The sequence below is a fragment of the Anas platyrhynchos genome, chromosome 1 (assembly GCF_047663525.1).
Source record: "Anas platyrhynchos isolate ZD024472 breed Pekin duck chromosome 1, IASCAAS_PekinDuck_T2T, whole genome shotgun sequence".
Lineage (NCBI taxonomy): Eukaryota > Metazoa > Chordata > Aves > Anseriformes > Anatidae > Anas > Anas platyrhynchos.
In genome coordinates this window covers 98,144,544-98,216,632 of record NC_092587.1, presented here as the reverse complement: position 1 = coordinate 98,216,632, position 72,089 = coordinate 98,144,544, and the positions used below count along the sequence as shown (strand labels likewise).

At 37.3% G+C, this 72,089-nt stretch overlaps 2 long non-coding RNA genes across 4 annotated transcripts in view; one reads left to right on the top strand and one right to left on the bottom strand.

Moving 5' to 3' along the window:
• The window catches only part of LOC106016455 (uncharacterized), a 71,535-nt gene extending 63,703 nt beyond the window's left edge, over nt 1-7,832 (top strand). For 2 of the 3 annotated variants that reach the window (XR_003494752.3, XR_011804102.1), the window contains one exon: nt 4,651-7,832. This is a non-coding gene — a long non-coding RNA (uncharacterized lncRNA). The remainder of the gene's footprint in view (nt 1-4,650) is intronic. The other variant, XR_011804101.1, reaches the window with a different exon arrangement.
• A 42,329-nt stretch (nt 7,833-50,161) lies between these two features.
• LOC110352335 (uncharacterized) lies at nt 50,162-58,602 on the bottom strand. The gene is made up of 5 exons (XR_011804098.1): nt 58,241-58,602; nt 57,836-57,982; nt 52,982-57,709; nt 52,224-52,301; nt 50,162-50,420 (listed from the first exon to the last, which is right to left on the bottom strand). It is a non-coding gene; the product is annotated as an uncharacterized lncRNA (long non-coding RNA).
• Between the last annotated feature and the right edge of the window lie 13,487 nt (nt 58,603-72,089).

Genomic DNA, 72,089 nt, shown 5'->3' with positions numbered 1-72,089 from the left:
TACAAGAGGATCAACACAGCTGGTTGCTAGCATCTTGATTAGGGATGGATGAACTGGTTTGGATAAAACAACAACTGGTCTGGCTGTGTACAGAGCTCCAGCTGAGCCTGAATTTGGAAGGGGCAAAACAATACAAAGCTGATATTGTTATTTTCACATATACACATTAACATTTTTCTGTACATCCTGGTTGCATGAAAACAGCTGGAAGACAATGCAAGAATGGCACATTTCCTGCCTTGCTGGAAAGACAGGCAGTCTCTTGATCTTTTATTATCACCAGACATGTTTCAGAAGAAAAGAGACATGTTCCTCTGAACCAGTCACAGAGTATACCCATTTCCTCACCTCTATTTCAGACTATTCAACCTGCAGCAGTTGAGAGAAAACTGTTAGTAACATTCATATCTCTGAACAGCTTTTCTGAAGTGTTTTTGAAATTTTAGCAGAGGAGGTTAGTTTGGAGCATTGAAAATTGCCACATGTGCAAGTGTCAGTGTTCTTTGTTTTGTGTTTGGATGCCTGCATAAGCGTGGTAGTGTGGCCACTTTGTACGTCATAGACAAAGGAGTTGGTACTCTTGCTCAGTCATATAGATGATATGTTGGCAGTGCTTAGCATTAAGACTTTGTGGGAACATTGTGGAAATATTTGCATTCTGATATAAAGTGAGGTTCCCCCTGGCAGTTGTGTCAGAACATGCACTCTATTTTTTTTTTGAAAATGCATTTCAGCGTTTTACATCCCAAAATGTAGCTTTGTCCAAGCAGTCTCTTAATGTGCAGTTATAAATAAATTAGTGTTCAGTCTTCTTGTTGAATATACTCACATAGGCCTTTTTCAGTCTTCTTTAATTTCATGAAGATAGAACATAGAAAATCAAGTTCTGTGGCCACTAATTCAAATCATGGCTAATCTTTGGAGAGCTATATTTTCCAGTGAAAGATGCTATTTAATATACATAATAGTTTTTTTTTTTTCTATATATAATTGCACAGAAGGGATTGTTTCCAGTAAATTAAAATTTCTTTGACACCAATTATTTTTGCAATATGAAGATGTAGTATTTTACCTTCATTTCATTTTCTCTAAATTAATCTGATGATGATTAGATTTAAATAATAAAAATAATGAGCTATGTTTCCTTCTGTAAATTACTTCTTTGTCATGTGTGCTTCCCTTTGTATTGAACTTGGTGACTTATTTGCTTTTAGGAGTTCTGAAATATTCTGACACTAATTACATTTTGAAATATAACCTTCCAACTATGTTGCTTCTGTTTTTTACTCTTTTCAGATTGGTTTAGAAGCATTGGCTTGTTATTTTATTGCTGAATATTGAAGCTGAGAGCCATATTACATATATCAGTGTGCTTTCTTTTCCATCTTTAGCTATGTTAATTAAATTCTGTATTCTCTATATCACTCATGATTTGTAATGTCTGTTGCCAAATCCCAGGCTCTGCAATGTGAAATCTATTCAATATAAATATTTTATTTGTCCAACTGTTTTTGAAACTAGTTCAGCCATAGTCTCTAGTATTTTCTTTCGTTGTTGTGTACTAAATGGCGATTGCAGTATATAACAAAAACAAAGGAAAATGTTCTGACATGTTCCATGCAAAAATAATAGATTAAGAATATATTTCTCCTGCTGCTAGGAAAAAAATGCAAAGGTCTGTCATCAAAGTTGCTGGTCTAAATGTGACAAAAAGGTAGCCTATTATCAACTCAATCACAGCAATGAGTCCAGTGCTCTACCTGGTTGAACACTGGACATGAGACAGACCCCAGTACCAGGAATGTAAGAGGAAGTTACAAAGAACTTTGTGTTCATCAGTGATATATTTGATCTTTAGGGGAAAAGATTAATGTGTTGCAGGTGGTACTTGCCTTATGTCTTAAAGCTATAAACACATAAAGATGATCACAGTGGGTCAGACCAAAGATCTACCTGACTCTGTATTCTGACTCCTACAGAATCTGCACATGAATATTTAGGAAGGAGTAAAACTAAAAAAAAGCATATAGGATGCTTCCCTTCTACGTTTTTACCATATCTGACTGTTTTCATCTCAGGGAATTTTATATACTGAGCCTAACTTCCCTTTGCTTAGGTTATGCAAGACCTAACAAGGTCTTTGAATGTATGTATATCTTCTATTATTCTGTCTCCACTTGAACCCAGGTAAGATTCTGCATCCCACAGCATCATGGGTATCCCAGATAGATAATCAGTTCCTTTTTTGTGTGTGGAGCCTGCCTCCTGCTATCTTAATTTAATGTCCCCTAGTTCTGCTACTATAGAAGAGAAATTGAGCAGGTCATCCCTAACTACATTTTTACGTACCAGTTATGAATTTGTATTTTTCTCATTTCTTCCCTCAGTTGCTTCTTTTGCATGTCAGATATTTGTTGATTCTTGTACAAAAGCTGCCCTACACGTTTGGTTTCCTTCTCATTTTCTCTGTGCATATTTTATGCTACTCTATCCCTTCTGAGATTAAGAAATAAACAATATTTAAGATATGGGTGTACCATGGATTTATATAATGCCATAATGAAGTTTTCAATTTTATTCTCTATTAATTTTGCAGTAGTTTCTAACATATGCTTAGTACTTTTCAACTACTACTGAGTACTGAGCGACCATATTCATAGAACTGTAGATCATAATCCGAAGATCAGGCTCTGAAGCTGTAATGCAGCTCAGCAGCCGTGACTTTAAAAGTGGAATTGTGATTGTTTCTTCCATCTAACTGTACTTTTACCTATATTGAACAACATCTGACATTTTATTACTCAGACTCTTAGTTTCATAAGATCCTTCTGCAATTTTTCACGACTCTTGTCCTTCCTACTTTAATAACTCAGTGTTGTCAGCAAACTTTGCCAGCTCATTCCTTTTGTGAGGTTATATTTATGACTATATAGGCCAGCAGGGGTCCCGGTGATACTCTGATGATTATTTTCTTTCACTGTTGGAGACCTGGTCATATTATACCTACCTTCTTTTCCCCATAGTTTAGCAAATTAACTAGCCAGAGTGTGTGTGTGTATGTTTTTGGTTTTTTTTGTTTGTTTGTTTTTTGTTTGTTTGCTTTTTTTTGTTTGTTTTCCTCTTGCATATGGTAGTCTAGTTCTTACAAAGCTTTTAGTGAAAGAATTTTTTGAAACCTTTGTGGAAGGCCAAGTAGATTATACCAAGATGATGATCTGTATCTAGTTTCTTGTTGAAATCCAACACTGAGAACTCCAATAGATTTTCAAGGCTGCACTTCCCTTTTGAACAGACACATTTTCTTTTTCCAATAGATAATGCTTATCCTAGTTTTCATTCAATCTGTCTTTTATTAAGGCTTTTACTAACTGGCCTGAAATAAGAATCAGGCTTTGCATCTAACCCCTTTCCTACCTTTAGTATGAATCCTTTCCTACCTTTATTTTATCACTTTTATTTTATTTTAATGACACCCCATCTTTTATTTTTGGATACCAGCTCAGTTTAGGCAGGAACTTATATATCACTGTTTGTCTCCTTCATCCTCAAGCTCCTTTGGAACTCCTGGGTGGGCACCATCTGGTCCTGTTGAGCTCCTACTCTTCAATTTGTCCATTTGTGTCAATATTTTTTTGACAATGATTTCAGTTCTGGAAGGATCCTCTGACAAGTCTTCTAGGCAGAGAGATTGTATGAGAGAGTATGGGAGTCTCTCCAGTTCTTTCCATAGTGAACAGCGGTGTTAAAAATAAATAAATAATAAAAGAAAATCTGTCTGCTGTACTTACATTTTCTCTGAGGGCACTTTTTATAGCCTTATCATTAATTGATCGTGCAGGCTTTTTGTTGGCTTCTTGTGTATGTTAGAGGAAGGATTTTTTAGTTTTTATTACATTTTTGTATTATTTGTCATTTGGACTTCAGTGGTGGTATTTTCATGAATAGGGCTCTTCCTCTTTGAAGGATGTCTTAGGATACCTCTAAACGAACTGCTTAAATATTTTGGAGTCTTCCTTCTCTTTTAGAGATGTTTGTTAAGAGGGTTTATATGATCTTCAGAAAAATGTGTTTGCATTGTCATCATCTTTGGATATTTGTGAAGTCCAGTTTGTTTGTAATCTAGTTGCAATGAATATTCTGTTGACAAATTCTGAACACAATTCTAAGTCTTTCATCAGATATATACAGTATCTTTTAACTGCTATTTTGTGTTGCTCTTTTTTTTCATGTGTAGTAAAGTTAGTGAAAAGTATCTAGAATTCTAATCAGCTGATTTCTTTTTTAATTTGAGTCTGTTTAAAAAAAAAAAAAGCTTTAAATGAAAAGGGATATGGAAATTATTCAGCAAGTGAGACCCACAGAGATTTCTATGATTGCTATAAACATGAGGGATTCCAGATGGGGTTCCCCACAGGAGCTAATGTATGGAAACCTGAACATTTTGCAGATTCTTTTAAAAACTCAGTAGATCAAAAATGCCATTTTTCCTCTGTTGCTTACCCATCATATTGTATATTAATAAATGAATAAAAAGATAAAAGATAGAAAGAGGATAAATATTGTCAAAGTTATATTCCTGTCTCATCATTACCGAAAAATTATCAAGCACATCTGACAGCCCCACATAATACCTTTTTTTTCCCCCATCAGATATGCAGTGTGTATTGAGGACATACTGTGGGCAGTCTTTCTCACGGTCTTACATTTTGAGGAATATTGTGAACTGGAATATTGCATTACATTATCATTTGAAGAACTTGGTCAAGATTTCTCAAGTGTGCAAATGAAGTTCTGTTTTGTGATTTTTGATTCCAGAAGAGGGAATGGGAAAGGGAGATACGAAGAAGTCATGTGAAATCCAGGGATGAGATGAGGCTGTGGAAGCAAAATTTCTAGGAAGGTTCCTGGAGAAGAGGGTAGGGGGAAGAGAAGATGAACTGGGAAGAATGGGAGAGAAGATTGCCCTATCCCTTCTGGGAAAAGAGAGATGAAGAGCTGGCCCAAGGATTTTGAGAACAGCATTGTTAATGAGTAAAAGGAAGACAGTAGATGTGGCAACAGCACCCACCCCATGTATCTACTGCTGATGTGCTTCAGAAAAGTGTATGAGGAGATTGTTCAGAGTCCTTTAACTTTGAATCAAATTAGTACGTCTTACCTGATTTGAATGGTTAAGTCTGAAAACCAGATGTTTCCTTCAATCCAGCCATGAATGCTTCCACAATCACAGCCTGAGACTTGCTTAGTTTGTTCATTTACTTGGCTTGTTCTCTTACACAGAATAGAGGAAAGATACTTTACAAGCATTTGAATAGGGAATTTACTCAATGAGAAATGAATTCATAAACTTTTACTGAGTAAACAATGGCATCAATTACTCATTTTGGATATGTTGATTATTGAACACCCACGTATGTCAAAATCCTGGCTTTGGGATGTAGATGAGAACTCACACGTCTACGAAGAAGCAAATTCACCTTGAAAAACAGACATCTCATATTTTGGCACTCAGTAAGTTGTAAGTCCCATGTTGGAGACTGTCAATGGACACCATGCATACCACACAGCATGGAAAAAAAAATAAAGATGATCTACAGAGTACTCAGCTATGGAATAAGTAAATAAGTGATGTGATGTTTGATTTTTGTACCTGTTATGTTTTCTGTGTATCGTGGCTACCACCAGCATTATGAGTTTTGTCACTGGAGCTATAGAACTTTTTTTTTTTTTTTTTAAGACTTTATAGAAGCCTTAACTGTCTCATAATTAATTCCTACCAGAGCATCTCTTTGTTGCTCTGACAAGAAAAGCTAAGCAGCATTAATATCTAACCTGGAAATTAGCACTGAAATAGGTCTAAAAAGCATGTGTGTTTGTTGGTTAAGGTCACAAAGGTCACAAATTTTCTGCTTTCTAATGTATCTTTGGCAAAGATTCCTGGATCTCTCCATTGGCAATGCTACTATGAAGGAGCCTGGAGTTAACAGGGAAAAAAAGGAAGGGAAGGAACTGGGATACCAAAGCAAAACAGTTTACAGCCTTCTTTCATGCACACACTAGCACAAATAATAGAAGAGGATTAAATTTAATCTGCTTAGAAAGGGAGTCAAAATTTAAATAAGGTAAAACTCAGAGAGAAGGAAAAGAGACAGAAGCAGGATCGCTCTTAAGGCAGTTAGTCAGCAAAGTGCCCATTAGTTAACTGCTAACATGGCACAAGACACAACATTGTATTGATTTTACTTTATTTTATTGGTAAAGGGAAGCCTTATATATGTGTGTAAACTGCATTTCTGCAGGTTAATCTTAGCGACATATTTCTACAACATAATTAATGCGAGCATCTGTGAACGATTTAAAATCAGAAGAAATACAGATATTTCATAGAGAGTAATTCTACTCCAGTCCTCTGCTATTCAAGAGATAAGAGCTGAAATGCAGCTTGGAGAGAGACCCAGGGGAATAACGTGCATTGGAACTTTATGTACAGAAGCAAGAATGAGTCCCCTTTCAATGGAAAGTCCTCTTACAAGGTTATGTTGAAGAATAAGGTCATTTCACATTTATTCCAGTTAGAAGAACACTCCAAAACTCCTGAAGAATATGAAGTATAAGAATTAATTAAAATACAAGGGAAAGGTGCTTCTGTCTAGAAGACAAATAGTGCAACTGGTGATGCTTATGCAGGGGCAGCAGTAGACAGGCTGTCAATTTCTACTTGGAAAAATAGTTTTCTCTGCTTTTCTAACTTTCTTTATAAGTAACTGTGGTAACTGCAAAAGTAGAACAGCACACAGCAGCATACACAGATGCCTGCCTATAATGCTGTGTTTGTATACATTCAGAACACCCACGTATCCTGTGCTAATAATGTGTTGATTTGTAGTTTAAGCTGGCATTAGGCACCCATTGGATTTCATGCGTAGATAATGAGGAATTCAGAGAATTGGCAGCTCACAGAGATAACACTACAGTTCATCTGAAAGGGACTCTTTTGGCACTGCTGCTTGGCAAACAGTACTTCTTTGGTAGAGAAAGGGTGCTCATCTGAAGCATGGCCTCAGGTCTCTTGCTCTTATGTCTGGCAGAATTCATGTGCTTTTGGGATGACCTGCAACTATGAAAATCAAGTTCTGAGGCTTCACTAATGACATTGGCTCAGTGCTCCAATGTGATCTTCTGCCCAGGCTTCTGACAGGCTTCAGAGGATGTTGCTTATCAACTTTCCCAGCAAAAAGAAGACAGATTTTATGTTCATATGGACGTAAATTTTTGCAGATGCCAGAGGAAGAGGGGTGGGAGGAGAGCAAGTTGTTATGTTACCTTCACATAGCATGTTGATTAGGATAGGCTACTCATGGCTAAGAAGCCACGGTAGTCTTTTCTGGATTATCCCAGAAAAGTTGCTATTCCTTTTTTCATCTAAGATTATACGTGAGATCACTGAATAATAATCTAAGCCTCCTCAAACTGAGATGTGAATGAAAATCACAGTGGTGATTAGAAAACACTATATTCCTATATTCCTAATCTGTTGCAAAGAGAGAGGTAAAAGCTTGGAGAGTCTAGATTTCAACTGAAGAAAAGACATCGTTTCTTCACACCTAGAAAATAGTATATAGACTAGAAGCTCTTAAGAATATTTTGGGGCTTAGCAGTACTTGTTCTCAGCACTGATTTCAACTAGCTTCTCATATATTTGGCTGGAAAATGAAGCCAATAAATGAGTTTTGATAACATTTAAAACAGTAATTCAAGTTTGCTACTATCATTTCTGGAAATAGGACAAACATATTTATGGCCAAAAAAAAAAAAAAAAAAAGCACTGTCAAGTTAAATACATGCCTAATGTTGAAGAGGAATCATCCATTATTTTGTGGGGGCTCCCTTCTCCTAAAAAGCCCCTTCTCTCCTCTTCTCTCCTCTTAAACAGGAAAGCCCCAATCTATATGGGTTGAAATATTTATAAGTAATCCCCAGTTTATACAGTCTGAAACTGCTGTAATGGTGTTCTACTACTGAGGTCATACATCAGCCTATGAGCTTCTCAGAGATTTAATGTATTGATCCTTCTTTGTTCCATTTTCCCTTATCCAATATCTTTAGCACAATCACTAATTATTTATTTTAGTAAAAACACAAATGCTCCAGTGATCATTGCCAACAGTTCAGCACTAATGAGCAGCTCTCTTGTAACTAACCATTGTGTGCATTCAATACGAGAAAGCAAATCGGTAAGGAAAAAGCTACAAGCAATGTTCTGTTACAGATAGTAGTGAAGAGTAAAAAAAAAAAAAAAAGATCTTTGTAATTATTAAAAAGTTTGACTATCATCTTGAATAGTGAATCTTATTGAGTTATGAGTTATCAAAAACAACCAATGAACATGAAAAATAGTCACCTATCCCACACATCTTCCATTTGATATGCTTAACATTTCTACATTTATCATAAAGTATACATTTAGCTGTTAAAATTTATGCACCTAGTTCTGTCAGTCATATTGAGACCACTCATTTCTTTCTTTCAAGGACTTTGTTAGGCATTTTAATGGTAGTGTTATGTTCACACTTCATGAAGCAGCATGATCCTCTGACCTCACCTTCACTTGAGTCAGGGTGTTCAATGCTTAGCATCCCTGTGTTGAATATATAGCCTGCAATACAGTTACTCCCATATTTTTGGCTGTCTTAAAATATATGTTCATGGACCACTATTATTGAAGAATAAAACTAAGCTCTTGGTTAAATAATCTCCTGTCTCTCCTTGCTGCTCAGTAATAAGCAAGCTCTGTGCCCTGCAGATTTGAATACTTTAATGCCACTGTGCAAGTCGTGGATGGATGCTATTAATATCATTGTAAAAGTGTGGCCATGGAATTTATTTTTATGACGTAGGAACCTCATGACCCTCTATATCATGTTAAATCTTCAAACTGTTCAAAATTAGGGATAACAGGTAGCTTCAAGGAAAGAGAGAGATGAGCTCTTTCTCTAAAAGAGTCACTGTACTTATTATTAGTTCAAATATTCCCCACCTTTGTGGTTTACAAGTATGTGGCTACTGAGATGCCCCTTCAGCCCAATTGATGGCGATCACATGAGTTATTCTTCAAATCTTAGGGAAAACAGATTGATGTGTCTTTACTTGAGAACTCCATACTTTATCAAGTACTGAGATTCCTTCCAGATGAACTTTTATTTATTATTGTACATTTAAAAATCCTTGTCTTACTCTATTTTCAGATCTTTATTTTACATTAATTCCTTGTCTAAATAATTATTAATTTTAGGCAATTTTTCCTGTTTCCTTTTTCTGTTTGCTTCACATTTAGTCAATACAGAACTTGTATAACATCACAGCTTTATTCAGAGGAATATCTTATTTTAGTCAAGTGACAAACACTAATGTCTGAAAGCAGTGAAACCTTTATATAAAGGTCCTCCTGTGAAAATCTTTACTTTCTTTGGTTGTTTGTTTAGCCTAAATATTAGTGGATGCATCTTGTACTGATTTCTGATGCTAAAGTTGCTCTGTAGATGTTTTTCTTCTTTCATGCTGGCTCAGAAATGCCAGAAGTCACTTGCAGGCAGTAGAAAGATTCCCATGGATTCAGAAAAGCTATATATCAACCCCTTTGCACACTGTAGCTATAACTATCAGGGTGTATCACTTGTTTTCATTTTATTTATTAGTTACAGCATAATACATACGTTCCATAGGGTTGACTCCATCGTGCTTACAAATTTACAGTAAGCTTGTTTGGAGCAGTGTGTGAATATATTGTTGAAGGATAATAGTGGAGAACAGGAAATGGAAATTAGGAAGTTTTAAAGGATTCAATGTTTTCATGAAACAGCTTTGCAGATTTGTGCTGGTAATGCATTTTGCTTCTTTCTTGCAAATTACGTTTCTAGAGATGATGTAGACAGTTTGTTTTTTGTTTTTTTTTTTTAATTAACTACTTTTTCTTATTTTGTTCTTCTTTATTCCTTCTTTCTTTTATTTTATTTTTTTTTCATTCCACACGACCAAAAAGAAATCCCGAAATCAAAATAATAAGCCCCACAATCTCTGTGAGAGCACTGAGTGTACCAACCTTAAGATAAAGAGAGATTTGTTTATTCTGCTGAATTACTGTATGGCAGAAGTGACTCCCAGCATGAGCCAGCCCCTTCCTGTATATCATCACAGCTGCAGTGTGTGCTTTAGCCACATAATCTCTCTGGGTCTTGGGCATCATTGTGGTTCAGCTGGCACTCAGCCATGCTCATACAGTGAGTGAAAACAGAGAAATCAGACTGTTGAATCAAAACAATGAGTTATAATGGTCTAGGGTAGGTGCTGATGCTGTGATTTCTGTCTGCTGTCACTAATGTCAAGGTAGGGAAATATACTTACACAATACTGAGTAGATGTTGTAATTCAGGAAAGTGAAACTTAAGAATGACTTGAGAAAAGAGAATTGATTCTTATTTCATTCACACCTGTACACTTTAGGAAGGTCATTGGGGCAGTGCTAACATAAAGGAGATTACAATAAGATTTGGATTCATTTTGCAAGTCATACAATACCAGATAATATCAACCATGTTTTCTAGCATAAAAAATAGTTTTTGTGATGCAAGTAGTTTTTCTTCCACATTGTCTTTGCACAACTTACTGAATGTTCCTAGTAAAAACAGTTAAGAGACTCTATCATGTTCTGTTAAATTAATATTTTCTTAATTTAATTATAGTGTGATGTCATCTTATTGAAGCTGTTGCTGTGGAATGTCTGGAATTGAAGAGGAATTCTTGGTTACATTAGGCAAAGAGGAATAACGTAGGTTTTCCTCCCAGCTCAGATCCAGCATCTGTTAGTAACTCAGACATAGACAATGGTATCTGAAATGGACATTGAAGTAGAAAAGCAGAGTTGGATGTTTCTAGGCCAAGTGAGGATAAAGAAATCTTTCTCTGGTCTTTTCTCATGCTTCTAGTCCACTGAGGATTTTTAACCAAAACAGCTCCTCTGTTCTGTTCAGCTTCACATTAAAATAACCCTGAAGCAAAAGTATTGCAAGGAAATTATGTCCCTTTGTTAAAGACAGTTCCTGCTGAGGAACAGTCTGGCTCACTTCCTCTGGTAGCTTCTACAGACACATATTAATGGAAGCACTCCCTCATGTATGAATGGTGTGGAAGTGCAGCAGGGGAAGACAACAGTCTTCCTACCCTCTTCAACCCTTCACTCAGTGTGCTCACCCACCACCAACTGACAGAAGACCTCTCAGGGCATTTTTTTACTTGGAGGGTAAGAGGGCTCTTTTTCACTGATGAAGCCCAAATCCATTTTTTTTGTGGAGTTTTTGTTCTGTCTCATCTGTTACTGTAAGATTTTCTGTCTTTTCTAGATTATAGACATTATTGAGAAGCTTTTTTCTCCGTGCTGGGTTAGGGACGGTGAAAGCATGTGTTGGGTGCAAAAACTTCCCCTGTGACTCTTGAAGAACCTCTTCATACAGGCTAATCATATAGTTTCTCTTGTATGCTGTGGGGTGAAGGCTGCCACTGGAAGCATCTGTATCTGAGGGGGAGTCCATGCTGATCTACTGGTCAGCGGCTGACTGTTGTTGTGTGCTGCAATAGCACCTCTGTGGCTCTTCCCATGATGAGGGCAGAGATCCCTCTTGGGAGGATAGCATCACGTCAAGCTGCAGAAAGTGGCATGAGTCTATGATCCCTGTTACTGTGGGAGGTTATCCTGGCAGGAAGTGTAAAGAAGGGAGGGGAGAAGAGGAGGACAGAGAAATGCTGTCCCTTGAGCCTTTTTGCAGATCTGCTAATGGTAGTGATACTTGCTGCAGTCAGTAATGTCAAGGCAAAGAAAGTTGGGAAACCTCTTTCCAAATATTTGTAATAGATATGGAAGAATTTCAGTTCCTTTTCAGCCTGAACAAATTCAATTCCATGTTTTCCATCTCCCTGAGGTGAGTGAGGTCTGCTGATCTGCTCTGAAATGAAACCACACTACATTCTTAATGGTGAACCTGTTTTGATTTTCAGATAAAATTACAAGATTTGTTGAACCACAGAGAAAAAGAGAATGGCAGGAGCATGACTATACAACCTATTGGTTAGGCATTCCAATGACAGAAGACAGATATAGGTTTTAGTCCTTGCTTCACAGAATATTGCTGTATTTCCTGATAATGTAAAATAGATTAAGAACCAAATCTTGGAGATGAACCATTTGTTTCTAGTCAAGATAATTGACCCTGGAAGTCTGAAGCTAAGAATGTACAGGGTTAATTGTTGATGTGGCAAGAACTGCTGAGATTTTTCACGTTAATATTTTAGGCTTGTCTTTAAGTCAGCAGCATTTAAAGAGATATAGCACTATTGCAAAGGCATGAGACCGCCATGACAAATGTTTCTGGAGGAACTTTCCAAGGCTTGGCACAGTGCTCTGTTAGTTTTACAATATTTCTTTCTGTAATACTTCTTTCTTCCCAAAAAGATTCCTTTCACATTGTTTATCTGGCCAAGAGTATTTCCTCACATGGAAATATTTACCTGCATTTTGGCAGTGTGGGAGCCTAACGTGGAGGCTCTTTTAAGATGCATGCCTTTCTTAAGATGCATGTCTTTCTCCATTGAGTATGTAGGAAGCTGAGGAAGATTACAGTTTCACATCATCTAATTTCAGGTTTCTACAATATGTAGATCTGTGCTAGTTTTCTAGACCCCATTTATCATCCAGGGAAAGAAATTTCACTATAAGAAATTATTTGATTCATTCTGAGTGACAGAAACTGGATCAGAGGAGCTACTGCCTTGGAAGTAAATGCTTCTCTACAGTGACTGTGAATATCTCATCTTTGTGTAGAGCTGTACTGAGGTATAATTCATTGCCAAGTAGCTGTGTTTGTACACAAGCATATGAGGCTTAGCTGCATGCCTGCTGTTGCACTGACTGGTTTCAAGAATCTTCAGTGATGTAGAATGTGGTGAAACAATGTAAATGGCTTGGAAACTAGTTAATGAGATGCTACTGTATGTAACAATACTACGCAGTAAAACACTACAGTGCATTTTGTTACCAATTGGCCATACTGACTCTGAAGTGTAATGTAATGACACTGATAGGATTGTTGCACAGAAACAAGCTGAATGTTGTCTCTAATCTTTGACTCTAAAACAGTCACTGTTTGTCCTGTTTGTCTGTTTATTTGGATTGTTACAAATATATATTGTGTCTCCTTTTAACATTTGGTGGTTCACATGCATCTTCCTTTACAAGACAGTGGGAGGAGATTGGTGTTTCCAGTATAGTATGAAAGGAGTGTGACTTGAGCATAAAACTAGAAGCTTTATTACTGATGTCTCACTGGGAGCTTTTCTTCTGTTTTCCCATTTGATTGGCAAGTGTGGGGCTGGACAGCAACGTTCTCAGTCAGGGGAAAGGGGAGAGGATATAGTTACCAGCTTAATGAGAGTCACAGCCTTGCACAGGAGCACATGCTGACTTTTGTTAGGAAAAGTGACAGCTCCCCACGTACAGAAACTCATCAGAAACTAGGAGCCAGGAGAGGCTGTTTCTTGTAGAATAAAATGCTGTTAATCAGCAGTTCCCTGTGTAGCCAGCTTCACTGTGCCCAGAGTAGCTCAGAAGGTCTCTAACTCTTATCTAGCTGTCTCTGTGCAAAACAGTGATTCTCCCTTAGTTTCTTCGGGCATTTTTCTCATCCTTAAAATATAGTAGTCCTGGAATGGCTCAAATTATTTTATTTTGTTTTATGTGTTTATTTTAAGTTAGTGGTATTGAATGGTTCAGTATGTGTTGAGCAAAGTGGAGATCTACAAGAGTTGAAACTGTAGGCCAAGATCTGATTTTTAATGTTATTCTGTGCTCTTGCTGCAGCCTGTTATTTGGTTGAAGACAATTGGTTCCCTTCCATGTCTAACCCTTAGGCTGAGGACATATGGAGTATGTACATTCATAACCTTTTGAGGTTCTCTGGACAGCTTGACAGACTTGCACTGCATGTCCTAACTAGCTTTAGGAAGCCAACATGTGGCATGGTACTCTGCAAAGATACTGGGCTTCCCAACACCCAGCAGCTGTCACAGGCACACTGACTAATAAACCTTTCCTTTTCATAGGATTAATTTTTGTGTTACCTGTTCTGTGCATCTAGGGTAGCATGGTTTCCAATTGCATACCTTACTATGGTTATTGCAAACATACCTATGTCTGCACTATGCTCCACTGTGTGGTTCATGTGACATTTTCACGTTAGTTTCATTTTAAGTCACAATGAAACTAGGTAGAATTATTGCCAGGGGCATTCAAATATTGTTTTCAAAGCTCTAGAAAACACAGGGGACTGTATAACCAGTCTTTGGTTTGTGCATGCATTTTTAGGTTGAAATATCATTACTAAAGTGCTGATTGTGAGAATGATTTTAGACAATACCAAACAGGAAAGAAAGATGAAGCCTAAATTCCATGTTACAGTGGTATAGTGTGAATAGAGTAGACAAAGCATCTGAATTCAAATAAGGAAGATAGAAATGGAATCTCATGGAGTGGTAAATTTAAATGTGCATCAAAAGAAGAGATGAAAAAAATACGGACTAAAGCCTCCCTAGAAACAGGTGCTGTAAATCATAGAGTCCTTTTGATAGCATCAGTTCAATAACTACAATAACATAAAAGATTATTTTTTAATAACTTGGTCTCCAACTAGGTCAGTACCTCGTAAAATCAAGAGAATGACTGACAGACGCAAATATCTTTCAAAAGAGACAGAGTCCCTTTTTAATAATGCAAGTTTAACTAAATTATAAATAATTTCATGGTCTTTGCCCAGAGAAATCCCATGTCACAGGCCTCACTGATAGTAGTCCATAGGTCAACAGCTGTGATGCCAAAACAGCTGCTCAGATACAAGCCTTCTCTTTCTGTGTGTGCAATTTCCCCTTCATTTTTCCCTCTGTCAGTTTAATTGCTTGGAGACCAGATTCCAGTTCAGATAGACCCTATGGACAAATATAAAGAAGTGATGCTATTGGTTTAGGAATTGAAGTCCCGGGAACTTCTCACAAGAATTATTCTTGTTTCTTAGGATCACTTTAAAAGTTTATCAAATTGCCTTTAGGCCTTAGGTATGCTTTTAAGAGAAGTACATACAGGTGAAAGGAGCATTAACCTGATATATTGTTCAAGTCAGGTCAGCCACAACCTCTGTACTTGACAAAGAGCAGGGGTTCCTCCATCTAAATAGCATCCTGTTGCCAAAGGGCATTGGGACTCTTTATGCCTTTCATAGATTCTCTTCAGTCACTAGGGACCGAATGAGAGGGTTTTCCTCTCAACTCTTATGTCTTTCTCTACCGTTCTTCTGTACTGTTATTTACTAGCTATACTAAGACTGCCAGTACAGCAGCCTACTATGGCCTTTTCTGCTTTACAAAACCAGCTTCAGAAGAGCTAGCATTCACTCTTCTTCCTCAGTTCATGCTTAAAATGCTGTCAGAGAGGTTCAGTAAGTGGAAGAAAGATATGCCAGACTTTTCTTTGAGCCTGTTGCCCCATTTAAGGAAAATGAGGATGTGAAAGAGCACCTCCTTATGTACTGTTGCTGGCAACATAGGAACTTCTGTCAGTTCTGATATCCTGCAGTATATTAAACAAAAAAGTAAGATTCTTTCTGGGCACAAGGCTACTAGATGAAGGCGTGATAGTACAGATAGCTGACTGTAAGATAATTAATGAGTAGTTTTACATACCCCAAGTATTCAAAAATCTTGAGAATACCTCAAAAAAAGTTTTTTTTTAATGATTTTATTGTTGTTGGTGGTGTTTTTTTTTTTGTTGTTGTTACTTTTATTCTTTCTGTTGTTTGCTAGATGGTCATTTTTATTTTTATTCTCAAAAATATATAGGCTGGAATTTTTTTTAAAAGAAAATCAAGTGAACAGATATATTCACATATTCTGATGATTCTGGCATCAAGATCTACTTGGAGGAATAAAACTCAACAAATCAACCAATCTACAAACCAACCAACCAAATAGAGCAGTACTCTGAGACAACCAAGTTGCTAAGATTGCCAGTCTTAACTGAGCTCTTTCATCTTATCTTTCATCTTATATTTCTGGAACCTCTTCCTAATTTCATGAAAATGTTGCTTAACAATAAAAAAGGAACATCACTTCTTTAGCTAGCAAGTGCTTGCAATAGCATGTCACTGATAAAATCTTTCTTACCGACATTCCCTTTTTCCCCCTCTCTATAACTGATCTCATGACTTACATATTTACATAGCTCCCCTTCATATGTTTTAATGAAATTAAGCATTTTCAGCTGTAGTTGCCATGCTGAACAGAAACATTTTGCTGCAATGACAGGCTTTGACCCTATTTTTGCTGGAGCCCCTAAGATTAAGGTATCTCTTTTCTATCCTCAGTTGAGATCTGCAATAGGGTGGAACTTCCTCAGCTGGATTAGTTTATTCAACTGTATTTAAACCCTGTTTGTGTTTGTTTGAGAATGTAAATATTATATGGTATACAACTGTTTACACATGCTTAAAGGAATTTAAAAACCAGAAACATTAAAGATCTCAAAAGGATGGTTTGTTCTGAGGGCTTCTGCAGGGTTTCTGCCTTTGTAAAATATAGTCTTGTGGAAATAAATAAAAAAAAATAATAGTAAAAAAAAAAAAAAGGAAAAAGCCACCCTGGAAATTTAGTGCTGTTGCCTGGCTTATATAGGAAAAAAAGATATAGTGAGGAACTATATTCCCCTAGCCAGCACATGTTTCTGAAATGTTTCTAGTGGGTAATAGTTTGTTAGTAGGATGATGTATGTTACCTTGTGGAGGCAACAGTGTACTGTCATTTCTGTGGTTTGTCCAAAGAATTTTTGCCAACCATCCTATTTTTCTGAACAAAACACAGCTACCCATTCCAATCTGACAGAGCAGGATATGCTGATATAAATCACATTGTGGTTTCTAAGCTCCGATGAATCTCATAAAATGAGAGGATAGCCTGCTGTAATTAAATTGTGGAGCAATCCCTATAGAAAAACATACTTCCCTTAAGGTATAATATGTTTTTAATAAAAAGGATAGATCTCAATGCAACGTATTCCATTCCAGCTCCCTGACGGTACTTAGGTATGCAAGATGTTAAATCAAACCCTTGCAATAATAAAATTTGAATTATGAGATGCTGTATTTTTTTGATGAGGAACTAATTGTACCATGTCATTGACATACTGAAGAAATGTTGCTTAAAGATCATGCTCCAACATCATCAGTAAGCACTTTTTGAAGTCATGTACTTTCAACTATGAGAAGAGGACTTGTCAATTTTGTTAGGTAGTAATCTTAAAAATGAAACCCAAAAGAAGTCTGTTGGAGTAGCAACTGGAAGTATGTTGGTATTTTCAGTTCCGACTGTTTTACTTAATCATTTTAAATTTCATTATACAGTATACGGAATTACTAAAGATGGCTGATATAATATAGTTCTCATAAAGCAACTCAGCTAATTAAGAGATGTGAAAATTCTACATTCAAACTGCCTAGCCAATATCTATCAGGATCAGAGGACTTCATTTATGAAAAAGAAGCCCTCCAGTGAAGTTTCAGTAGAGGCTGTATAAGTGGACTGTTTAATTTAATTGTCTCCTTTGGGGGTTCTTCAGTTTTAATAATGAACACTGGTCTACCACCTGGAAATGTGTGTGCATGTTTCTGCACCCACACACTTGAGAAAGCTTCACTTGAAATAATACATTAGACTTGGTTTTGCTCCCTGGAAACAACACATAGAATTATATACTCAGGCATGGCTTTCCTTTCTTTCATAAAGGCTAAGATAATAGTCACATTTTCAAATGGGAATTTTGTATTTTGGTAGGAACAATTTATTTTTTTTTCTTTCCCAACAAGACAGTAAAGGGTTGATTCATTCTTAATAATTTTCTGAAATGTAAACTATTCAAGGATACTTTTCTTGTGTGTGAGAGTATGTTTGAAGAGACAGCACTGACTCATTTGTTCGGCTGGTCAGACTGCCAATTTATTACAAATTGTAAACACAAGATCAAGATGAAACTGTCTATTTGGGGGATGATTTTCAGCTTGGCTAGCCACTTTCTTCTCTTCTCTCTCTTTTTTTTTTTTTTTTTTTTTCATTGATGCTCTCCTGAGCAGTTCCAGCTAGAATAGGGAGATGGACACTTAGGAATAAAGAACACTATATTTCTCTCTTTACTATAACTATGTGATGCCCTCCCATTAACATGATGTCAGCAATTCTCCTTTCTACTACAGTTATCTTTGCAAAGTTTGGGTGGGAAGGAACATCTCTGTTATGTGTTTTAGTGATGAATGCTGAGAACTGGGCTTAGATCTGTGTGCATATCTACATGTGTCTGCTAGGGCTTTCACGTAGAAGTGTAATGGCTAAAGCACTTGAATGGGAAATTCAGCCTGATGAGGCTGAATTTTCACCTTTTAGTTCTTCTGGGAGAGCTGTAAAGGCAACACTAACAGCTGGGCTGAGACAGGAAAGGGGACTCTGTCCCTCTCGGAAGAGGTGACAGTGCAGTGCGGAGTGAAAGATTCAAGGTGCTAAGAAAAAATATTAAGAAGAAGGTAACCTAATGTTATAACCAAATGAGGACTAGTCTTCCTCAGAGGTGTGTTTAGGTGTGTGGACCATGCTCCAGGAACTAACTGCACAGGAATTTTTCAGTTTGAGCATCATGGAGTGAAATTTGTAAGCTGATCTGGTTGCAGTGCTGAGAAGCTGGGATGGCTATGCATGACTCTTTTGAAAAAGGTAAAATTAGGGTGACTAGAATCAATGCTAAGTCAGGAGTGTGCCACTTAGAAGAAGGACTGCTTGTCACTTAGTTTTCTGACAGCCTTCATCAAGGCAATGATTGAAGAGGAGGGCGCTATTACTTCATCTTTGCTGTTGGTTTGTTCATGTGGTTTTAAACAGGAATCCCTGCAGTCTTAAAGACAGAGCTGCAGTGCCATTCAGTGAAGATCAGAAAAGCCTCAAACAGCAAAAGGTCAAACCATATTAGATACTGAACAAATCAAGAAGAATTCAGCAAAACTCCTTCTGAGCAATGGCTTGTGAATATTCATCCCTGCTTTGCCCTTTCCCTCTGGCTTTCCAGCTGACTGGAAAGGCTGCTCAGGCACTCCAGGGCTATGTGTGCCACTGTGCAACGGCAGTGTTCATGTACCAATATCCTAGGGACACAGTCCCATTGAGTTTCATAATCTAAAGCAGCAGGCTTTGGGGGTTGAATAAATAGATATGAGACTAGCAAGAAAAACAAAAATGTTGTTGAAGACTTGATAACTACCATTGTTTTGGGGGACTTACTGAAGTCAATACCTTACATCATGCCCAGAACACAGACTATGTATGTGACTAAGCTGTTATCTCTTACATGAGAGAAGCTGGATTTCAGTGAAGGAATATTGAGTTCAATCTCATCCTGCTTTTCACAACATAGTAATAGGCTAAACATAGAATCCTGCCTGTTTGATTATTTCCTTTTGATCTGCTCAGTTTACAATGGGTTGCATTTTCTTTAATTGGGTGGGGACCTAAAGTCGCAGACACATCAGTGTGAGTTCACAAATCCCAGGCATTTAATTTCCACTGATACAGCGTCTATGAAGCTGCAGCATTTTTCATCCTTTTCCTGTACTCGTGTGCAGTAATCTTCTGTGTTGCTAAAGAGCTTTGGAGACTCATTGAATCCATGTCTGCATTTTAATGATAAGTGAAATGATCCTTGACTGCAGTTTGTTAAATACTTTGACAACCTTTTGAACTAAAGGTGCTATAGAAATGTAAGATCATCATGTGGTCTTAGATTCCCAAACATCTCCAAAATATATTTGAATATTGATAAGCCCATGGCATAAAAATGCTGCAGTTGCAACTTCAGAAATTTCTTCTGTTCCAGTTTGTTTAACCAAAGCTTGTTTAACATTAAATATTTAACATTTTTCTTTCTTCAGAGCAGCATACTCATTAATAACTTAAAATATAAACTACCATACATTAAACATGCAAATCAGACATTTTATTCAAACTGGGTCCTCATTCTCCTACATATAGTATGATAAATAACACCTTCTGCAGTGAGTCACGGCACTGTTTCTGTCAAAATTGCTCCCTGAGAAATAAGCAAGGCAGAAGCAGCAGAGTTTGGCTCTACCTTTGGCCTGTACAGCATACCTTTGGGATTTTGGCCTTTGCTTTCTTGTTAAAATACTCTGACAATAAATTATATTTTATGGTGTCTTCACATGGGGACAGTGTGATAACTTTTGTTAATGTGCTGTTTTGGCAGCTTGATCTGTGTCACGTGGACCTAATTATTGCCATAGAATATCTTCTCCATTTTAGGAGCAGTGGAAGCTGAAGACCAGCCAGCCTGGTTTGAACTATAGATTTGTAACAGAAAGTGAGGCTGGAATATGTAGATGTCTTCGAAAATACTATCTGTTTCATTATGCTATAACACTGCTTTCCAGGTATACATGTATAACGCAAGCTTAGGTCATACAGGGTCCTGTACCTGGGGCACAACAACCTCAAGCAGCACTACAGGCGGGGAGATGAGTGGTTAGAAAGCTGCCTGGCAAAGAAGGACCTGGGAATATTGGTTGATAGTCAGCTGAATATGAGCCAGCAGTGTGCTCAGGTGGCCAAGAAGGCCAACAGCATCCTGGCCTGCATAAGAAGCAGTGTGGCCAGCAGGTCTAGGGAAGCAATTGCCCCCCCGTACTCGGCTCTGGTGAGGCCGCACCTCGAGTACTGTGTTCAGTTTTGGGCCCTTCGCTACAAGAAGGACATCAAGGTGCCCGAGCGAGTCCAGAGAAGGGCAACAAAGCTGGTGAGGGGTCTGGAGAACAAGTCTTATGAGGAGCGGCTGAGGGAGCTGGGCTTGTTCAGCCTGGAGAAAAGGAGGCTCAGGGGTGACTTTATTGCTCTCTACAGGTACATTAAAGGAGGCTGTAGTGAGGTGGGGTTTGGTCTGTTCTCCCATGTGCCTGGAGACAGGACGAGGGGGAATGGGCTAAAGTTGTGCCAGGGGAGTTTTAGGTTGGATATTAGGAAGAACTTCTTTACTAAGAGGGTTGTTAGGCATTGGAATGGCCTGCCTGGGGAAGTGGTTGAATCACCAGCCCTGGAGGTCTTCGAAAGACGTTTAGATGTAGAGCTTATTGATATGGTCTAGTGGAGGACTGTTAGTGTTAGGTCGGAGGCTGGACTAGGTGATCCTGGAGGTCTCTTCCATCCTAGAAGATTCTGTGATATCAACCTCTTGTGGAACTTGGAAGGTTCACAGTGAAATATAAGCAAAAAGCTACAGAGAAAATTATATCTGGGTGAAGAATTTTTGATGGGTTTTTGAGAAGGGTTCCCAAAGGAATTCTTTATTAATCTGAAGCATTGATAAAGACTACCAAAACTATTGAACTCCTGGGAGGACTGGAGGCTGATGAAAATAGAAATATGTGCTGGGTGATGTTGACTTTGAAATTAACTACTGTTTTATTTAAACAAGACAGATCCTGGAAGTAGAAAATAATTGCATACAAGTTTAAATACTCAAATAAAAAATAATTAGTCTTTGTAGGGGAAAAAAGTTTGAAAAGATAATTCATACAGCCTACACACTCGATGTCTTTTTGGCAAGGAAGGAAACTGAGATTTTATATTGTCCTGAAGTGGACAAGCTCTTGTGGTCGGGTTGAGAGCTTTTTTTTTTTTTTTTTTTTTTTTGTGCTTCAATTTTTTAAATTAATTTAAATTAATTTTTTAATTTTTATTGTGCTTTAAACCCCATCGTAATGCTGAGCTTTTAGATCACATCAGGATTTAACAGGCATGCTGCTACTCTGCCTTCTGCACAGTAGTTCTGCTTGTGTTCATTGCCAGCATGCCAATGGTGAGCATACTGCAATTTCTTGCACTTTTTGTCTCCAAATAAATAAATAAATAAAATTCATAGATACACTTTTTGACTCGAGATGAAAAAAATAATTTTAAGGATTTTTAAACAAGAATTACCTTTGAAAACTAAGGTGGTTTGAAAGCTTTGAAAGTATTTTGTTCTGAAAATGAAATGCTTTTGTTATTTGTTTTAGTTGATGCTCTGTGATTTGATAAAATCCTTATTTGCAGAGAAGTTTTTCAGCAGCCATAGTCAGTGCTGCATCATACCTCCTATTTCAATTTATGTTTAAACTTGTAGGGCCCAGGTTATGAGACTGTGTGATATTTATTAAAATAGAAAGGGTCTGAACCCTTCAACTTTCAGAGTGTTTGGCTAAATATCTATACACTGCAAGTTGTGTTTTATTTAAATTATCTGTATTGCATCTGAGTATAGAAGCTCTTCTGTGCATTACAGCCATCTGAAAACCGGTGTTTTCTTTAATTCTTTATTTGCCTTCCATCCTCACTGATTACCACCTCAGTCAGAATTTATCAACACCGCTTTGTGCACTGGACTGTATGACCTAAATTTTATGACCTTGCATCCAAAATATAATTCTCTGGTACAAACTCATATTTCTCTGTTGATCTTTTAAAGACACTTTCCTCATTAGCATCGCAGAAAAACATGGAAGATAAGTGAAACAATATGCAATTTTGACTTATATTCAAATTCCTTGCTGCAGTGCACTCAGCTAGCTTTCTATTAAAATTATATTTTCTTCCCATACCCTTGTTTTTTTCTTTATCAAACAAATAATCTATCAGTGCTAAGGAGTAGTTTATTTTGTCTGCCTTTGACAAAAGTTAGCTACCTGTTAGCTTACCTGTTAGTTACCACCCTTCAATTTGGCCATTTTCCTGTGCCTAGTCAGGGAACCACAGTGTTATCAAAACCCTTCCAGGACATTCAATAAGTAAATAAATAAATAAACAGAGAAACTAACAAGCAAACAAAAACAACAAAAAACCGCAACAGCTCTGTTTCCAATGATATAATGATATCTTTATTTAAAATTGTTATAGGAACAAGAAATTATATGCAATATTGAAATATTAACAAGAAATGACATTTAATAAGAAAATAAATCCCTTGGTATAAAGCCAACTTTTAAACCAAAAATTGTTATTCTGGACAAGAAATATCCACTACTTTGAACATCTGTGGTAATAGGAGATCATCAAAGAGAAATAGGAAATGTGGAAAACTGAATCACAAAGCTCTAATGCCATCAAGAAATTTGTGTAGAAATCAAATAAGTTCTTGTGAGTAGCATTTTTTTATTATTATTATTTATTTATTTTCTACAATAATTTAGATCTCTTCCTGGCATCTATATATCCATTCTTAGGTAAAGAAAAATATTTGTACATAGCAATCATGACTATTTTTTTGATCATGTCATGCAGTTTTCTAAACCGCAACCAATGATGAAATAATAGGTTTTCTACTCAGTGTATGAGTATGTGTAGGTGGTAATAAAACAAACAAGGATGAAGGTAATCTAATCTATTTTATGGCATATGCTCAGGTAGAGACATTTTTGCTTTTATTTGGTGAATTTACTGATTCTATTTAATGTCAAAGTAAGTGACACAGTGCTCTCAAAAACACTGACCAAGGAACAAGGCATTACTTCCTAGTTTTGTGTTCATCTTTAAGATATTGTCTGACCCTGGAATATAACATAAACTGGATCCAAGTTGTGTTCCCGCTCTATATGCTGTGGTTAACAGGAACCAATCACAGGTGAAGTTTTTGTTCTTATTTGTATAAGGAGACCACTCTACTTGTGATGTGGTATATGATATACTACATATTGAGTGAGTGGCTGGTGAAATGATTAATATTAGAGCTACTTGATGGAATGGAGGGAATGCTCTGATGAGGAGGTGTTTAAGAACATGTCATTAAGGGACATGATTTAGTGATTGACTCAGCAGGTTAGGTTGATGGTTGAACTTGATGGTCTTGAAGGTAATTTCCAATCTATGTGATCCTATGAAAATGAGTTATGTTCACACTTTTCTATGTTTTCAGTTATGAAGAATTGGTAGATCTTGAAGTTCTTTACAGGGCAGTGAAGTGCTTTTCTAAACATTAAAAAAGAATAGTTTTGTGGAGCTACAAAATTAGGAAATCCTAAAGCACAGACTATTTTTTTTTTATCCTTCTGTTTGCCACTATTAAAATATATATAGCTTTACCGGCTTCAGAGAAACCCTTTGGTCTTCGTATTATGTGATAGCTTGATTAAGTACTTAACATCCTGCTAAATGCATCGACTCTTGCTGAGTTAGGAAGGATATACTTGTGCATGTGCTGAACAGGATACCTGTGTCTTTTTTTTCCTTCTGCTAACAAAGAAGCTCAGTGTTCCAAAAATGTTCTGTCTCTCATAGGTGGCCAAAACTCATTCTGTTTTCTCTGTCAAAAGTGGTCTGGGACACCCCAGTTTCCATCACTTTTCTTTTCTAGATATGACCCTTAAGTATCTCACCATCAGGAAAACCCCAGCAATCTATATATAGCCCCACAGTGACCAAATGCAAAAAGCAGTTCAACCGAAACACACTGAGATCACAATTCAAAAATGTATGACATCTTTTCAGTCTTAAGAATGAAAATACCTAATTTTGAAATAATTGCATACTGAAACATTCAAAGCACAGATAATAGTAAGACAAAGTGTGGTACTTGCTATAGCAATGTGAGTTATAAAGCCAGCAATACAGTAATGATGCTTCTGAAGAGAAAAATGTGGAATTGCTCTGGAAGGCAGATTGGAGACAGCTGGTGAACCCCAAAGTAGAAAGATAGTGCAAATCCATATAGACAGCACTTTTAATGTTGGTGTAAGGGAAACTGAAATCATCATGTGCCCACATTCTACTGCTGTGTTTGGTTATATTTGCACTGCTACCTTCTTCCATTTCAGGAAATTATTCTTTCTCTAGTCAAAATGGTGCAGAATTGCTTGCATCCACGCTAGTTAAGGATGTCTCAGCACTACTTGGCACTTCATCCAGACCTCCCCTGGACCCTAGCTTTATACTTGTAGTAAAGTTACTTTTTTGGGTGTGGCTTTTTGCCTTATTTAAATATGTGAAGTGGTGTGAAGGCAGATAAGGAAGTACATTTTTGCTAGCATGAGAGCCAAGGGTCTGTATTATATCATTTGGAACACAAAATGAAAATATATAGAGAGATTTTAAGATGCAGAAGATGCTGTGGTAATATTGTGGGACTATACAAGGTGAAGGGAACCAAACTAACTGTCTTATCCACAGTGCATAAGGGCTATAGTCCCTGAAGTGAAGTACTTGGGACCACTCAGTTTTGGTTTGGTAGATACCGGTTGGTGACTTCAAAAAAAGAACCTAGAATTGAATTAGTTTGTATATAGCTTTGACAAGCAGGGTACTAGGACTTTAGGGATGAACCACAGAGTGAAGCTGATAACAGAGAAGATAGATCCTTTGTTGTGTTTACTTTATGTTCAGTGGTTGAAAGAAAGCATTTGGATGTCTTTACATGAAATTCAGTCTACATATTACATTCCCAGGAGGAAACATTTGTAAATGTTTTTATGAGCCTGTGGAGAAATCAAAGGCCAAAGGATATCAGAAGCTTCTGATGTATCTTTTATAACCTCTAGGGCCACAGTGTATTGAGTGACAATAACAAAATATTTCAAAACCAGATAACATCAGATTAAGACTTTGTGTTGCAAAAGAGATAGTTGAACAAGTCAGATCATTCTGGTAGCTGAATGATCAGAACTTTGCTCATGTGTTGACTAGTGTTGTGTGTCAGTAAGACTTGAAGTAGTATTGTCAGAGCCCATCTGTTACTACAGATAATGTAGTTAACATGCTGATTGCAATTAAAGTAGCAGAGCTGTCCTCCCATGTTAGATGTTTTACATACACTCTAAGTTCAGTCACTGAAAAGGGTTGAAATGTGTACCAGGTGAACAATGTTTGCATAATTTTTTTCCAAGATCTACACTGTAAGTACTGTGCTGGAAAAAAAAAAAAAAAAAAAAAAAAAAAAAAAAAAAAAAAAAGCAGGTCCTGTTGGCTGTTTCCCAATGTAAATTAATAGCAGATGTTTGAACAAAGTTATGACATGTTATCTAGATAGTTAGAGCAACAATCAGCTGTTAGTGCCACATTATTGTCAAAACAGGTCTGAAGGAATGGATAAGACCCCATGGCTTCTTTGACGGTGATTTGACAGGGGTTGAAAATGTCATCAAGATCCTAGAGTCTTTGCAAACTGTTGTTACAGTTCTCTGTAAAAAATAAATAAATAAATAAATAAATAAATAAATAAATAAATATGCCCACAGTTTCAGTGATCTGACCGTGTTATGAAATGATGAATGTCATTGAAAGTTGCCAAGCCTTGTTTGGCAGCTCTTTGGCAATAACAGTTAAAACTTTTTCAGTGGTTAAACATCCAGATTTAGCTACAAACAAGATGTAAGGTTTTATTGTTTTATTTATGGAGGTAGGGGTGGGGTGAAAAGGAATGTCAGGGTGGTGAAGGGGAGAGTCTGCAAGGAGCTGTGCAGTGGGTTCCAGATATAAGATATGTTCCCATAGTGAACTAGGATTTATGATAGATTCTGTAATTCTAGATCTATGGTATTGCATAGACAGAGATGCACAAGTAGGGGGTAACTGTGCTTCTGATAAACCTTTAGAAGGTAAATCCTTGTAATTTACCCCCTACCTGTGAAGTACTCAAGTGCAAAGATTCCAAAATTTGTGCTTGGGAAGGTATTAGTGGGTGTTCTGGTACAAGTCAAGAGGGTATTAAATACGCTCATGTATGAGATTACCAGCTGAAAATTGAAGACAGTAAGATGTGATTCCCCCATGTGGTTGAAACTGTGCAAAACCAGGTATTCATTACTGTCAGCACTAGCAAAGGAATACGTGACATGTTCCAGCAATTTCAAGTAGTTAGTGACAGAATCTGCTCAGCTGCAGGTGATATTATCAGTGTTCAGAAGTCTGCTCCTCTGGGGAGTACGTCAATCAACTCATTATCATTAAAAAAAGCAGAGAGAAAAGTTTAAAGCACGTATTCTGCTACCCTGAATTTATGGTGTTTTTGACATATTCCTCATTCATTAGAAACGATTGATCTGCTTTTGTTAGAGCTGATTTAATTTTGAAACTGTGGCAAATATCTTGCTTTCCTTAGCAGTACATACCTTAAACATGCAGTATGTATAATATTGCAGAGAAGGCTTTTCTCATTCCTCTTTACTAATTACCTTAAATAAACTGCAAAATTCAAAAGCTAGATTGTGACTATTTTAAAAAATCAAGTTATCCAAAGCAAAGTTAAGAGGTGTGGTAATTGGTAGAAAATGTCATTAAAGTAAAGAACAACTGATGATTACCAAAAGGAAGAAAGAATGGTATATACAAGTGTATGTGTATGTTTCATGAAAGCTTGCTTGACAAACTTTCAAGATGAGCTATAAATCCACAAGATTAGGATACTTTAAAATGTGATATTTAAAAAAAAAGAGTTACAATGTTAAATATACAACAGCACTCGTATCTCTAGAATTCATTTCTCAGTCATAGTAAGCAACCTACATTAGATTTCATGATTACTTAAAAAACACTTTGTGGCTTACACTTTGCAGACATAGCACTTAAGATATGCTGTCATTCATATATTATAGTATGCAAGCTAAGAATCACATAAAAATCTTACATCTATTGCATAGAAAATCATCCAGGAAGCTTAACAGTAAGGATCATGTTAAGATGTCAAAGAGAGCTGTGTTCAAGGATCCTTTGCAGGCTTTTTTCTTTTTTTTTTTTTTTTTTTCCCAACTTTACATAATAGACACATGATGGTCACTGGCCTTAATCTTTCCATACCTCACTTCTTAGGGGATGGAAGTAGTGTTAAAAAAAAATGAGAAGTAGTAACAGCTGTATGAGCACAGATTATCCAAACCTTAAGCAAAGATGATGTGCATCTGCTAGATTAACATCCTTGATGAGGGACAGTAGGTACTACACAGGCTTTTAATTAACATCTCCAGACACTTGTTAAAGCATTGTTGATAATAAAAATACAAGGAGTGTTTCTATTTGTAACTTTTCCTTATGAAGGAACACACAGAGAAATAAAAGTAATAAGAATGAAAAGAAACAAAACAAGGTCTTTTTCTCAGTTGCAATTGTAAATGACTTAAACACTCTAAATGGATGTTTCATAAGAGATGGTGATGATTCCCTAGAAAGTTATGCCTAGATAATTACCTATGCAGAAGGAAAGAGTGGGAGAAAAAACAAACAACCACCACCTTATTTTGTATAGTTTAGGCATAACTCTGTAGAGGAAGGAAGAAGTAGTGCCACAGGGAGAGCAGCCAGTCCTCTATTGTTAGTGTTTATATAGTGTTTTACAGGTGTAAAGCACAACGGAGTGAACAATCTGTATTTATTAAAGCTGCTTTAACTGGACTGCTGGATAATGTTGATACATGCTAGGTTTTTTACGTTGTTATCATGTTTTGCTTTGTTTGGTGCTTGAGTGTGTTTTTTTCTTGTTCCTGCAAAACTATAATCTCTTCAACAATCAACCATATGTAATTATCTTGATCCATTTTACTGGAAGTATTTTTTTAAGATCTCATGTCTGAGTAGTAACCTATGAAGACACGCTGACTTGCTCATGGAAAGTTCAGTCTATCATTTTTTCCTTCTGTCTTCTAGGGTCTACCAACAAAATTCCATCACCATTTCACACTTTAGTAGTAACTTATGATGGATTTGGAGCTGTTTGGTAAGAATTATGGGGTGGGTTTGGACCTATTTTGCAGTAATTTATTAATTCAGACAGGAAACTGGAACCTTTTCTGTTTGATAAGAAAGCGTAACTTCAGCTTCTCCTAGCAGGAGGCACTGTAATGGTCCATGACTCTGATTTTTTTGAAAACATCCATTTTCAGTCTAGTGTTTTTTTTTTTGTTTGTTTGTTTTGTTTTGCTTTGTTTTGGTCAGCACAGAGAGGCTTTTTCACAGGAGCATATAAATCACTTTGCTTTTTTTACTGCATGTCCCATCTCTTACCACTTATTTAGTTGTAAAATTGTATTTACTAATATTTTTAAGACCATCATCTGTTTGACTCTTTCTTCATGTTTATGTGTTGACTTTAGCCCAAGAGTGGCAAAACGCATTCATTCTGCTGTTTGCTTGTTTGCTTCATTTCTGCTGATGACAAACCTACTGATATGTGCCTGTTACACTAAATTTTGTGTTAGCATGGCAGTTCTTTAATTTCATTCTCTTCTTTCCTTAAATTTTAGCTGGAACTAGTTCTAGTTCTCATTGTCTTTTCCAGCTTCTCATCCTGAAGGTCCTATCTGTTGAATTCCTTTTCTCCTCTGTTAACTCTCCTTCAGTATTGTCTTGCTAGCAATCTCTCTCATTCCTGTCCAGAAGTATGTCCTCTATACCTTGGCTGGTCAGTGAACAAATCATGTCCAGTATCTCCTGTAGTACTTCTTTGATGTATTTGAATATCAGCTTCATCTCCAGACCTAGTGAATTCTCTTCCATGAAATCAGTTAAGGAATAGTTTTTACACAGTTGCAGAATATTTCCAATCATGTATGCTACCATGCTCCAGGTGATTTTTTATTTTTTTTTTCCAAAGCTGTGCATCCATCTTCAGGCCATTTGGTCTCTCTCATCTAATGCATTTAGTTAGAAAACCTCCTTTGTATTTGCAAAAGTAAAACCAAATATTTTAGTATAATCTTCAACAAGCTAATATTTAGAAGAAGACTAGTGAAGCTCTTCTACTTATGATGAGTTTCACAGTACTCATGGCTTCCCCTAGTGACATAGGGCTAGATTTAGCAGACAGCTTTAAAATCTCAACCTTAATTTTGAATTCAAATGAAAGCTTATTTTCTTTTCTGAATCTGGCCTTAGGCAAAATGAATTCTTTCTCAACCTTGTTACAGGGTCAAGAGGTCTAAGACAAAACTCTAAGTAAAATTTCCTCCTCACATAAATTTCATCAGAATTATTTGTACTGTGTGTACTGTACAGAAGGTGGTATCAGACCTGAGACTTTAAAACTCTGTGAAGTGCATTTCTGGATAGCTATGCCTTAATTTCTATAGAGAGATGGTTTCTGTAGAGTATAAGGCTCTTGTGTATTTATAAAAGGTGGCAACTCTGTTGGTTTAAATCCCTTGAAAACTACAAAGCAAGCCAGGTGACACAAAACAAGCTATTCCTATGTAAAAGTTTCCTTTTAGATTAAAAGCAACTTTATGTTTTTGTAGCCAAAAAACAAACAAACAAATAAAACTTGGAGAAGACCTTTTTCCCCAACAAGGAGTGGTCATTTGGGGCTTTAAAGCTATTTTCACATTGCAGTTCTGAAGCCATGTCATGTTTCAAACCATGACTATATACCTTTGTTTTTACTTGGGGAGTAACATTCTCCTTCAGTTTTGAACTACTGTTCCTTTTTCCAGTGCTGATACTGTACAGCCTCCATATGTTCTAAACAGTTTTGTGTTTATATGTCTAACTTGAGACAAAAGGATCCTTTGGCAGGTGTCTGTCAATAAAAACATGAGTGATGCTTCAAACTGTACTAAAAACCCAGGACTGTGGATAGTGGAAGTGCATGTAATCACTCAGTATTTCACAAGTTTGAAAACTGCTGGGGTTTGCATGCTGTAGAGAGAGCTTTTCAAAGATATTTAGCACTGAACTAGCTCAACTCCCTTTTGCTACTGAGAGCTTTTTTTCCATTCATTTGAAGTAGTGCTCAGTCAATACAGAGTACCTTTGAAAGCATTATCTGTTCCGTATGCACCACTATTCTCACAGCTCCCGAATTTTTATTTTTTTTTTCCCATTTATGTTTTCTAGTACATTCTGGCATGCATTTCTCTTATTCAGTGTCTTATTAATAAGATGGTGTTCAGAGTTAGTAACTTATGTGATGATAGCTGGAATCAGTTTTTCCACATCTGGGGACTTTCAGTCTGATCAAGTTTACTTTATCTGTATCAAATCCATCCTTCCTTCCTTCTTCTGTTTGTGTGTAGACAACATTCAGCAATAACATGCTGTTGATACACTTAACATTGATTGTCTCTGACTTGCTGTTTTTTATTGAAGAGATATATCTGCAAAGAGAGAGAATCTTCTAAAATGTTTATGAAATCTCAGAGACTGTGAAATTCAAAACTGGGTACGTTACTTCTATGTACAATTAAATATTTTTTGCATGTACAAAGGTACAAAACTTTTTGAGGCAGGTTGAAGATAATGAGCCCTCACATAAGTGTCTACATATAATATAGCAACAAATTACTTTGATTTATTGCACTCTGATTGTATAGAAAGCCCATGAATTGATATGTTTTACGCTCAAAGTAATACAATTTAACTAGAACGATTATGTAGCTAAGTAGAATTAGAACTTGATTGCTAGTCTATAATAACTTTCCAGAACAGAATAGTTTCTTGTTTTCCTTATTTTAACAAGGTATATTTTTTCTTGTTGTTCTTGATCAGTCCCAACGTGGAACTCCAATCCTCATATTGTCCCTCCAAAATTCTCTGATATGACCTGAACAGACAAATCATCTTGTGCCACTTTAATGCAAGGGTTGTATTTAACAGGTACAAGAGTCAAGAATGTGATGATGTGAACAACGTGTGTGGAAAACTTGATACCATTTTGCTTACAACTGCAAGTCATTGTTGGATTTTGCATTGATGAAGATAAGCCAAGATAACTTCTTCTAACAGTGGTAGACCTTTACAAGGTGTGTTGTCAAGGTTCACTAGCAAATAAGCTTAGTCTTATTAGTCCAAATTTTGTGTTCTGACAAAGAAAGGAAGTGAATGTCAGGAAAAACAGTATGGCTAAAATGGGAGACTCATAGGGACCTAATTAACTCCTGCTTTACCTTACTGTGATGTTAACTTTTGCTACTTTCAGCTACACCTCTGGTGCTAATTTCTGAATTGTGGTGTGCTGCTGTGTTAGGAGAAAAACAGGTTGCAATTATTCACAGCTATTTTCCAGAATACACATCTAACACTATTTGAAAGGTGTAGAGTCCCTTCTGATGTGCCAGATATATTCTACAGCCTATAGCATCGATTTTTAGGCTGGTATTGTGCCTTATGTATTACCTCAGTAGATCTTGAGACTGCTGCTGGTGGAGAAGGGTCTGGGTCTGACGCAGTCTGAAGTGCAGTGTCCTTGATTATGTATCTTATGTTGCAAAGGAATGTATTTCACTCTTTACTCATGGTAGAAAGTCCAGGAGCAAGGTTTTTTTTTTTTCCTTCAGGCAGTGAAACAGGGAGATATACTCGTTATTGTATTCCTGTACCCAGAAGTGCAATGGTCCAGCATCATTCTCAATATCAGCAAAACAAACATAAGAGAGACCTTCTGCCAGTACATTCCCACTGAGCCAGTAGGGTAGGAAGGAAACAATTAACTGACATGTACTGCCAATAATAGCTGCTTTAGGCAGCACATTAAGCAGTGCATTAATTGATGTATTAATTGATTTATAAACAGCAACTTCCTGATTAGCTCGATTATTGCCATCGTATTGGGATGAGGAGGATGGTGGGGGGGATAATAAGCCTTAGTGACAGTGTAATTAAACATGTCTTTTGTTGTATACTCTGTGAAATTCACTGAGGCAGTGCAGATATGGTACATTTTTCTCTGCTTGGATTCATTAGAGCAAACTTTGCAATGTTCAGAGATGCATTAGTGTTTTCTGAATTACAACTTAACTGTAAAAGGTGGTGGTTTAGTGAAACAAACAATGAAGAATTTTGGGGGACTGTAAGGCAGAGAAGGGTTAAGAACCAGATAATTAGCTATAATGAAGTGTGTAAGGAAAGCTGTTTTGCTCACTGCCACATCTTAGACCTTAGAGGATAGTCTATCCAAGGAGGAGTTTTCCAGATCCCTTTCCTGACAGGGAAACTTCAGGCTTTAAATACTCATAAGGAACTAAATTATGACTGTTTTGCTTAGCAAAGCAGCTAGGTTAACTGTGCAGTGGTTGTCCCCTGCTGGCTTCAGTTTTGTTTACAGGGAAGGTGCTGTTCCCCCATGCTCTGGATATTTCCACTGGTAATGGGCAAAGAGAAAGCTCTGAGAAACAAGGCGGCTTTGCATCCCTGACTGGTCTTTCCCTTATGCTAGACATAGCTGTCAGTGCAAGAATGTAAATTGCACCCTTCAAGGGCCACAGGAGAGGATATGTGTGACACAGCTCAGCTACATGTTTCTTCTTGACAGAGGATGTACCTGAAAGTTCAGGCTGACCCAAGCCTCATCTCTTTTGCTGCAGCCTCTTCCACACTATCTGTCTCCAAAGCCTGCTCCTCTCTTCCCAGTAGATCAGCCAGAGCTCTGACTCATTCTACATCTCATATTGAAACTCAGAACAATATTTAATCCCTTGACATCCCCCTCAAGTTGTTAATGGACTCTGTTTCTTCTCCTTTTGCCCTCTCATCACAGAGGGGGCAGAGAAGCATCTCTGGGGTCTGTCAACACTTTGCTCAGTCAGTTGATTGGGCATTGCTTCTGTGTCAGCAGCAGGAATTAGAGAACTGGGAGTGTAGGGAGCAAATCTGTTCCAGCTTTGAAGCAGTGCAGTGTTACAGTTTATGATACAGATGCTGCTCCTTGCATAGATGGGGTGTTATGGAATCATCGCTAAGTAGATGCCATGGGAAATCAAAAAAAAATTAGACACATGCACCCCCTCCCTCACATGCCATTTCAAACATCCCATTGACTGTTTTTAAGGTGAAAAGGTTTGTCATTGCCTGAAGCACAATGATGTAGAGAATCATAAACTGCAATAGAAACCCAGAATAATAATATTTATGCAAAAAAACTTTATTCTAGATGTTTCTCTGCTTACCTTTTCAGTTATATATCTTAACACTATTTGTTAGCTGTTCAAGATGCATGATTTCCATGGAAATGAAGATCTAGTTAGTGATCATGCTCTATATTTGTTATGAGCCAAAAGTATTGCCTTTACTGATGATTTTTTTTTTATTGTAGATATTGATGTATTCTTCCTCTATGCACAAAAGCTTGAGGGCATCTTAGTGGTCAGGGTATGAAATTGGTGTTCTTCCATGTTGGAAATGGTATTTCTATCTGGGCTGTGAAGGACACTACTAAACCTAATTGTACCCTGGGAAATACTGCAGATATTTGTAATCTAGGTAGAAATCTGGTGAAAAGACTTAATGGAGAGAGTGAAAAGCAACTAGGAGCAAAAGTCCCATTAGTTTCAGTGAAATCTGTGTTGCTGAAATCACTCTGATATTCTTGAAAATCCCTTTCTAGCTTGACTAGAAATGTAGGAGGATGAAACACAAGATATATTTCTGTGCTAAATAATTCTTTGGAGTCTTTCTTTCCCTGTTGATTGCAACTGACAGTGAGTCTTCTTTTGTTGCTTGGGTCATTGGCACTGTCTGAATAACATGGGGCAAGAAACAGAATAACTTTAATAACGTTTATCTTTTACTTAACTTGTATAGAAGCTTTCCCAAAAGAACTGCAGCTGAAGTAAGAGTCTGTTTCTTCTTTACAGCAGTGCCATTAGCATCCTGCTGGTGGAACAAGGGATCTGGATACAGAGGCAAGGAGGTTGGGAACTGAGGTTCGCAGGCTAATGCAATGGTTCAGCTTGAAATAGAAGCATGGGGATGATTCTGTGTTCTGTTTGCCATTTTGCTCACCTTCACATCTCAGCTATTTTTTGTACATGCTCTATATTACTTTTTTTACATTAATAAAAAAGAAATAGCTGAAGAGCAATACAACCATGCGTAAATGTGCCATGACCCTCTTATATTACAAATGAATAAAACACAGAACAAATCTAATGTAGCTCAATACCTTACAGAAGGGCATCTCATTTCTAGTCAGTTTGTTTCTATCTCTTATCAGTGAGACAGCTCTTCTGGCTAGTCCTTTTCCATAAGAGTCTTTTCCTGTAATAAATGGTAACTCTGGTCTCCACCTGCACATGAAATTTGTGGATGAAAACATGTTTATTCTTTAGAAATGCCCAGAAGATAGTATTAAGATAAGTTAAATCCCCTCATATTTTACCACATACTGTTTTTATCCTAAATGCTCCAGAGGTACTGAATTTGGGCCTTCTAATACAGCTGGAAAGGCTTACATTGTATTATTTCTAATCATTCATTAATACATCGTTTGACTGATAATGTCACTTTAGAGCGGCAATCTTTATGACTTTGGAGGTGTGTGCAAAATCTGATCAGCAGCTACAGACAGGTACTGTGTATTAGCTGTTATTACAGAGATATTACATGGATATATCAGTGTTGTTGAGTATTTTTCATTTAAGTCTCTTAAATTGAATGATTTATACACTGTACTGCTACCTACAACTAGCTACTGCTACTACATACAACGCCCTACTGCTACTTCTACAACTAGCAAAGGAATAGTAAAAGATACTATGCATATTTTCTAGGGAGTGATGCACCTAAACTGATGCCTTTTAATGAGGTGTAAACTGATGCTTTTAATAAGGTGACTGTTTATGCATTGCTACTCTGCATTTGCTGTACAGGAAGCCATGCCTATCCACTCTGGATAACTGACTCATTCAGGGGGTTCTTGAATTTGATGCTGCAGTAATCACAAAATCTGCTTTAACCTTCTCAGCAAATGGTCTTATATGATGCAAAATATTATATCTGAAAATGTGGATTGTAACTCTTCCTTACCTTCTGTGGAGCACAAATGAACAGATTAATGATTGTCAGGCACTCAGAGATGATGGAAATAGGCTAAGTGTCTCATATATTTCTAGAAGAGTGTCATACATTTCTCCCCTGCTACTGGGGATTAGCATCAGTGGCATGCATTAGCACCTATTCTATAAGTTCATTTTGACCACACAACAGTTACTGTGATTCTGGGGAGAGAGAGGTCTGGAGAGGAGAGGGTTGGGACTGTGGTCTAGCTTCCAAGAACAGCTTCTACTGGTAATGCTTCTCTTGGCTCTGCTGGCTTTCTGCCATTTGTGTGGCAGAGCAGTTACTTACATGAGCTGTCCTGTGCTCTTAATCAACAGCAACACTGTTAATATTTCAGGGTGATATTTCAAAGATAATGGTGATTCTTTGGCCCACTGGACATATTAGTATGTTTTCTGATTTGTTTCACGATAACACCTAGTGCCTCCAATTGCAAATCAGGTGTTGCCCTGAGCTGCCTCAAGTGGAAGGCAGCCTCCTCTGCCAAATAGTATGCTCAGAAAACTTTGGCCCTGAAGACATCAGAGAAGGATTTTCTCAGAGGATGTTTCCCAGTGCCATTAGTGACAAGAGGCATTAGATTGACATGAGGAGAGGGAGTCCTCTAGTAGCAGATACAGGAAAAAACTACTGAAGTCATAAATGATCTTCTCTAGATTGTATGAGTGTTAGATCAGGTACTCTTTGAGAGGTAAACAGGAAAGACTAAAGGTTCCTGACTATGTCATACCTGGTTTTGTGGCTTCCTCTAAATCATCACCATTGTTACATTCAGATATTCTCAGTCATGAAAAGATTTGAAAACAGGAAGATTCAAGAGGGTTCATTGATGCTGAAGTTTATGCTGGCATTTTAAGTTTCCATTCTCTTGGCTAGTGATGCAGTATTGGAGAACAAAAAAATGTCAGTTTAAGACATATAGCTCCAAATACCCGCTCTTCTGTGAGGTTTAGTAAAGCAATATAATAAAATTACTGCTGATACAGTGAATTATATTATATTATTATATTATAATACAGTGAATTATGAACACTAAACTGATTATTGTTCACAGACAATGCCTGTTGATCTTTTATTCTTTTTTTTTTTCTTATTTTTTCCTGAAAGAGAGGCATTATTTTTTTTCAGCTCTAGTACCCTCTAATAGACTCTTTTTTAAGGTCTCTGCTAAACTAAATGTGTGGGTAACTATCTTTGATCTTTACTTGATTTATGGTCCATAGATGACCAAGCAAAGATTTGCAAAACTACTTTGCACTAAAGAATGGTCACAAAACCTACTTTCCCATCAGAATGAATTTTGTTAGTCTGAAGATTGTAGTAGAAAAAAACTTGGTATCATGCTCACCAGATAATAAATTATCTGCAACCTTTCCCAGTCTGCAATCAATATGTTATTCACTATTTATTTCCCAATTTTAATCAAATCTAGAGACAGAAAACTCAGAAAAGCCAAGCCAGGACAAAACTGATGATAACAATGACATTTATTGACATTTCTGAGGCAGAAGGAGATTTAAATGAAGTTAAAATACCTTTCAGCAAATGACAAGGGGTGTAATGAAAACCCAGTGAACACAATAAAATATGCACTGCCAGCTGCATGCAGGTCAAAGATAGAATTTACATAAAAGGAGGATAACTTTGCTTCTGTATCATTTTATCTTGCTGCTGGACAACTGACTGGTTGTTGCAAGCCACAGCAATAACATCTTACTGCATTGTTCATAAATGCTTCTGATTATACAAAAGAAAAGGAAACATTAAAAAGGGATGAGAGACAGAGACAATCCAGCAGCTAAAACTTGAAGACCTTTAGACCTTGAGGACTTGAAGACCTTAATGACCATTTAAGTCATTTATGATGTGCACATTTAATCAGATTTTGATTTGCTAGCAGACAGATTTGTTTATTTGTAACTCTGATTGTGGTGGATATATGCATCTTGACATCCCAACGTGTTTGGCCCTTGCATTCCTGATACATTTTGTCCTGTTTCACCAGGTCTTCTGCATATACAGCCCTTACCAAGACCAGTTTCAACTGTTTGTTGCTTTTCCCAGTCTTAGTGGGGAGCATAGCTATATAACATTACTTTGCACTGTATAAGACCTTCAAAATATCTGAAGGGTTCCCTCCTAGCAGTCACCTATGATTTTGTGATCACCTTGGCCCTAACCTGCAGAGACGGAAGGGTATGTTGTAGCAGATCACTCTAGGTACCACGGTACCATTCAGCTGATTTGCTGTGAGGCTAAGTAAATGAAAATCTGCTGAAATCTACCTGAACTGCCATATTCAGCTCATCCATAAAACAAGTATTATCTCTGCAAGTTGCAGTTCTGATGCAAACATCTGTAATCTAAAGAACTTGGGTTTCTGCTGCAAGTCACTCGTTAGAACAATTTCATGCTGCTAGTAAAATATCTGATACTGAAGACAAAAGCAGACAGTACAGAGAGAGGAGACAATGGTGAACAGCCATTACTGATGTAGTTGAAAGCAGGAAAGGCAGCAGTAGGTTCATAGACTATGAAGTGTTGACTATGTGTATCTTTCTATCTATACAGATGTGTGTTATGTACTTAGACACATATGTATCTACATGTAAACAGACATAGACACATACACATTTTGGGTTAATGATGGCCTTGAAGCTGCTTCAAATCACTCTTACCTGCTTTTCACACTAACAGAGGCAGCCTTAAGAATGCCTGTGAGATCTTGCAGACCACATGAATCCCATGGCATGTTTAGTGCCACCACACCCACTTTCCTCTCTGTGGCAGCTCTGTGGACATAAAATATGTAGGACAGTAAGCTTGCAGCACTTTCAGCTGTTCAGGAGGACATTTTCAGAGAGTGGGGTTGCACCATGAACAAAGTGCAATAGAAATGTACAGACCTTTGGTGTCAGTTTATAGACCCTTCAGACCAGAAACTGTTTATTCTCCTGGCATATAAAAGTGTTACAAGTAATATTCTAGCAGTGTGGAAGGATGGAGAAGGGTATAAACTTTGGTCATAGCATATTATGATGGCCTGCCCTATAACCATAGATGTTCAAATGAAATATTTTTTTGGAAGCAGAAGGATAGTCCAAAGCTCAAAGCAGCATTTAAATAAAAACAGATACAGATGATTTTGCAGGGGTATTCATATATCTGCAAATTACATATCATAAGACTCTGTCAAACTTTGCAATGCTTTTGGAGAACTGCACAGTGAGTGTTTGATTAGAGTCTCCCCAAACTACTTTTTAATGTCTCAGAGATAGTTCTTTAAGTCCAAAGGGAAGTTAAAAAGTAAAAATAAAAACTGGGAGTAACTCCAGTTTTCTTGGTCCTATCATGGATGATCAGAGAGATTCAAGTTATTCTTTAGAACTGTGATTGTGATTAGAACAGAGGCACTGCAGCTGCATACCTGGATTTCACATTAAAACATCTCATACAGACAGTAAAATAAAACCAGGTATTTGCCTATTTTTTAAATTCAAAATCACAATAAAATAGAAGCAATACTATGAGATTATATTGGTACCTAATGAAAAAAGACATCCAGTGGACTTTTTGAGCACTGGGTCAGGCCCTCAGTACATACATACAGACACTGTAAATAGTTTACCAACCTATGCATTGCCAATAGCTGGGATACTGAGTGTGTTATTCTGTTAGTATCCCTATTGCATGAGTACATAAGACAACATATATATAATTACTCCTTTACAATAATAGAATACAAGAAAAAGCATATGATCAAGCAAAGCTTCAAATCAAACTTGTATTTTACTTTTTTTTTTTCTTTACTTGACTGGCATAAACTTTGTGATATCGTCTTTTATAAGGCATGTTTTTAATATTTTTCCATACAGAGAAATAAAACTGATGTGCTGCTGTGATAAAATTACAGCTTCTGAAGGACTATTTCTGTTTGTTTAATTCATAAAATCATAGAACATCTTTGGTTGGAAGGGACTTCAAAGACCATTCAGCTCCAACCTTCTGCCATGGGGCAGGAACACTTCCCACCAGACCAGGTTGCTCGAAGCTTCATCAAACCTGGCCTTGAACACTTCCAGGGATGGGATATCCACAGCATCTCTAGGCAACCTAGTCCAGTGCCTCACCACCCTCTGAGTGAAAAAATTCCTCATTATATCTAATCTAAATCTACCCTCTTTTAGTTTAAAGCTGTTTAATTCTGCCATTTAAATCTTTCTTATTTTATGGGTGATGATTTGCTTTTAAAATTCTTGCTTTATGTGAATTGCATAAATATCTTTAGTGTTCAGGGCATCTGCTGAAATATCTTTACAGTTAGGCAGCTAAAAGCTTGTATTTCATCATATACTGGGTATTTGTATTTGTCTTTGCTACTTCATGTTCTCTTGTGATCCCTTTCTGTCCTGATAAGGTTGAAATCACAATCAAATGAAATTTAGTTTATTTGTTTGTTTTTTATATTTATACACGTCGTCCTACATCATACAGCTTGTCAAGTAAGTGTCTGTAGTGCTGCTGCTGTTGTACCTGCTAAAGTCATTATACCATAGTTCCATTGTACTGTTTTATGAGACTATATTCTGCTTCCTTATAAGGCAGCTAGATTAGTGCCTCATAAAAACGGCAAAGCCACAACTATTACTGTTCTACAAATTTGTGTTACTGAATTTTATCATTATTACTGTTGTTCTACCTTTAGTGTAGCCTACCAGTTGTAGTTAGCTGTGCTAAGGTGTAGTTAGCAGCCATTATTTTTTGTCTAAAAAAACTCACTACCTAGTATAACTCCTGTTTTCTCTGTGAGATTTGGAAGGAATACATGCCCAGACTGCAGCCATGTTTATGATACTGTTGATGGAGACACGTGATGCTAAAGAACTTTGTAAATTTGACTTTTAAGTAGGGTGAAATAGTTGACTGTAAAACTGTTGAAGTGATAAAAGGGAGATACATACCTCCATGCACTTATTTAAATACCTGTAGTGATATGTGAATGCTAAACTTCTATTGCTTATGGAGCTATAGATGTTACGGAGCCCCTTAAATACCCATACTTACCACTTTCAAGACACAAGCTCATTGGCACATATCAGTACTTTCAAAATTAGAGCTATTTTTTGAATGTGTCTGTTTCTGGATGATGGAGTAGACAGCAACAGTCATTAACATGCTGAACTGTTACAAAAGGGGGTGGTTTTGCTTTTAATTGGGGACAAGCAAATAGAGTGATACCCATTTAGTTCTGTGTGGAAATTCCCTAAGGAAACTGAGGGAGTTTTGTCTGTTTATTTACATTTATTTTTATCACTCTGGGAAAGCTGTGTAAAGTCTTTATTTTCCTCTAAGTGTGCCCTCAATTTCTGAAAAGCAGGATAATCAAAGGGGCAGCAGTCTGCAAATTTTAATGATCACTTCTGCAGATGCAGAATTATGAGTTGTGTCCCTTGTGCCAGGGGGAGGAAGGGAAGTCCTCAGAGTGAGAAGGCAGGCAATTTTCTGTTACTGCAGCTTTTGAGGGGGAAAAGACCTCTCTTTAAGAGAGTTTCTGGAGGGAAGAGCCAAAATCTTGGGAGGGCAGGTGGCAATGACCGTTGCTCCAGGCAGTCCAACTATGCCAGAACAGAGTTCAGCGCTGACTGAAAGTCAGTTCTTGCCAGAAAGGCAAGATGATGCAAGGACCTGTGATGGTCCACAGTAAACCATTACACTACCTGGCTGAGTCAAACCCCAAAGAACTGATATATTTCTCTGTAGCCATTTGCTTAGTGACTTGAACCTTTTAGTTACCTTTTGGTGCTAGAGCTTCTGAATCACCCAACATTTAAGACGCGAAGTTTTCTTCTATTGCATCTGATTTTTTATATCCAAATATAAATTTTAAATAGAGACAAAAATAAGAATATCACTAATATATTATCATAGAGTGATTTCTGAGTGCCTGGTTAACAAAATGTTTCTATTTGTGTAGGATCATTTCCTGTTCCTTAGCTTGTCAGAGAGAAGGCAATTTCAGCTTTAGACTCAATATCTTAGGGGGCCTCTTGGTTTAAATTTATTAGAAACTGGGGAAGTTGCCCTGCTGCAGTGTAACCTTGGATGTACAGGTTTTCCAGCTATGTTATAAGGGCAATGCCCTGAGTAGATACAAATTTAACTAGACACAAGAAATTGCAAATTTTTTTTTTTTTTTTTTTTTTTTTTTTATCACCAGCTTTCAAGTCCCTTGATTCAACCATCAGAATAAATTTTCTATGATCTTATAACTTCAAAAGCTCACTTTGCTCCCCACTTCCCCCATCTGTTTAACCAATAACCTACTCTCACAAACACTGAAAATCACATTATGAACAAAGTTGCCTTGATTGGCCCAGAAAGAACTGTGGATCCATGCTGCGTTAAATTATATGTATGCTGAGACTGCAGTTCAGAGTAAAAGTCATTGCTACTTTTTCTGTTCTTAAAAATAGATTTTCTGAAAAATACTTTTTAAATGGAAGAAATAATTAACTTGGGACAAATGTAGAAAACTAAAATATGATGCCTTAGTGTTGAAAAACTTTTTTTTTTTTTTAATTTAAAAAGATAATAAATTATCAAGGAATATAAAAAGATTGTATAAATTACTTTTATTTCCTAATATTTCTGACAAGCTAGAATCAAAATATGGTGACTTGTTTAGTTAGTTTCCCTAAAGAATTCAAGTCAAAGTTGCCAGTAATTTTATCCTCAGTAAATACACACTGAGCATCCAAGATCTGAATCCAGTTATAGGAAATGAGGTCACTGTGGGTTGTTCAGAGATGGTCATTATCACAAGGCATACCAAGATGCCTATCATTAAAAATCCAACTAGCTGGTGAAGTACAGGTGTATTCGGCAATTAAAACTTTTAGAAAGGTATTAGACCAAAGCTCCCCTAACTATTCTAAGCACTTGGAAATTAACATGGAGACAAACAGTGCCAGGACAGATTTTATGGAGGAAAAAAATGTGTCAAAACAACGTACTTCTGTGATGTGTCAGTGAAGAGCTGGATCCCTTGTGTCTTGACTTTGGGAAGTCTTCTGACCCTGTCACTCCTTATATCCTTGAAAATAAAGGAAGCATGGTCTGCAAAGATCTGTGTCAAAGTGTGTACAAAACCATTTGAAACTTCTACATAGAAGGTAATTATCACTGTTTCCCTACCAAAACTGAGATATATATGGAGCTGCCTTGAACTGCTTGCTGTTCATTAGTGACCACCACCCTTAAGGCACATTGAGATGAAGGAAGCTGGACTCACTGGCAGACATGAGCAGAATTCAAAATGATCTTGACAACTTGGGAAAGACAAGCTGAAATGGAATAGGGGCAAGTGTGTGGTACTTCACGTAGGCAAGCTGAATCAACTGCATAAATAAGGAATGAGGAGCAGCTGGCTAGGAAGCTGTTATACAGAAAAGGGTCAGGGGTTGTACTGAACCACAAGCTAAATACATATGAGTCATGAGTTAAAAATGTCATACTGCTGTGGTGAATCCATATACCATACAAGGAGGCAGCAAAGCACTTGAGGTAATCTTTCCAATTTGCTCAGCTTTGATAAAAATTCAAGGGCCTCAAGACTAAAGGACTACACTGAATCTTGGGCCCTCACTTAACAAAAGATCTGGATCAGCTGGAGATACTTTACAGGAAAGTTACAAGAGTAGTAAGATCTCTAGAAACCATGATCTGACAGCAGAGGCAAAACTGAAATTACATAGCCCAAAGAAGAAGGGGAAAAAAAAAAAAAAAAAAAAGCAGCACATGATATTGTAAATTAAAGTCAAGAAATTCTGTGGAAGGAGGGAAAAAATTGATTTATTTTATACATTTCTAGGGAGAACCCATAGTCTTTAGTGTTCTAAAACTGCAGCAGGATAAATTCAAATTCAGTTTATTGTAAGATGCAGGAAGAATAGAATGAGGGCTTCGGGAAGGGGGAGATTTCAGAAGACTCTTGGCTAACTGTAAGTGAGGTTCAGGAATCTTTGGAATATCAAACAAAAGGTGGCATAACACCACTGGCAGGCAATTAAGAAGGGGGGATGGTCTTTACCATATGTTTTTAATTTCCAGGTACATTTCTGCTGATGTGTAGAAAATTGGTGCTGGCAATTTAGATGGAGACAAGAAAGAAAATTTGACAAGGAACAAATTGCTAGGTCAAACTGACCTGGAAAACAGGAAGAATAAAGGAAAGATCTTACAGGAAGGAAAAAGAAACTCTGCTTTGGGATGTTGCTACTTCATATACATCAAATATTTTTTCATGCAAAATTTATATTTCTTCCTGCTTTAAAAGAGAAGGAATTAAAGTACTTCATTTGAAGTTTTAGGAGGTTGAAGATGTTCAGGAGGTGCTAGACCAGTCTTTGACAACCTGACAGACCTTACTCTACCCAAAAGAGCAGTCAATATACAATCGAATGTGCCTAAAAACACTCTAGGAAACATCTGCACCTACTTTGTCTGCCACTGCATGATGAAATGCACACAATCAGTGCTGTATAACTCTCACTGTACTAACAGGAGTGACTAGCAAGGATGATGTTGGCACTTAGTAAAATTATACCTTTGTTTTGCTTTGTAGACATGCCATGTGATGCAAAAGTCTTATAGGGTGCTTACGGGCTTTGAAGGATGAGGCTAATTCCAGTGCATAGAAATGGAGTACTGGTCAAATGTCATCTTTAATTTAGATCCCACTTGAAAAACACAATCTGTCTCTTGGATAGTATTAAAATAACTGCTTAAGTCAGGAGGTGAAGTAAAAACCTCAGGTTACACTATAAAAAATAAAAATAAAAATAAAATAAAATAAAATTCTAACCTTCTGATAGAAAGTAAAAGAAAACAAAATTGCATATGACTGATGCAACAACACATTTATGACTCTTTACCTGACTAGATGAAGGAAGGAAGAAAGATGGAAGAGGGAGCAGAAGATATGCTATGTCTGTTGAGGACTTTGGCTATCACATTAAGGAAAAGAATTCGGGCTATGCCAGTGAAAAAGGGGATGTTTTGGTGTGACAGACATACTTGCTTGTGAGATCTTTTCTTTGCTGTTTGCTTTAGTGAGTGGGAGGGACGTTTCTTTGTTCAGTTATTGATAATCTATCTGCAAGCTTGACAGTCCACTGCTGTTCTGTGTCCAATGCTGTTCTTTCTAAGGCTCAGAGAAAAAATAAACTCAGTCAGGCCAGGTTAAGATTGGTAGACATACCAATTGGTAAAGCTTGTGTAGCCATCAGGGATGTTTTTTTCAGAACTAGGTTGAGCAGATCTGACCCAGAGAGTCTTCAAACCTGTGTAAACTTTTAGTTCATTCTTATAGCCATGTAGGCTTTGGAATTACTTGTTTGTTCGTTCTTTACTGAGATTTTAAAAAAACTGTTACTTTAAAGTGCCTGGGCTCTGCACATATCCATAAAAACAGCATTCTCAGTGAGATGAAGAAAGCTTTACAGTCTCCTAAAATAGTGTCTGAATTCTGAGCATGAAAAACAGAGAAAAGGAAAAAAAAAAGTATCTTTCACTTCCTTTAGATTGTAAGGCCATTTATCATTCTATCATTAATCTTCTTATACTGGGGAAAGATTATGGGAAAAGTGGTAGCTCTTCACTTACTTCATTATCTCTTTAGCCATGTGTCTTCTGAGAAACTTCAGTGTTTTTCTGACCCAAACATAGCAGTGAGATAACCTCGCTTCTTATTAACGTTGACAGAAGTACCTTGTCTCAACAAACTCCATAGATCTCTCTTCCTTTGGCATTGTACATCACAGAGTCCTTGTAGGAACATCTCAAGGATACGCAGTAGCTGGGTTTGCAGCTGTGTCCTTTAAAGCTTTTCAATCTTTCATATCACTCCCCCCAACCTTTAGAAATGATGTGTTATCCAATTCTGCACATTAAGAATTTACCATTCCCTGGGATACCATGCTGGCATCCATTCCCTGTAGCACTTAAAAAGACAGCAGTATTTCATAGCTTTTTTCAGTGTAAAAGTAACCTAGTTTTCCACCCACATTTAAATAGAATTGCTCTTAGAACTTTGGAGTGAGCTTTAACAATTGCTTGAACTCACCCCAGGACCTGAATATTCACATTCCTGTCACACCCATCCATTTAGATCCAATGACGTCATAACAGATTTGGGGGAGGCTCAGGCAAGTGGCTTTTCAGCTTAAGTATTTTTGCAGAATTCTTTCTTCATAAAAGCTAAAGCACATTAAATCCCTATAGAGCAGGAGCATGGCAAGGTTACTCTGTGTGCTTAAAACAGATATTCAGCATTGAAAATGCACTGGAAAGAGTAGAGGAGAGGAGGTTTGTAAACTGCTTATAGCCCTGGAGCTGGCAAAATGGTGTTCAGGATTTTTTCTCAGTCATATGAGGTAGAGATCTTGTGGTGGTAAAGTTCAGAGTAGTTATCCAGTCGTTTTACCATACAGAAATCCTTAGAAACAAGAAATAAGGCATATAACAGGGAGGTGCAGCAAAATAATGGAGGACGAATAAATGAAATAACTTAATTCTTTCTCTTTTTAATACCTATATCCTGCCATTTGATTATGCAGTGTCAGCTCGCTTCACTGCCATACTAGTAATTTTGTTTCCTTTTTTGAGCATTGTATTTCTGTGGCTTATTGCAGACTGCATTCTGCCATCTGAGTTGCTACTGTATAGCTCACATTCTGCCCTCCCAGTTACAGTAGGAATATAAAGGGAGTAAAAGACTAATCAGAGTGAGCACAAAAGGAGAGAGAATGCGTCCCTGAATGCTTAAACTCATCAAGAGAAGGCCTGCTGCCTTTTCTATTTTGAATGCACAGTTTGTTCCCAATATCAAATACTTTTATTTTGGTAGTAAGGCCTATGGCTGCTAGTACTGAAAGCATAATGATCTAAGTACTAATTTTAATTCTCCACTCTATTTCACGAAACATTGTTAGTTCATGTCTTTAGGCTTATGCACCCATGATCAAATTTGAAGCAGACCTTTCTGACACCTGAAGGAAACCTAGATCCCTGCATGGATTTAAGGGGCTGAACGGATGTTTCCACAAGACAGAACTGAAAAGAGGGATATTCAGGCCAACAGCATTGTAGAGATAGTAATCAAAGGCCAAAAAATGTGAGTTGTATCAGCAAGGTAAGGTGAAAGACCTCTGGCAGGCCTACCAGAAGGTGGCGGACACCTGGATAGCATCTGCTATCTCTCTGTTGATCTCCTCCTATATAAGTGTATGTACAAAGGAAGAAGTAAATTTGTGTGTTAGTATGTGTACAGCAAGTTATGTATGCATGCATATTTGCACATGCAAAAGGAGAAACTTGCTTATCTTGGATGCTGTAAATACACAAAATATACCACCAAAAGACAGCTTCAGCAGATGCTAGGATGAAGAAGTACATGGAATACAATCCAGACTCTGTTACACATCTGTAGTGCTCTGAAATTCAGCAGGATTGGATGTAGGGAAGCCAGAAAAAGCCCAATTAAGGAGGAAGTTCAGATTGAGATAACATATATGATTATTTTTTTTCCAGCTCTTTTGATTTTTAACATCTTTTCCATTCAAAGAAGGTATTCATGTCCAAAAGGCAGACTTTTTTTTTTTTTTTTTTTAAAAAAAAAGCCTTTAAAACAACAACAACAACAAAAAAAAACACTCTTCATTTTAAGGCCTACGAATAAAACAAAAGAAGAGCCATTCGTTATCTACCATGTCTTAATATCAGTGATAGGATTTAAACCGTCGTAAGGGAGCAACATCAGAAAACATAAATTATGGCAACAACAACAAAAAATCAACAGGTCTAGGTATGCAACTAAAATAAAACAGACTGCATCAAGCTATGTTTTGCAAACAGCAATGGCAATTCAGTCAGAGGTCTCAGCTTTTAAGAATAAATTCTCATTTACCTAGGAAATGTAAAAATTACAAAAACAGTTCAATTTAGAAATCCTGTTTTGCCAGTTTCAAATGTCCCACAATTACATTGTGCTTTCACAAAGGTTAAGGAGCAAATATGATATTTGTGTATTTGATTCATGACTGCTTGCTTTTGTCTTTCAGGGGGGGAAAACTACTTTTTCCTTGTGGGATGGTTGTGTTGGTTGGTGCAGAAATGTCTTTTAGCGCTTATTGATAAACAGCAGCCTTTTCCAGGAACAGATGTAAATCTTTTATTGAGGTTTATAGGAATAAAAGTTTTATTTCTTCCATCCTGATCAAAGATCTTCCTGTATCCTGTATTCTCTGATCCTGCATCTTAGCTCTTCTGGGCCTTCATCCAAATAACTGAGCAACAGCAAGGCTTACATGCCCTTAAGTTGCTTGTAGCTTCTGCCTTACCTGAGACATTTTCAATCTAGAGCAATACTTCAGCTGTAATCAACATTACCTGAAGTAATTTAGTAGCATTCTTTCTTCTGTTCCCACACTGATAACCTCAGACTCCTTGAGAAGCCTTTTTTTCTTCTGTAGATGTGCCTTCCTGTGGACTCACTATGATGGTACCTCCACTACTCTTCACAAAGCTTCTTGGAAAACAATTTAGGAAGTTAGAGATTGACTTTTTGTTTGTTTTATTCCCCTTTCTTTCCACAGTTAACCAATAATTTGTGTTTTCTGTAGCACATCTGGCTGGTAAGAAAATAACTTATTTCCTGGAAGACTGACTGGGAGTTAAAAGACCTGTACTGCCCACAGGCTGCTTGGGAAAACAAGTTTTATAGGGCTGGGTGGGAAGGATGGCAAGGTACCAAAATACTCTGTCACTCTTAAGACTTCATATTACAATATTGCAAATTATCACAGACTAGAAACAGCTAAAATGATTATCTCACCACTTTTTGGAGTCCATGTACTACCCTGACTATAACATACATACATGGCTAGCAGTCTATTTCAAATGTGTGTCCGAGTGGTAAATCAGGAAGATTTGTGATCTTCCATATATATTAGGCTATATAAGAACCATGTTCTCCCCAGTGATGTTATGAAAGACTAACTACAGAATGTATTGTTATTTTCCTGTTTGTTGTCGAATCTTTACATTGATTCCTTTTCTGGTACTTGTATTTCGTAAAAAGTATACATTTATTAGGAAATATCACAGAATCACAGAATCACAGAATTTCTAGGTTGGAAGAGACCTCAAGATCATCGAGTCCAACCTCTAACCTAACACTAACAGTCCCCACTAAACCATATCCCTAAGCTCTACATCTAAACGTCTTTTGAAGACTTCCAGGGATGGTGACTCCACCACCTCCCTGGGCAGCCCGTTCCAGTGCCTCACAACCCTTTCAGTAAAGAAATTCTTCCTAACATCTAACCTAAAGCTCCCCTGGCGTAACTTTAGCCCATTCCCCCTCGTCCTGTCACCAGGCACATGGGAGAACAGGCCAACCCCCACCTCTCTACAGCCTCCTTTAATGTACTTATAAAGAGCAATAAGGTCACCCCTGAGCCTCCTCTTCTCCAGGCTGAACAAGCCCAGCTCCCTCAGCCGCTCCTCGTAGGACTTGTTCTCCAGGCCCCTCACCAGCTTCGTCGCCCTTCTCTGGACCCGCTCAAGCACCTCGATGTCCTTCTTGTAGCGAGGGGCCCAAAACTGAACACAGTACTCGAGGTGCGGCCTCACCAGAGCCGAGTACAGGGGGACGATCACCTCCCTAGCCCTGCTGGTCACAGTGTTTCTGATACAAGCCAGGATGCCGTTGGCCTTCTTGGCCACCTGAGCACACTGCTGGCTCATATTCAGCCGACTGTCCACCATCACTCCCAGGTCCTTCTCTGCCTGGCAGCTCTCCAGCCATTCCTCTCCCAGCCTGTAGCTCTTCTTGGGGTTATTGCGCCCCAGGTGCAGGACCCGGCACTTGGCCTTGTTGAACTTCATACAGTTGACCTCAGCCCATCGGTGCAGCCTATCCAGATCCTCCTGCAGAGCCTTCCTACCCTCGAGCAGATCGACACACGCACCTAGCTTGGTGTCATCTGCAAACTTACTGAGGGTGCACTCAATGCCATCATCCAGATCATTGATGAAGATGTTAAAGAGGACCGGCCCCAGCACCGAGCCCTGGGGGACGCCACTAGTGACTGGCCTCCAACTGGACTTGGCTCCATTCACCACAACTCTTTGGGCCCGGCTATCCAGCCAGTTTCTAACCCAACGAAGCGTGCGCCAGTCCAAGCCAAGAGCAGCCAGTTTCTTGAGGAGAATGCTGTGGGAGACGGTGTCAAAAGCCTTGCTGAAGTCAAGGTAGACCACATCCACAGCCTTTCCCTCGTCCACCCAGCGCGTCACTTTGTCGTAGAAGGAGATCAGGTTCGTCAAGCAGGACCTGCCTTCCATAAACCCATGCTGGCTGGGCCTGATCGCCTGCTTGCCCTTCAAGTGCCGCATGATGACTCCCAAGAGGATCTGCTCCATGAGCTTCCCTGGTACTGAGGGAATATATAGAATATATATTAGAAGCTGGAAGATACAAAAGCTGCACTCTTCCCTCCAAAACAATTCAGATCACTTTTTATATGACACCCAATTGCAGTATTCTACCCAACAGTCTAAAAGCAGGCAATTCAGTAGTCATAATGTTAAGATTTTGTAAGGCCTCTCTGGTCTTGGTAGGCTTTCATAACTGCACTGTACTTGGATGCTGAAAATTAGCAAGCACATTTTCTAATTCCAATGTGCTTTTAACCTCTGCTGGCAATATTCACCTTAGCTCACAAAAATGATTCAGTACACAGTACATAGTAATAATAATAGAAACATTAAATTTGCTAGTATCAATCTGACTCATGATACATTGTCACATCCTTTCATGATACAAAAAGTATATTACATTTAATCTGTGCATGGTCTCAAATATTAGCTGAAGCTTTCTGCAAGTGATTAGATGTCTTCTTTATGGGCCCCAAAATGAGGGAAGCAAAAGGTAGAATTACAGTTTTCATTACAATCCTAGAAATGTGGACAGTGTGATTGATAAGAAAGATCTCTGCTTGCCTCTTCTGGAAATGGCATATGTTCCTAGTGATGTAAATACTATTTTTCACAGTCTTTGACCAGACAATACTGATATTAAGTGAAATGTTCCCACTCAAAACACGTGTTTACACAGCAGAAGAAAATTAACAACTTTCATAATAATAGGAAAAAAATTCATTACGATATGGGTCCTATCCTTGATTACACTGCTCTTCAGGAAGCTATTTCCTTCCAACTTTGTACAGCAAAATACAAGTATCGGCCTTGCATACTTGAGTGACAGCCTTTTTCTCTGCATACTTTCTGACCTGCAACTGATTCCCCAGTGACTGATGTGTCTTGGACAGACTAAACTTGTAGTCTTCTAGTGATATTCACCTCACTCTTTTTCCACTGCCAATGTTAACTTGCTTTCTGCTTCTGAGCTATAGATCTTTACTTTAGATTGCATCCTTCCTGACCAAAAGTTTGGCAGCCTTTGCCAGTAATGCCTGAGTGGTCCCACCTCTTGGTATTTGTTTCTTAGACAATGAAGAATCATCCCTTCTTCCGTGGATGCCTGCACTAACCAACATTTTATTTTTTGTTCACTTCAGTAAGCTCTGTGTCCCTTTCCTGATGTCCTCAGATGCTGTTTTAGTAATACCTGTTGAATGGATGTTTTCAAAAGGGTGAATATTTTAGGAATATTCAGAAAATCTTGTAGGTTAGAAGAAAGATAATTAAGTGGCTGACATTCAGCTGGCATCTAATCATGCACTGTAACTTTATCCATGTGCATACTGGGGCACTGAGTCACCTAAGATATAGGAAGAAAGGGATACTTGTCATGGGGTACTGAGTCTTTGTCCTGCTTATTGGGAGGCAGTAAGAATGCAGGACACCTAGTGCAAGCAGACAAAATGCCAAAATGAATAGAAAAGGCAGCACTGTTGACTAATAGAGCTCCTGGCAGAGAAGCTTCTTCCAGAAGTAAACTTGGCTGATCTTGACAAAGATGTAGTTCTATGTACACAGAAAGGTCCTAAGTTATGCTTTGGCAGCTTGTTAAAGAGTTTAGATCAAACTTGGCTTTCTTATTGGTAAAGAGTAGCACATAAGAAAAGAAGAAACAAAAGACAACCAGCAAAGAAAAGAAACAAAAGAGACACATCCAACTGATAGCAAAGCTTCACAATCATTTGTTTAATGAAGATGAGTTATTAAATGTGAATAACAGGAAAAGAAAGCCAGCAGGCCCTGCAATCATGACTTACACTGACACCAAGGTGACACACTGTGCTTCTTGTTGGGTCACAATCAAAAGACTTAAAGGAACAGTTCACAGGAGTATGCTGTAATAAAGGTGTAAGTCATTAGTGGCTTGCTGTTGGAGGGAAAGAAAGCAAATATAAATATTTCCTGTTTAGTAAATGTGAACATGATTGAACTTTCTAAACCCTTGTAAGACCATAAATGATGTTTCAGCCTTCCCTTTCTTTCCGTTCCCTTCCCTTCCCTGGAAGAAATACTTGTTGCAACTATATCCCTTTAAGACAGAACAACAAACTCTAAAATAAATTGTCAGGAGAGATCAAAGACTGAATCAGGAGTGTAGGAAATGCTATGTCATGTCCTGTAAATAATGAGCATTTCTTTAGCATGTTGCTAAATTAAGCTAGGACCTACTATTTTGGATAAATCATGAGAGGCCTTATAGGTGCTGGTTTTACATGCTTGAAGAAAAATAAAAAAAAGAAGGAAAGAGTGAAACAAACATAAAATTCATCATCTCCTGTTAGCCGTAGATTATTTTTCACAATCTGTTATTTAATCAGTTGTTGGGACTAATCAGACCCCATAACAGATATTGGCAGGGATGAAAAAAAATTCTACAGACAGGGAAAGAAGGTACTTGTCAGCACAGAGATGACATCTATAAACCAGATACGGGTAGCAATGAAATCTGGTTGGCTGTACAACTCTATTGAGGAAAAAAAAAAAAAAAAAAAAAAGGAGCAATCATACTGCAAACCTCTCATTTCTTCTTGTCACCCAGAATTTTCTGGAGTGTTGCAGTTGCTTTTCTTCAACACATTGCTTTCAGGTGTCACATCTTTAGAAGGTCAGCTGCTTTTCTGTAGATTACTTCCAAACACACAGTGCTGTAGCAGCCGTCCTGAGTAACAGTGAATGAGTTATTCTCTGCCTTTCCCCAGACTGAGGCATGTTATGAAATACAGGATTTTTAAACACCCAGAAAGGACTCAAGTGGCAGCCCCAGGAAGATTTATTGTGGACTGAGAGCAGACGTTGCCTCCTTGAAAGCTTTTGTCTCTTTCCCCATATTTACCTCTATTTGTGTCTGCTCTATTTGCCAGGCACCCTGACAAGTCTGTTTGAGGGCTGTAAGTGAGCATCACCACTGTGTGTTACACAACCAAGGGCTGGTAGACATTGCTGTTAGTCACGTTCCTGAGAAGGAAAGCTTATGATATAGACCCCTCACATGCCTCAGTGCTCTGCTAAATAGAGCTGTGTGCCAGAATTAAGGCATTATGTGGCAGTAGCTTGCCCTTTAATGTTTTTCCATACTTGAATGCCACATAGATCTGTCCTGGGATGGGTACCAGGAGAGTTTCTGCAGTTGTTTCAGAAGCGTAGTGGGTCATTACAGCACAGAGCTTGTAAGAAATTGAGATGTGTTTCATGTCTGGCTGCACCATTAGCTGTGTGATGTGTGGGCCACTGTCCCTGTGAATAAGAATTGTGGTGGGGGAGAAGGTTCCCATCTGACAATAGACTCTTATTGAAATTGAGATATCATTGAACTAGCTAAAAATAATATTTCTTTTAGCACAGTAAAACAGTACATTAGCTGGTGAAAGACAAAAAGGAGGGCTACTGGCATGCATTCCTATGAGTCAGTGACAATACCCACCTAGTAACAGAGGGAGCTCACTCCTTCTCTCTCTCCATCTTCCCCCCCACCCCAAAAAAGTGTCTGGATCTGCACCTCATCTACATTTTCTCAGCAGAAGCAAATCTTCTCAGAGTACGAAAAGAGATTATGTATTTTGCTAAAGTTAAAAAAATATGAAAAATGAATGAAGAAATAATTCAATGCATTTCTATTTGGTTAAACAATTGTAATTAAGAATATATATATATATGTTTGAATCCTCATGATTTAAGCCTGCTTTTCCAAGAAAGCGAGCGTATATGATCCTGTTGTGTCGTGCTCTTGCTTCCAATTGCTTCTGAAATTGTTCCACAATTAACCAAGACTTACATGGAATAAGAGACCTCAAAGTTGATGAAAGTCCTACCTGTTTAGTGAAAGTTGGTTCAAGAGGAAAACAAATGTCCTTGTTTCTATGAAGGAAAAGCCATAACATTGTTGATTGACCTGATGGCCTTTCTTTCTCTAAGCCAATTCAGATCTGAGGGGAAGTGCTAAGGCTGGCTTTCTAAAGAAGGAAAAAGTTAAGAACTTGTTGGCGCAGACAGGAAGGGGTTTCAGTCATATGCAAAATTGGGAGTATTCTGGTGATTATTCCTGTTATTCCTGCTTTACAAGGGATTCCGTGGAGATGAATTGAGTTCTGTTTTCCAGAAAAATTCTTTGTATACTCTGCAGAATGATTTTCATCCCTAGTGCTTGTGCGCCACACTGTGGTAGTGCTGTACAAACAATGAAACAATCAGCATGTGTAGGAGTATGATTAATTTATGAGTATGATTTTTTTTTCTATTAAACCGTCTCATTTCCTAGCTACCATTGACAAGTTCCCCTTCCATTGTCCCCTCTTAACTCTCTAGTTTCAGCTCAGAGCTCTCAGTTTTTACCTTCAAAGGAGTTTCTTAGCTGCTTCCTTAAGTAGACAGAGGGAAGGCTTGGTAAACCTCACTCCTCTCTTGAGCACCTGGAAGCAGGGGAAGTGAGAATATTGAAGGCAGGTGAGTGCAAGACAGTGACAGGTTCTGTTTTTTCTCACCTGCATTGCTCTATGAGCTGCTCTTGCAGATTGGTACTTTCTGCTTGGCTGCTGAGCTCTGGCCCAAGGTAGGACCTGGTCTGCCAGAGGCTTGCAGTGACAGCTTGGTGAGATGCTTCTTCAGTTATTATGTGCAGAGAGGAACAGGGGAGGAGATTAAAAACCAAACAAACAATTGTACTAAAATCAGTGTTGACTGCACCTGTCTACAAAATAACACCACAGGAATTGCCGTGCCCTATTAGACCACTGGTCCATTGAGTCTTGTGTCCTATCTTAAATTCTGACCAACACCAGATGTTTCAAAGCATGAAACAAGGCACTCTGCAGCAGGCAGCCATAATAACAGAAGGTGTGTCTATTAATAAACACTTGTGTATTCTTCTGATATTTCCTTTTTTTTTAAAAAAAAAAAATGGTTACTGTTTTCTCTTGGATACTTAACTCATTAAATGAAGTTCAGAGCACATTCCTTACATTCCTTTCTTCAAACCTTTCCTCTGCGTCAAAAAAACAAACAAACAAACAACAACAACAAAAAAAAAAAAAAAACACAAAAAAAAAACACCACCAAACTTGGTCTCTCTTACAGCAATAGCAGTTTTCCAGTCATCTTTGTTATGCAGTTGAAGGATTCACTTGCAGGGAGAAATATGTGTTCTCTTAATAGTAGATTATTTCTGTAGGGATTGGAAGCTGAGGGAATTCATCTGCAGTTATATCTGCTCTTTGGCTGAGTGCAGTAACTTTTCAGGCAGGTCATGTACTCTGTTCCACTGCTATCTGCTGTTTTGCTGTATATTTTCCTGCATTTTGCATTATCATTTGTTAAATATATTCCAACCTGTAATTTATCTTAGTCAGCAGATTTAGGACCTTTGTATCTCTCTGCACACCTAGGGAATTCAGAAATAAATCTCTGCTCCTAGGGTTGTTTTCAATGCAACAAATGTTTTAGAGGAAGTCAAGAGGGGCTTGGTCAATATCGTCTGGACTCTCTTGTGCAATAAAACATTTTCCTCATGCTTTCCCAGGTGGCAGAAAAACCCTGAATCAATTCAATGTTCTGCACTTGCTATTTTTTAATTTTTAATATGTATATATTTTTACGGAATTCTAGCTCTGCTGGTTAAATTTCATGTGCTGGAGATAATGCAAGCAGTAGTCAGAATTCTTTCTCTACTGCTTATATGTTGATTCTTGTTGGCATGTTTTACACAAAAATACTTTTTCTGAAGTGTTTTGTAGGTAAGTTAATGCAGAATGAGCTAAAAGAACAAGGAACTGTATGCAGTTCAAGTTTGTTAGGCAGAGTTTAAGAGATACTCAGAAAACAGAACATGGTTTTAATCAGATGTTTCCTAAACTGCACTGACTTACTGAGGTGGAAACTTCATTAAAATAAGAAAACATGTCTTTTCCTTTAAACCTGTCAAAAATAAGGTTCTTTGAAGAGAGGAAATATGTACATACAGATTTAGGCCTCCCTCCTGCAGCCATTTAAACAAGCAAACAACATTATGCATCTGAGTCTGTTCTTACGGCTCTGAGGAGATGGAGACCCTGCTCCCAGTGAGGTGAGCTGCCCTGCTATGCTTGTCTGCCATACTTAGGCAGTCACCTAACTACGGCCAGTTCTTTCCTCTGAGTGATAATGTAAATTGGCTGTGCTGGTACTTGGTTGAAAGACCCATGCCTCTGCACTTTTCTGGACAAAAACTAGAGCTCCCAGCACTGGCAAGCTTGTATTGTCACCCCTAAGCACGGTTGCTAAACACAGCACTTTTTGGATCCTTGACTGCAAACACTCTGGAGCAATGTCTGCTTGCCCATCAAATTCATTTATTACTCTCAGCAGGATGCATCCTCCACAGTGATAGGAGCCCCTGAGCACTCAAGTAATATGTGTAATAAAAAATCAGAGTAAAAAATTGTCATGAAACTTGAGTAAAATTGATTCAAATGGGAGGCAATTGTCACAACTTAGTTCAAAAACAAAAGCTGTGTTTTTTAACAGTGCTGTAGCTGTAATACTTCATTATTGCAATCAAGTTCCTGTCAAGTGCTGAGAAAGATTGGGAGCTCACAGGGACCCCTCTTGATAAAGAAGTAACATTCACCTTTGTTTGTAAAATTAGTCTACGGGTTTAACAAATTATAAATAATTGGTGAAATGAAAAATGATTGACTAACACATTCAAGGGACAGTTTTTGTATTAGCAGACTGATCTGGTGTATGTTCACAGGAATTCTCTGCCATGTTATTTAGCAGCGGGGATTAGAAATATAATGCTTTTTTTTTTTTTTTTTTTTTTTTTTTTTAATTTGGAGACAATTAAGACCAGGATATGGAGGGACTGTTGCAATGGAGTGACTCATGCCATACTTATTGGGGTACAATAAGATTACTTTGATTTCTGAAGCAAAGCTTAATCTCCAGACTACTTACTTTTAAATAACTGCAGACTATATAAGAATTGGGATAATCGGATTCTAGAGATTTTTCTCTGTTACTGAACCAACAAAAAGCTGACACATCTATTTGCTGTGTCTGAACAAAATGAAGAAAAACCAACAGCCTAGAGAAAATGACTTGGGTTTACAAATACAATTGATGTTTGCATGTGCATGTTTATATTCTCAGCGTGCTGTTTGAGGTACTCCTAGCAGTGGTAAGTGAAGTTATTTTCAGATGAGGCAGGGGGCAGATATTTGCAGTTTCTGCTTCTTTATCACTCCATCAAAAGTGCAGTCCTGATATGTACCTTTAAAAGAAAGGAGATATTATCTTACCAATGAGTCTATCATTGCCTATTCATTATGTTATGATACTGCTCTGTGTTGCAAATGTAAATTTGCAATGGCATGCCTCTGCCTCTAGCTGGACAGACCTGCCTTTCTTCAAAGCTGTTTCCTCTTCAGATATCCACAAATCTTCCAGATAGTCTTCTCTTTGCCTTATTGACCTAACAGTCACCATCTTAAAAATGCTTTGCTGGAAAGTGCAGTTGCTTAAATATCTATGCAAGAGAACACAGCTGGAAACAAAAAAAAAAAAAAAAGTGTCTATGCATTTCAGGTTTTTTAGTTTTATTGAGTTAAACAAATTTTCACATGCAGTTGTTTGCATGTGTGCCTCTAGTACTAATAAATAAATAAAGTCCTCATCTCAAAAACAGATTTTGCCCAGAATTAGGTAGCCACAGAAATAAAAAAAACAGTAGGAAAAATATTCCTTAATTTTGAAAATAGGAGGGAGGATGTGTGATGCAGTCTTTCTGCCTTTTTTCACTCACCTTCTCTTTGGGGGATATTTGTCCTTCACCAAATATCAGGTACAGTAAGAGACTGTCAAGAAAGAAGAGGTCATTTCTGGTCAGAGGAATGTTTTATAGAGATGTGAGGGCTACATATATGAATGGGGTGAGAGGGAGAGCATGAGAAAATTTCTCCTTGCTATACCACCTTGCTATAATTACAGCAAGAAAGGAAGCTGATCTTAGCCTAGAAGCAGGGACAGGAGAAGAGCAGGGAGACTAGGGCAAAGTGTTTTAGTAATTGCAAAGGAAGGAATAGCAGCAGGAATAATGAGAAATGATCTGCTGTACAACCCACAAATAAGTACAGAGTTAGCTGCAAGGAAAGGAGGCTCCAGAGATGATGACATAGAAGTAAATCATAAAGCAGTATGTTTAAAGGATTAAAGAAGAAATGCAGTTAAAAAGTCAGATATTTGTTTTGTATTTTCAGCTAGATTTCAGTTCAAATGCATTTCATTTAAATATTCACATTTTTAAGGATCAATGACGAAGCTCTTTGCAATGTCCTTCTGAGATGGGAGTTTTGTGATGTTTCCTAGGAAGCACAGGGATTTTCAGAAGTTAGTTTTGCCTATTTCCAGATTGATCTTTCAGGAGAACCTAAAGCATTTCAAGGAATCAGTAGAGTAGCCAATGGCATGCGGTTTGAATTCTCTGGAGATCCAGACACCATTTATTGAAGAAGTAATGGCTGGACACTGAACATTTTTGAAAGTCTGCCCCACAGTGTAGGCACAAGTATATGAAAATAATTTCCTGAGCAAAAAAATCCCCCTCCCCCTCTTTTTTTTTTTCCCCTCTTGAGATTTCTATTTTTGACTTCTGTTCAGATTTATTGAAATAAAAGTATCTAAAAAAATATCATCAGTTTCTTCTAGTTACTTCTGATGAGGGCATTGTCACTAGGGAGTATTACTGCATACTTCAACCCACATCCTACCGGAAATAGGATATCTAATGAAAAATGAATTCAGTGTGATCTCACAAAAAATCACAACACTCCCTGGTAACCTCTGAACACATCAATTAGATTTAGTGGAACTGGGGATGGTTTGAAATCACATGAGAGTGGTTCAGTGCTCTTAAAGACCGTATCAGCAAAATAGGTTGATAGAACAACTAAAAGCTATAAGTTACAGTAGAGTTGGGGTAACTTCACTTAATAAAATTCCTTATTTGTCTTACTGTGACTTTGATCCTAAACATAGAGGAGCTAAGGTAAAGCAATTTACTTATCCAATTTCTCAGTGAAAAAAAGGCACAAGAAAAATACTGAAATTCAAAAACTAAAAATGTAGGGAGCTCATGACTGTTTGCATCCAGCTGTGAGCCATTACTCACATGAGTAGTCACACTGATTGCTGTGGATCTATTTGTGGAAGCTGGAGCTTACGCCTGGGAGAAGAGCCAGCAAAAGGTATAGGAAGCATAGGCATCTGTTTCAGGAGGCAGGCTGTAGCAGAGAAGGGCTGTTCTGCCTATGTTGGAGGACATGTAGGTCAACACGGGTGTACTCCTACAGTCCTACTGTCTGGTAGCACCAACGTGCACTAGCTAGGGTGGTAGCTATTGCTTTATTGCCTGAAGCCTCTGCTCTGCACTGCCTGTCTGCCCCAGGGAGGACAGAAGCGGTAAGCAAGGGACTGGGATAAGGTTATTGTGATTATGAGTAAGGGCAGATAAATTAAGTAACAAAAGATAAAGGTGAAATTCCCATAACAGGTCTATTGTCTGCTCTTCTGTTGTTTTTCTACCAATGTCTCTCTACTCCTTTCCCACTCTGTTCCCTTTCCTCCATACGGAGCCCAACTCTTTTATTCCTTCCTGCCTGCTGTGGATGTGTATCCCTCTCATTCACCCAGTAACACTATAACACGATCTCCATATGAATTCATTGCTGCCACTCAGCCTCAAAACATTATTCCATTGTCATTACCACGCAAATAGCCATTTGGAAATCATTGTGACCCTTCAGCAATTCCCATCACCATGCCATGCTCACTTGCTACAGATGACTCCTTCAAAGTCTGTTGCTTATGTTGCTATGTTGAATTTGCTGAAGAATCTTTGGAAGAACAAATCAGAGTTAGTAGCAGAGGAGACTTGAGTCTACTCACCTATGAAAGAAGATAGAGGAGGAGTTAAATTCAAATTCCAGCATTTAGGGATTCATAGGTGAAATGAGCTTACATGAATGCCTTGAACAGGCTGTGGCATAAAATTTGAAGATCTCTGCTAACAGTTCAAAGCCAAAAGAGTAAGTCACTATGTGTCAACCCCCCCTTCCTAACAACTGCACACCTATTCCAATTACAGAGATATTTCACCAGGGGCTGAAATATGGTGTGGAACCTAGTCCTCAGACTGTTTTTGTGGTGGCAGAAATTTATAGTCAGTGTGATAGATAAACAAACAAACAAAAAAACGCTATCCTTTATCCTTGTTATAGTTTCCTCCTTGTGTTTAGGACCTGGGAGTTGCTGTTGCTGTTAAATATGTTGTTGTGTGATGGGCAGCTATATGCATCTCAACTTTCACTTGACTGTAGAAAACGGGAAGGGTAACTGGCCTAACCTATTGTTTTTATTTATTTGTATGCTGCTTTTCCTATTAATGTTCTTAATATTACTTAAACACTAATTTGTTTTAGATGTAACATTCAACTGAATCAGATCTAAAAGTGAAATAAAACCAGATACAGTTGGATGTTTTGGCTAGCTTCAGAGTGTCCCTGGGAAGACGATGACTCATTTTTAGGAAAATATCTTCATTCAATATAATACTTAGACAAATGTTTATGTTTATGCTAAAGTAAATACGGATTGGAGTAGGTGCCTCAGTGCTTTCATGGATCAGAAGGTAAGATCATAATATGTAGCTAATTTAAATTTCATTTCTTTTGTCTTTAAATGCTCCAAGTGTAGCTGTAGGAAATCAGACAGGTAAGCAATTCAGTTAATATACAATCTAATAATCTTGACATTCTTTGCTTTCACAAAAATTTTCATACACCATCTGAATTTTTCTTGTTTATTGCTAGTTTTTATTTCTCTGTCTACATGGTAAGATGTATCTAGTACTCTGTTCTGTTTTTAAGCTCCAGTTTGGCATTCAAGATGCTCAGTGCTCTGTCCCAGCTGTAGAAACATTCAATGCTTTGGGGCAAGTTGGGGTTAGAGTCACAATGACATGTAGAACCATTGTTCACTTTTATTTTTGGAAGTGAAAAGTGCCTGGGAAATTTTAACTTCTGTACCAGAGGCTTGGCTCCTTAAAAAACATTACTTATCTTATTGGAGGCCTGTACAGTTATGAGCAACACTGCTCAGACACATGAGATCTATATGTGAGTGTGCCTCAGTATCTAATCCTGATAAGAATTTATCTCATTAACTGCATTGTGAGCACAAAAAAAAAGGTTTCCTTCCCTGTTTCACCTGTGCTGCCAAATCTGTGTCAGAGCAAATCTGCTTAATGCTTTCTTACAGAAAATATAGTATACTCTCGTTGTCTTATTTTCCATTACCACTAGGATAAAGAAGAACTCTGGCTTTTCCCTCTGGCTACCTCCCTCCTTTTTCTGATCCAAGACTAGTAAATTATTCAATACAAAATGAACTGTTTCTGGTATTGAAAGCAAGAGACTCCAATGACTCCTGAATACCTGTCACCTATTACTAGGACACTTTCCTCAGAAGATAGAGAATATGGGTTCAAATACTCTTGGTGACATTCTCCCTGTTTCTGTCTATAAACTTTAAAATGTCTGCAGATCTACCAGGCTGTGCATCTGCTGAGCCCAGCAATCCCAAAATATGTCAGATTTAATCTGTGTGGTATACAGTGTCTCTAAAATATGCTGGACTCAGATCACATTTGCTCTAAATTGATCCCAAATCTACAGTGGCATTTGTCTGGCACTTTAGGTCATCCAGAACTCCTACTCAGATGGTCAAAATCCTCAGGTTCTGCTGAATGGAAAAAATAATTTGTCTGAACAAAACCTGGATAGTCCCATTCAAAGGGAAAGGTATTCTGGACATGCCAAAAACCTGACTTTTCACATGTGAGGAGTTAAGTATGAAGAGTACTCTAGAAGTCCATGCCATGGACTTTGGCAGCAAACCATGCATTCATTAAATACAGGAGAGCCATTACCACAGCCTGTACTTTGTGACAAACTGCAGATCTGCACACCTAAATCCTGAGATGGTGGAGAGACTGCTCATCCTAAGTAGATATCAGAGAGGTACCTCTCTGCAGCTCATCATAAAGCACCTGAACATCTTAGAACAGAATGAGACCAATTCCATAACTCTGTGTCTCTTTGCTTACTTAGGGTCGATGACCCTTCAAGTGACCTGAGGTTGGTGAACACCCACACATAGACATAGATATTGCAGCAATCTCCATTCATTCCTCATCATGAGCAAGGGATCACAGTAGACAGCAAAGTGTCTGAAGACTGGGAACTGCAATATGAGGTTGCAGCTGCAGTTTTATCTTGTGCCTTTCATCCCAAGGGGAGAGAGCCTACTTTTTCCTTCTTGATGCAAATCTTTGGTACCTGTCAGATGCTTCTGGGAGTTGTGCTTCATCTTTATGCTTTTGGCAAGGGAAGACTTTCAGACTTGGTCACCAAATGTCTTGTGCAGCTCTACTCTGAGGTTTCTGGTCTATGCACTGTAAATAAAAATGACTTTTCTTGATGGATGTATACACTAAAAGATGATGAGGAGCTCAGGTGTTCCAGTAATGGAGATGATTTAACAATTGTAGACAAATTTAGCTAGTATGCTGGGATTCTGGAGTGCAGTATCGTTAAGTTTTGCCCTGAACATTGATTATGGTAAGAGAGCCTCAGTGACAACAAGGATCTGCATTTGATGAACTGGAAATTTGTTACATACAGGCATTTACCTCATATGAATGTGTGTGCTCCTATTCGTGCCCTTGATTTTCACATAGCAATTTTTTTTTTTTTTCCCAGCCTTCACAAGTCACATGAAAACAAGACTGGATATTCTCATTAGTTTTAGACTGTATTTAAAAAATATATATTTAGCATTTGTCTAACTGCAGACTTACTATAAATTCTAGTGTTTCATTTTTATTTTTTTAATAACATGTTATAAACGATTTTTGCAATTTTACATACTGTTATATAGTGGCATTATGGTGGCTTTCTCTTTTTGGCTACTCTAACTATGGCCATGTTCTAGAAATCATTCTCCCACTCTATTATGCAACACAAGTCTGTTGAACCTCTGTATGGACTGTTTTACCACCTCAAGCTGCTTGCTGAACTTTCTTAACTTACACCTGGTAATTTCCATTCTGTTGTCACTGATTACTTTTTCGTATTCCTGAGGAGATATCATACTTGTGAATTCATGAAATATTTTTAATATTATTTTAAATGCTTTGTAAGTGTTGTCAAGGTTAGGACAGAAATGACACAAGTCAGAAAGTTTTCAATAAAAATAAAAAGTATGTATCTCCTGCTGCTTTGGCCCATATGAATTAAAGATGATTTTCTGAAATCAGCAAGGGAGGGTGCTGCCTAAAATAATGTGTTTTGAAACAAAATAATAACAATTTATTTCTCCTTTTGGTCCCAACTTTTGCATATTTATGCATATACATAACATTAAGTACATGTATATTAAGTAACTTTAAGTATGGATGCATGTATACACATAAATATATACGTACATGTATGCACAAACATTCATATAGAAACTTTTGTAGTATTCTTTGATACTGTTAAGTTTACTGTGGAATGATTAACAATGTATTTCAGATGGCTGACTTTTGATGTATTTAGGAGCATTTCTCTTTTCACTTCAATTTTAAGAACTACATAAGAAACTAGTATTTCCCAAAAGTCTATTTTAGCACTTTTTTGCAAATGTTTACATGGTTAATAAGCTTTATTTTTATTAATTAGACATATATGACTTTTTTTTCTATAGTTTTAGATTCCCTAATCTTATTTAAAATAATGAATGTGAATATTGTGTACTAAAATCTGTTATTTAAAATATGATACATGATATACCATGAAACTTTCTTTCCTGATGTAAGAAAAAACTACCAAGAGAAAATAAAAATTGTAAGTCACACATGAATTATCTGGAGAATGAAATTTCCTTCTATTGTATAATAACTTTCATAAAGCTAGTGGTCCCATAGAAGATTTCATATTGCTAGCTTTAACATACAGCTGCTTGCAGGTACTTATAACAATGGGAAAAAAAAGCTGGAAAGGGAGTGAATTCACTTTTTATAATGGTATAGTTATTGAGCTATGGCAACCATTTTATGTGGAGTATATATTGACTGAGGGAAAAATATGCTCTCTGAACGGTAAGTCATTGGGCTTCTCAAACACCCTTCAGTTTGAGGGCTCTCTTCACGTAAAAGGTAATTAGAGTCAAAATTATCACCATTCTACATTGTTTAAAAGCTCCCTTTCCTTTCAATTTTCTTGTTTAAATAACCTTTGAGACAACACGTTCCTCCTACATGCCAATGAAATGATAATAGTAAGAAGAGCTGTTTCTTAAGTGGAATGAAGTCTGTGGTGTTTTAAGGATATTGAGTATGGGGACTGATTTTCTTTTTCTTTTTTTGTTTTTTTTCCATTAGTAAATATTTGGAGCCCCTCCTTCTGGTTCCTTGCTAGGCATTGTGCTACACATGTGGAGTCTAGCAAGTTAAGAGCTAGGGGAATAATTCAGAGTTGAAACAGCCTTTTGGAAAACATAAAAATAAACCAATTTCAGAACCTCTCTATCTAGAATTACCAAAACAAACAGCTTGGAAATTGGAAATGTGTTTACCCTTTCCCTGCAGCCCGGCAAAACAATCTGACCCCATGGAATAGAAACTATGCATTTGAAACATCACAAACACTGTAAAGGTTTGGAAACCAAATATGGAGAAGGCTGTGAGCATTCTGGCTTGAAATGCATAAAGGAGGGAGGAAAGAGCTATCTGGAAAGAGCTATCTTTGATGCTTCAGTTGCACAGATTTAGTCAGAAAACTCTTCATTTCTTTTAATGCAATACAAGCAACTAACATTACTTCAGGAGTATCGAGTTTCATGAATGCTAAAGTAATGCTCTTTATTTTTCAGTGGCATTATAAACATTGTAATGGGAACTATAGTATTCTTCTGTCTGCAATATCTTTCTACTAACAATAAAATTAGAGGAGGGAAATTATTATTTTTTAACTATATAGTCACTAATCACAGATCTTTATTTTTTTCAAAAATACATTACAGCTAAGGCTGTTTACTATATCTCATGATTAAAACAAATTAAAAATGCAAAGATTGCAAATTAAAATACATAGAGAATAAAGATTTAATAAGTATTTTGATGATCCCAAAGTTTAGTGATGAAATGGTTTTATTAGGTCTGCTGAAAAGGTTATTGAAAATGATCTTTCAAAATAGGTCACACAAATAAATGTTGGGGGTTATTAAAATACATGCTACTTGGCAAGAGTTTTTAATGCAATGTGTTTCTCAGGGTAGGCCACTATTTTACCATTATAATGGGGTAGAGCTGAGTGATAATGGTTTATCTTAATAGTATCTATGGACTAACTATGCTCAAGCATTGTTGCTAAATTCAGTATATTTATAGTGAACCTAAAAAGCAGGTAATTAGTGCATGCAATTTTATTTCCAATATCCACTAGCAATATGAGTCTGTAAGCCAAGTTCACAGATGGCACAGTCAATTTTAACTCCACTGATTTCTATTGTGCTGTCCTTATTTAATCCACCAATTATTTCAGAATTTATTCTATAATTTTATTTTTTCCTTGGTAATCCTGAATGATTCTGGCCAGTGATGTCTAACTTATTTGTATTTATAGGCTGAATTGTGTTCAAAATACAACTGCGAGCTGGTCATATTTATCTCCAGATATATTTAGGCACCATGAAATATTACAAGTCTTTACAAAGTTGTCTATATCTTAGCAAAGTGTGCTACGCAGTGTAAAGGATCTGTGTAGAAAATCAGATGGTTCTGAGGATCCAGCAAACACACTGTAGGCATTCCTAGGTTTTGGTTTGGACCAGCTCTAAACTGATCTCACGGACTGAATACTCAGATGTGGCTGAAGCATGTCAGTTGAGATCATGAAGTGTATCCCATGACTTAGATTAATCCTAAAGGAATGCAGTTTCTGCTTTGAGATGCAGACCAAGGCATAGTAAATAGGAACAACAAGGAAAATTAATTCAAAAATATATTACTGGTCTGAACTGAAACGCTAGTATAGAGGCGTTGTATAAAAGACATTCAAGTTCATTCAGATATCATTTTGGATAATCTCATTTTTCTGTATTTTTTTTCTTGTTTCAAGTCAGAATTGCACAGCCTAATTTCTATGTATCAGTTTTAAGTAACCGAATTAATTCCAAAATATTCTCATTATTTTCCTCGTCTCTATTTTTTTTTTTTTTTTTACAGCATCAAAACATCCCTCAGTCCCTCACCTTAGTGAAGAAAAGCTGCATGGATTTGTGAGTTTTTCTTTAATGCTGCCAAAAGAAAAAAAAAAAAAGTAATATGAAATAAAATATGAAAGTAATCTGCTCCAAAATTCTAGTGCATTGAAGATAAAAATGAGATGACTTTTTCAAAAGACAGTAACACCATGGAAGATCAGTTACCAAATTAGATGGAAGAGAAAGTAAAAACTATCAGAACTTCTTCAAGTAATGACTTTACTTCATTGCTTTGCCTGCATTATATAGGATTTTTGTGTTTCTAAACTGCATCTAAACTAAACTGTTTCTAAACTGCATCTAAACTGCCGTACCTGCATAAAGATGTTGAGATGAAATATGAGTTTATAAGAAAAGCTCGATAACTTACCTGGTCCTTGTCTTGCCTTTGAATGGGTTGCAGTCTTCATGAACAAGACTTTACACATCTCTTGCAAACACTTCAGCCTTATAGTTTCCAACTATCAAAAGGTAGTCTTTACCTTTTGGCAGCCAATGAGCACTGCAGCAGAGTATTGTTTCATTCTATTTCATTGGAGCATAATTTTTAACATGTGAACAAATAACATATTTCAGTCTTTCATCCAGATGGAGCTGAGCTTTTAGGTGATGTGATATATCACATGATCTAGTATCATAGTATCTGAAAAATTGACAGCGCAAACCTTCTTTCTTTCATGTTCAGGCAAGAAAGAATAACCATTCTCCCTCTCAGTCAAAGAGTGTGTCCTATTTGAATATACACTGTCTAATCAAGACCATGATTTTCACACTTTCAAGACACTTTTTCATCCCTTTCAAAAAAATTTGGGCTGCGTTGATAAAAGGCAGTGAGCAGAGTCCTACTTTTCTCAGTTCTTCAGTTACAGCAAAGCTTCTGTGCATATACTGGGCAAAACTTCTCAGCTGTATAGTGACAGTAGGATTACAAATCTCATCACTTGCAAGCAAAAATTATTTATATGCAGTTGCTGAAAATTTAATCTGAATTAATATATCATTGGGCACCTACTCAAATCCTTTTCATTGTTATATTATGTGAAGGAACAGTCCCACCAATTGCTGTATGCATTTCCTGGGTCACTGCTGAGTTCATCAGTGCTGAGTGATTTGTTCACATCTTTTCTGCTTCCTGTAAAATGGACTTAGGGTTATTTCATATTATCATTATATATTAAATTTATTATATTACATGTATATATATGTTTGTGTTTTGTGCATATATATCCTGAGACTTTTTACATGTACTTCCATATGTATATGTAAGTATATATGTGTGTGTGTGTGCATGTGTACAGAGTGCAATTCAAATGCATGTTTTATCAGGTGGCTGTTCTTTCTGGTATGATTGATAATCACACACCACATTTTCCAAGATAGTGTGCAATAATTTCTTTGTAGTTTCTGTGAAATGCTACACTATATGGAACTTCTGTGCTAGTGCAGTCTTAAAAGACAATCAGGCTGAAAATCAGTCTGTAAATATGATGTGATTTTCCCATATTGCATTGTTTTTTTCTCCTTGCTATGTCATCGCCCTGCCCTGCCCTGCCCTTCCTGTTCATGATCACGGTTTACCTACTCATAACAAAATTTGAAATAACTTTTGAAGTTACTTCATCAAATGAGGCAGGTGAGACCCTGGCTGCTTTCTCTGGGGGCCTTTTGCCCTTTATAATTTTTCATTTTCTGTAGCTGCATCAGGCACAGGTGAGACAAACCTTGCACTGTACAATGCTAGGCCTGCAGGCATCTGTTAAAAAATTGTGCTGCTGTGACTACATGCAGAACTTTTCATCACTGTGTGTCTTCCTAACTATCAATTGTTCGTTTTGGTTATTTGCTACTTGCATTTTGTTGTTTTACAAGTTTCTTTTCTGGGAGTGCCACACTGGTTTATAATTCTTTCTATGTGTAAGATATGAGTTCTGTCACAGCTGAGAGTGTATCGCATCCCTTGTGGCATGTGAGCCATGGAGTGGTCACTCCTGCTTCAAGTTTAGAGGGCTAAAATAAATTCTGTGTCTCTTTGTGCCTTCTGTTGGGTTCTCAGCATTTGGAGGAAATCTGTAGACTGTGACTGCAAATTATGATAAAACTTGTGATAAAACAAAATGAACTTAAATACCTTAAGTTCCGATATGACCAAGCCATAGGAGGCCTCGTCCATTATCTTTAGAATTGAACCTGCTAATCAGTTCTGTAACTGGCTTCTAGATCAAAATGCAGCTTATCAATGTTAGTGAACCTTTATCACTTTTCCCTTAAATAGTTGATGTTCCAAGCCTTAGGCTTGAGGTGTGTTGCTAAGAGAGATGCTTTATAGAAGATCTATTAGTCTTGTGCAGCATAAGATTTGACAGCCTGGGAGGTTGCTGAAACCATTTGCCAGTATCATTTCACATTCCTTAGGCATCTCCTTCAGCAGCTAAGGAACAATATGATACCTAGGTTAGTTTTCTTACAAATCTGTGAGACATTATGCTAGAATATTTATTTTATTACAGGTTGAAACCACATTTTATCTAAATGTTTCTTAAGTTATTGTTACCTTTTTAAGTTTCAAGGTTGGCAAATGTGTTTGTGTATGAACTTGAATTGCAACTGATTTAAAAATATCTGTATTTATGTTTCTTAGACAAGGGACATAATCAGCTTAAGGAATTATTTATTCAAACACTTATTCAGAAGCTGGAAAAATTTCAACCTTGGAGATCCATTATTCTTTGAGTTGAGCTTAAAACTGCAACTGACATAACACTGAGTTATAGGTCCCTGGTTTAAAGAATGAGAGGCAGACTATACTTTTTCCTGATATTTTTGATTGGATTAACGTTAGGTACAAATAAAACTATTTTGTATAGCTGAACGTGGACATTTTTTCAAGTGGACAAAAGTGCATGCTCTTTAAGTTCTATATACATGTATGTTTGTCAAATATTCCTTCTTTACATATTTTCCTAGTATATTGATATTGCCTTGGTTTAATTTACTGCATTTCAACATAAAGGATTTAAAAATATTATTTTCTGGATTTTTTTTTTTTTTTACTTTGATAGTTTTGTCATATCATTCTTTTCAGCATTATACTTCTCTTTGGGAAATAGTACTAGGATTTCATGGCAACAGCATGTTATCCAAGACAGTCGATTACAATTGTTATTTCTCACAGATGTTTTAACCTGGTGAGCTTAAATTGATATCCAAGTAAGTTTTAAGAGACTTCACAAAATGAATGCGTATCACCACACTACATATGATTATCTTCTTGACAGTACAACATATTACCTGTAAGGAAACACCGTATGGTTTTAACTCAGATGAGACACCACCACTGTGTAGTAGATGAGTTTCTCTAAAGCTGAACAGCAAAACTTTAATGCACCATGCTAAAATGCATATGTGAAGAAACCAAGAGTATTATAAACATAGGTGATGGCCTGGCAGGCTTTTCTGGAAACCTGCCCTGTCAAAATGACGCATGAATAGATACTGGCTGTAACCTTCTTCTTCCTTATTTAGTATTTGGTGTTGTTTATATTGCTTATACAGTCAAGTTCTTTGGTAGCACAATTAATAATGTTGTCAGTTTTGACCTCTAAAGACCTATGCAGTAAATTACATTCTTTGGTGCCTTATATTAGTCAGTTGACCCTAAATCCTCATGAAATGCATGTGTTATAGGGATTTCTTATAAGCTACATTTCCCGCTGGGCTGCCTGAACAGTTGACATATGGCCTCATGTTATGTGTAAAAGTTAGCACTGTACAAAACCCACTGCAACTTGCATGAAATATATTAAGAACTAGCTTAAATGAGAAGTCTCATTAGAGTAGGGGAATTTCTCCTGGGCTCATGGAGAGGTTTGCTTTCCAACGGTGTTATTCAATAAGTTGCTTGTTCTGTGACTCTTGCAAATTGATACATTGCTACATTTCACTGAAATATTTTGCTGTTTGGTATTTTGCTGAAATATCTATAATTTCTACCAAAATAGATTTTGTTGAAATGCTTCCACTGAGGAAGTAAAGTAGCAAAATGAAGAAAAGTTTTTTCTTATTTAACACAAGATGCTCTGCTTAAAATGCAAATACCATGGTCAACAGAGGTGAGTTTAATGCTTTTGTTTTCAGAGCCTTGCTGGTGATACTTATTAAAGGGGATGGGTGTTTAGATAAGATATCCCCAACTTAGCCAAAAAGAAGATTCTCTTAAGGTGAGTCTTACAAAAAATACCATATTTTTCTAATCTTAAAGTTAGTTGGATTTTGGTTGAATTCTGACGCTTTTTTTTCTTCCTCATTTTTGTATAAGTGCAGGAATTGCTTCTTTTCTATGTCTATCTCAACTGTGATTTCACTACCACTTGGACAGGATTTTCTAGTAGAGTAGTTTTAGATGTTATAACAGCGGCTAGACAATCTGGTACCCAAGCTCTCAGGTACTCAGTCCCATCATAACACACTGTGAAACAACTCTAATTTATTCAACCAGTGTAAGGTTTACTGGTAAACTGCATAGGAAGAATATCACTCCACCATATCATCAGCTTTCTCCTTCATCTCTGATACCACCTGGAAAAACATTAGTGCTGAACCTCATTGCTTCCATCCACTGCACAGAACTAATCGAAATTGTATTTACAAAACAGGGAGAGATGGAGAAATAGCCCGAAGTAGTAGTGAGACTGGGTGCTTTCCCATTCCTTGCTGAAGTCTTTTTTGAGAGAACAGTGTAGTTACCTAGCGTGACATGACTGTGAAGGCAGAAACAGAACTTGAAAGTTCTGTATGGAAAGAACAAAACAGTACTAGTAACAAAGAAAAAAGTAGTAAATGCTCTGAAAGTGTGTTGACCAATCACCTCAAGTCCAGTGTAGTTTTCATGACAAAACAAAATAACAACAACAAAAAAGGATGTAGAGAAAAAAAAAAAGTTAATTAGGGAGTATACGAGTGTCATATACAGTAAAAGACAAGTATAAGTTATCCCAAATTTATACAGATATTTTATCACAGGGCTAAACTGACCTTTGCACTCATTGTCATGGGATGTATAAGGAAGGACACCGATGCAGAGGCAAGCATAAAAAGAAACAGGCAGCTCTCCATTTATAGAGTCTATTATTTCTATATATTATAACATAAATATATATGAAGATTGGCTTGATGCTTCAAGAGAAGAAATATTTTTATGCCTTTCTTCAAAATACTCAGTATATTGAAAAGAAAACCAGAGAGATCCTTGATTTAGCCCTTGGCATGCTTTTGCTACATTTGGGCATTATCTT